Source organism: Triticum dicoccoides, chromosome 1B (genome assembly GCF_002162155.2).
Source record: "Triticum dicoccoides isolate Atlit2015 ecotype Zavitan chromosome 1B, WEW_v2.0, whole genome shotgun sequence".
NCBI lineage: Eukaryota > Viridiplantae > Streptophyta > Magnoliopsida > Poales > Poaceae > Triticum > Triticum dicoccoides.
In genome coordinates, this window is record NC_041381.1 from 219309595 (window position 1) to 219381683 (window position 72089).

Sequence of the window (72089 nt, forward strand, 5' to 3'; positions counted from 1 at the left end):
GGACAATGCTTTAGTCGCCATCATGGCCGACTATCCCGGACTATATCCGGCTTCCCAGGTGATTGCGACCGAAGTCCTGACACCGTCATTCCTTCCTTGCTTATTTCTGACCACCATATATGATGGCGCTGTGCAGGAGGCGCCCCTAGGGCGAAAAGCCGAGCCCGCGGTGGCTAGCCAACAAAGGCCAGTCCGGACCAGTAGGCAGAAGAGGAGCGCGGCGCGGACTGAAACGTCGTCGCAAAGGTGTAGCTCACAATTCATTATTTAGAGCAACGTTCCTAGGAAGCGTTTGAGTGCTCATGACTTTTGTAGGGAAAAAAGCGTCCGCCGGACTGCGGGCGTGGAGGTTGCCAATCCAACCTCTACCAGCCAGGCTCCAGCACCTGGTCTGGAGGGGGAGGCGAGCGCAAGGCGCGAGCCGGACATTCCTCCGACGGAGGATGCCGACAGATTGTCCGCCACCAAGTCTGAGGTGGAGAGTGCCCTGAATCACAGGCGCCGCCGGACAGTATTTCGTGACGCGTGTTTCTCCCCCGAGGCGTTGAATGCCTTTAACACGGGGGACGCGCACCTTCGTGCTGCTCAAGATGGTTTTACCAGAGCCACGGAGCAGTATGTAAAAGACATACGGGTAAGAGAATTTAATAGTTGTATATGCCAGTAGCCCCCGAGACTTAAAGTAGTTATATTAACTGATTTAAGGATCATATGAAACGTAGGATCTTACCGAGAAGAATACCCAACTGTCTCAGGAGCTGCAAGGGTGCAAGGCCCAACATGAGGCCGCACTCTCTGGCGCAGGAGGAAACGCAGGGACCTCTCCTGGTAACGCATTATTTTAGAAAGATAAGTAGTGTTTGGCCTTTGCGCAAGTCTAAAAAATGACATTGCAGGTGCTGCCGGACAAGATCCGGACAGGCAAGAACTTCTGCGCCAACTAAAGGCCGGCGAGAGGGTGCTGCATAAGGTGCAGCATGAAAGGAACAAGCTCCAGGATGCCCATGCCCAGCTTGGAGAAGAGCTGAAAGGCGTTCGGGCCGAGCTGTCGGGCTCCGTTAAGGAGAATCAACGGCTTCATCGCGGCATCTATAGTAAGTGCTTGAGCGAACTCCTTGGAAAAGAAGAGTTCAGCGAGGAAGTCAATTTGACAGAATATGTCTGCAGGTATGCTCACAGGTCGCCCTGCGGAGGAGATGCCCGTATCAACGGGTGATCAACTTCCCGAATTGTTGCAACTGATCGAACGAGTTCGGCAGGCAATGAGCGGCGTCATCCAGGCTTTATGGCCAACCTTCTCCTTACCCTAGGGTCTTGGGGAGCTTGCGGAGTAGCTGCAGGGAGTGCGGCAGCGCTTCCGTTTATGGAAGATTTCGGCCTGCCGCCAAGGTGCCAGGGAGGCCTGGGCCATGGTAAAGACGCGGTACAAGAAGGCGGATCCCAACCACATGGCCGAAGTCGGACCTGTGGGGCCCGATGGGAAGGAGATCCCTGTGAGTTCAGTATACGGCCAAGTAGAGTTGGCCGCTAAATTTTCCCAACTGGACTGTAAATTAGACAACCTGTTAGACGGGATTGAGGAAGAATACAATCAGTCGATTTGACGATGTATTATAAAATGACATATAAAATGCCTTCTAGCTGGATTGTATATCATTTGTCTTTGCCGACCTTTTCACTTCGACCTCGGGACCCTAGAGTCCGAAGTGTGTCCGAATACCTTCTAGGTTATGAAACAACCGGGGTATGCATGGAGACCAGGCGTAGGGGTCATTAGTGCTTTATCAGACAAGTGCCCAACTAGTTATGTTATATTACATGGGTAGTAAGAAACATCTTCCAGGGAGAATAGTTCCGTTAAGGGTTCCTTTCCTCTGGGGGTGGCATGCCCTAAAGTGCATGTCTGAACTGCGAAAAAAGCAGAAAAACATCTGGGGGCAGGTAAATAAGTGGATAAAAAATCATCTTTTAAGTCACCGACCGAATATTCCCTTAAGAACGCTAGCTTTCGGCTTCACCCAGTCTGAGGTACACATCCGGCTGACCCGGCAGTAACAATCACAGAGGTGCTCCCTTTACCTCCTAGCCGAACAATCGGGAACGTAGGTGTAAGCACAGGAGCCAGGCAACCCAGCTTGGCCAAAACTTAAGTCATATCGATGCATATAATGGTGAATAAAAGGTACATGTGGAGGCTTGACACATGTGCTGGGCATGAAGCCCTTATAATTAAGCTTCTGGCAAAGAAGCCCCCAGGTATAATGAGTGCGGATAGCACATCAATTCCGCGCAAACGTTGCGCAAGTAGGCCCTTTAAGGCTTTGATGAATAGGGTTGAGAAGAAAAAGATAAACAAAAGGCAGCTGAAGTAGAAAAAAAAATTTGGACTAGGGGAAAGGGACGAACTCTCAGTCTGGCGCTAGGCATAGAATCTTTGGAGGCGGGCTGCGTTCCATGGGTTCGGCTCAAGTCGGTTATCCGATGCATTTCGCAGGCGGTACGCTCCGCCGGTCAAGACTTGATTGATGATGAAGGGGCCTTCCCATTTGGGCTTGAGCTTGTCCTTTTTCTTGTCCGGCAGGCGTAGAACCAGTTCGCCAACGTTGTAAGTCTTGGCCCGTACTTCTCTGCTTTGGTATCTTCGAGCCTACTGCTGATAGAATGCGGAACGAGCCTTGGTGACGTCGCGTTCTTCCTCCAATGTGTCCAAGCTGTCCTGCCGATCCAACTCGGCTTCTCTTTCTTCGTACATGCGCACTCGAGGTGAGTCATGAATTATGTCGCAGGGCATAACTGCTTCTGCACCGTATACCATAAAAAATGGTGTGAATCCGGTAGTACGGTTAGGCGTTGTCCGCAGCCCCCAGAGTACGGAGTCGAGCTCCTCTACCCAGTGCGTGTCAGATTTTGTAAGGGACCGCACTAGTCTGGGTTTGATGCCGCTCATTATTAGACCATTTGCTCGTTCCACTTGACCGTTGGTTTGAGGGTGATAGACTGAAGCGTAATCGAGGTTGATGCCCATATTTTTGCACCATGATTTAACCTCATCGGCCGTGAAGTTCGTGCCGTTATCCGTGATGATGCTGTGTGGGACACCATAACGGTGTACTACCCCGGATATGAAGTCTATCACTGGTCCGGACTCTGCCGTTTTAACTGGCTTGGCCTCTATCCATTTGGTGAATTTATCCACCATGACCAATAGGTACCTTTGCTTGTGGGTTCCCCCTTTAAGTGGTCCAACCATGCCAAGCCCCTAGACCGCGAACAGCCAGGTAATGGGTATAGTTTTGAGGGCGGTGGGTGGCATATGGCTCTGATTAGCAAAGAGCTGACAACCGACGCATCTTTGGACTAAGTCCTGAGCATCTGCCTGGGCCGTCGGCCAATAAAATCTTGTACGGAATGCCTTTCCTACAAGGGCCCGGGCTGCGGCGTGGTGTCCGCCTAATCCGGCGTGAATTTCAGCCAGAAGGTCTCGCCCTTCCTCTTCGGAGATACACCTTTGAAGGACTCCGGTTGTGCTTTTCTTATAGAGTTCTCCCTCATGGACCTTGTAGGCTTTAGATCGCCGGACTACGCAGCGGGCCTCATTATGGTCTTCGGGGAGTTCCTGCCTAAGCAAGTAGGCGAGGAATGGTTCTGTCCACGGGGCAATTACTGCCATTATGTCGTGGGCTGGAGGTGTTATGTCATCGGCTGACTCGCCGGTTGGTGTGGCTGGTTCCGGTTTGTTATTTCCGGACTCCTCTTCCCATAGTACGGATGGCTTGAAGAGCCGTTCCAAGAAGATGTTAGGAGGGACAGCGTCGCGTTTTGCACCGATGCGTGCCAGTACGTTGGCTGCTTGGTTATTATCCCGGGCTACGTGATGGAATTCCAGTCCTTCAAACCGGGCTGACATTTTTAGGACAGCGTTGCGATATGCTGCCATTTTCGGATCTTTGGCGTCAAAGTCTCCGTTTATTTGGGATATTGCGAGGTTTGAATCCCCTCGCACCTCTAGGCGTTGAATGCCCATGGAGATTGCCATCCGGAGACCATGTAAAAGGGCCTCGTATTCGACTGCGTTGTTGGAGTCCGTGTACATTATCTGAAGTACGTATTGGACTGTGTCCCCGGTCGGGGACGTCAATACGACGCCAGCCCCCAATCCGGCTAACATTTTAGAGCCGTCGAAGTGCATAATCCAATTGGAGTATGCGCCGTACTCTTTAGGGAGTTCGGCTTCGGTCCATTCAGCGACAAAGTCAGCCAAAGCTTGTGACTTTATAGCTCACCGAGGTTTGTAAGTTATATCAAATGGTAAGAGCTCAATGGCCCATTTTGCAATCCTGCCCGTCGTGTCGCGGTTGTTTATAATGTCATTAAGTGGTACTTCAGAGGCCACTGTTATCGAACACTCTTGAAAGTAGTGTCGGAGCTTCTGGGATGCCATGAACACCGCGTATGCTATCTTATGATAGTGCGGGTAACGGGATTTGCAGGGGGTTAACACAGTGGATACGTAGTATACTGGTTTTTGAAGAGGGAATTTATGCCCTTCTGTCTCTCGTTCGACGACGAGTACCGCGCTTACAACTTGATGCGTTGCTGCGATCAAAACAACATTGGTTCACCCAGGTTGGGCGCAACCAGGACCGGATTTGTTGCCAATATGGCCTTTATTTCTTTGAGTCCGGCGGTGGCAGCATCCGTCCACTCGAAGTGTTCGGTGCGCCTAAGGAGGCGATAGAGGGGCAATGCCTTTTCTCCTAGACGGGAGATAAAGCGGCTTAGAGCCGCCACGCATCCAGTCAATTTTTGTATTTGCTTGAGGTCCTTTGGGATATCTAGCTGTGACAGAGCTTGGATCTTGGCTGGGTTTGCTTCAATTCCTCTACCGGATACGATGAAGCCCAGCAGCTTTCCAGCTGGTACGCCGAAAACGCATTTTTCCGGATTCATCTTGATGTCATATGCTCTGAGGTTGTCGAATGTGAGCCTCAAGTCGTCTACTAGAGTTTCGATGTGTTTAGTTTTGACGACTACGTCGTCTACGTATGCCTCTACTGATTTGCCGATCTGGGTAGCCAGACATGTCTGAATCATGCGCTGATATGTTGCACCGGCGTTTTTAAGTCTGAAGGGCATCTTGTTGAAGCAGAATGGTCCATATGGAGTAATGAATGCCGTTGCGCCTTGATCTGCTTCTGCCATCTTGATTTGATGATAGCCGGAGTATGCGTCCAGGAAGCACAATGAATCGTGCCCTGAAGTGGCATCGATGATATGGTCGATGCGGGGGAGGGGGAAGCGATCCTTTAGGCAGGCTTTATTTAGGTCTTTGAAATCGACACATAGGCGCCAGGATTTGTCCTTCTTTGGTACCATTACCAGGTTTGCTAGCCAATCCGGATGTTTGATGTCTCTGATGAATCCGGCTTCCAATAGTTTGGCTAGCTCTTCTCCCATTGCCTGTCGTTTGGGTTCGGAAAATCGTCGAAGAGCCTGTTTGACTGGCTTGAATCCTTTTAGGATGTTTAGGCTGTGTTCTGCCAATCTGCGTGGGATTCCGGGCATATCCGAGGGGTGCTAGGCAAAAATGTCCCAATTTTGCCGAAGGAATTCTCGCAGTGCGGCGTTTACATCAGGGTTCAATTGTGCCCCGATGGAGGCCGTCTTTGTCGGGTCCGTTGGGCGGACCTGCAATTTTACTATTTCATCTGCTGGTTTAAATGAGGTGGACTTGGATCTCTTATCGAGTATCACATCGTCCCTATTAACCGTAGAGCACAGCGCGGTGAGTTCCTCTACCGCTAGGGCTTCGGATAGTGCCTCTAAGGCTAATGCGGCTGCCTTGTTTTCGGCGCGGAGTGCTATGTCCGGATCACTAACGAGAGTGATTATTCCGCCGGGCCCAGGCATTTTGAGCTTCATGTACCTAATGGGGTACGGCTTGAAAAATTGTGAATGCCTCTCGTCCTAATATAGCGTGATATCCGCTGTTGAACGGGGCCACTTGGAACATGACTTCTTCGGATCTGTAATTGTCCGGCGAGCCAAATACCACATCGAGTGTGATTTTTCCTGTGCAGCGCGCCTCTCGGCTAGGGATTATTCCTCTAAAGGTTGTGCTGCTTCGCTCAATGCGGCTCCAGTCTATTTCCATTTTTTGAAGGGTTTCCTCGTAGATGAGGTTTAATCCGCTGCCGCCATCCATGAGGACTTTTGTAAGTCGAAAGCCGTCCACTATAGGACTAAGTACCAGTGCGGCTGGAGCTCGGGCTGTTCGGAATTTAGGTTCATCGTTGGCGTTGAAGGTGATGGCTGTGTCGCTCCATGGATTGGTTGTTTCTACTTGGTAGACTTCGGCGAGGCTGCGGATTGTTCGTTTCCGCATATTATTTGATGCGAAAGTCTCGAAGACTGTTGATACCGTACCGATGTTGTTGGAGTGGTTTTCCGGGGCTAGAAGCTCCTCTCCACTTTTGGCCACCTGTCGTAATGTCCAACATGCTCGAAGGCTATGTGTTGGGACGGCGCCTTCTGTATTGTGAATTTTACAGGGTCCGTTAAGCCATCCCTCCAGTACGGTTCCGTGCCCTTTATGGGGTTTTTGCTTTTTGGTTTTTGTATCTGGTGCCTGAGTGTAATGCACCCTTTTGTTGCGGACTCGGGTTGTATTCGGGGCCGGATTGTCCTAAAACTTATTTTCGGTTGTCCGGAAACTCTTCATCGCATAGTACTTTCGTACTATGGACGCCAGGTCGGCGAAGCGTGTAATTTCACGACGGCTGACGGCGTTCAAGATTCCCTCGTCCGTGCAGTTATTGCAAAAAATTGAGATTGCGTTTTCCTCTCGGCAGTCCTTTATCCTGTCCATAACCAGGAGGAATCTGGCCCAGTAGTGATGTACTGTCTCAGCGGGCTCTTGCCGGATTAGAGATAGATCGCATATGTCTGGGCGGGTGGGTGGAATTAAATCCGAAACCCTACCCATCTCAAGGCTTGAAGGCCGAGAAGTTTCCAAATTTGGAAGCTTGGATTGCTGGACGTTGTCCAGCGAATCTGGTCCGATGCCTGACTTTAAGTTCAGTGCTTGATCGAAGTCCGTCCCTCCGCGGGAATCCGGCATGGGGGGTTTGGGAGCCCGGACATGACTAGTTTTCAATACAGGAGAAGAGTTGCCGCATTGTTCCTCTACCACTGCAACATGGTGGGTGACCTAGGGAGAGTTAATCTCTCTCAGATCGGTTTTAAGCCCAATCTGGTTGTAGTCTGTAGTGACTCCCAGGGCGGCGATGCGATCCAAGAGCTCGTTTACGGACGAGAGCTCTATTGGATCCAGCCGCTCGGCGAATTCCGAGCTGACGTGAAGATTGCTTTTGATGACTTGAGAGGTCATTGTCGAAGCGGTGGCCGGACTGGCGGTCATAAGAAAACCACCTAGCCGGATAGTTTGGCCAGCGGCCAAGGCTCCTTTGGCGAAAATACCGTCCTTGAAGATGGGAGGAGGCATCCTTCCTATCGGTGATGGCACAGAGGAACTCTCAATGAAAGCACCAATGTCGGTGTCAAAAGCGGCGGATCTCGGGTAGGGGGTCCCAAACCGTGCGTCTAGGCGGATGGTAACAGGAGACAAGGGACACGATCTTTTACCCAGGTTTGGGCCCTCTTGATGGAGGTAAAACCCTACGTCCTGCTTGATTGATATTGATATTGTGGATGTTTACAAGAGTGGATCTAGCACGAGATCAAGGAGGCTAAACCCTAGAAGCTAGCCTATGGTATGATTGTAATGGTTGTTGTTGTACGGACTAGAGCCATCCGGTTTATATAGACACCGGAGAGGGCTAGGGTTACATAGAGTCGGTTACAATGGTAGGAGATCTACGTATCCGTATCGCCAAGCTTGCCTTCCACGCCAAGGAAAGTCCCATCCGGACACGGGACGAAGTCTTCAATCTTCTATCTTCATAGTCTTGGAGTCCGGTCGATGATGATAGTCTGGCCGATGATAGTTCGGCCGATGATGGTAGTCTGGCTATCCGGACACCCCCTAATCCGGGACTCCCTCAGCGACGCCTCCGTCTGTGGAAGATATCGGCCTGCTGGCAAGGCGCCAGGGAGGCCTGGGCCATGGTGAAGACGCGGTACCCGAAGGCTGACCCAAACCACATGGCCGAGGTCGGACCTACGGGGCCTGATGGGAAGGAGATCCCTGTGAGCTTGATGTACGGCCAAGTAGAACTGGCCGCGAAATATTCCCAACAGGACTACAAATTAGACAGCCTGTTAGATGGGATTGAAGAGGAGTACAATCAGTGAGTTTGACGATGTAATTTGAAATGACATGTAAAATGCCTTCTAGCCGGATTGTACATCGTTTGTCTTTGCGGACCTTTTCGCTTCAACCTCCGGACCCAACAGTCCGGAGTGTGTCTGAATACCCTTACAGTTATAGAAGAACCGGGGCATGCGTGGAGACAAGGCGTCGGGGTCATAATTGCTTTATCAGACAAGTGCCCAACTAGCTATGTTATATTACATGGTTAGTAAGAAACATCTTCCAGGGAGAATAGTTTCGTTAAGGGTTCCTTTCCCTGGGAGGCATGCCCTAAAGTGCATGTCCGGACTGCGAAAATAGCAGAAAAAGAATCTGGGGCAAATAAATAAGTAAGTAATAAATCATCTTTTAATTCACCGACCGAATATTCTCTTAATAACGCTAGCTTTCGGCTTCACCCAGTCTGAGGTACACATCCGGCTGACCTGGCAGCAACAATCGTAGAGGTGCTCCCTTTACCTCCTAGCCGAACAATCGGGAACGTAGGGGTAAGCACAGGAGCCAGGCAACCTAGCTTGGCCAAAACTTAAGTCATATCGATGCATATAATGGTGAATAAAAGGTACATGCGAAAGTATGACACATGTGTTGGGAATGAAGCCCGTATAAATAAGCTTCTGTTAAAGAAGCCCCCAGGTATAACGAGTGCTAGGAGCACATCAAGTGTGTGCGAACAATGCGCAAATCAGCCTATCAAAGGTATTGAAAAAAAGGTGGGAAGAAGGAGGGTGACAAGAGACAGTGAAAATGTAAAAAGGTGGACGGAGGAGTGAGACGAACTCTGAGTCCGGCGTTAGGCGTAGAATCTTCGGAGACGGGCTGCGTTCCATGGGTTCGGCTCGAGTCGGTTGTCAGATGTGTTACGTAGACGGTATGCTCCGCTGGTCAGGACTTGGTCGATGATGAAGGGACCTTCCCACTTGGGCTTATGTTTGTCCTTTTTCTTGTCCAACAGGCGTAGAACAAGTTCGCCAACATTGTAAGCTTTGGCCCGTACTTCTCTGCTTTGATATCTTCGAGCCTGCTGTTGATAAAATGCGGAACGAGCTTTTGCCACGTCCCGCTCCTCCTCTAAAGCGTCCAAACTGTCCTGCCGATCCATCTCGGCTTCTCTTTCTTCGTACATGCGCACGCGAGGTGAGTCATGAATTATATCGCAGGGCAGAACTGCCTCTGCGTCGTACACCATAAAAAATGGTGTGAATCCGGTAGTTCGGTTTGGCGTGGTCCGCAGCCCCCAGAGTATGGAGTCGAGCTCCTCTACCCAGTGCGTGTTAGATTCCTTGAGGGACCGCACTAGTCTGGGTTTGATGCCGCTCATGATTAGACCATTTGCTCGCTCGACTTGACCGTTATTTTTGGGGTGATAGACTGAAGCATAGTCGAGCTTGATGCCCATATTTTTCCACCAGAGTTTAACCTCGTCGGCCGTGAAATTCGTGCCGTTGTCAGTGATGATGCTGTGGGGGACGCCAAAATGGTGTACTACCCCGGATATGAAATCTATCACGGGTCCGGATTCTGCCGTTTTAACCGGCTTGGCTTCAATCCATTTGGTGAATTTGTCCACCATGACCAATAAGCATTTATGCTTGTGGGTTCCCCCCTTTAAGGGGTCCAACCATGTCAAGCCCCCAGACCGCGAACGGCCAGGTGATGGGTATAGTTTTGAGGGCGGTGGGTGGCATGTGGCTCTGATTAGCAAAGAGCTGGCAACCGACGCATCGTTGGACTAAGTCCTGAGCATCTGCCCGGGCTGTCGGCCAATAAAATCTTGTACGGAAGGCCTTGCCTACAAGGGCCCGGGCTGCAGCGTGGTGCCCGCCGAGTCCGGCGTGAATTTCAGCAAGGAGATTATGCCCTTCCCCTTTGGAGATACACCTTTGAAGGACTCCGGTTGTGCTTTTCTTATAGAGTTCTCCCTCATGGACCTTGTAGGCTTTAGATCGCCGAACTATGCAGCGGGCCTAATTTTGGTCTTCGGGAAGTTCCTGCCTAATTAAGTAGGCTAGGAATGGTTCCGTCCACGGGGCAATTACTGCCATTATTTCGTGGGCTGAAGGTGTTATTTCATTTGCTGAGCCGCTGATTTTGTCAGAATTGTCTGAGTTAGGTGCTGCAGCTGGCTCCGGATTGTTATTTTCGGACTCCTCTTCCCATAATACGGATGGCTTAAAGAGCCGTTCCAGGAAGATGTTTGGAGGGACGGCGTCACGTTTTGCGCCGATGCATGCTAACACGTCTGCTGCCTGGTTATTATCCCGGTCTACATGGTGGAATTCGAGTCCTTCGAACCGAGCTGACATTTTTAGGACGGCGTTGCGGTAAGCTGCCATTTTCGGATCTTTGGCGTCAAAGTCTCCATTTACTTGGGATATTGCGAGGTTTGAATCCCCGCGCACCTCTAGGCGTTGAATGCCCATGGAGATTGCCATCCGGAGGCCATGTAGAAGGGCCTCGTATTCGGCTGCGTTGTTGGAGTCCATGTACATTATTTGAAGTACATATTGGACTGCGTCTCCAGTTGGGGACGTCAAGACGATGCTAGCCCCCAAGCCAGCCAACATTTTGGATCCGTCAAAATGCATGATCCAATTGGAGTACGCGCCGTACTCTTTAGGGAGTTCGGCTTCGGTCCATTCGGCGACGAAGTCAGCCAGAACTTGCGATTTTATAGCTCGAAGTGGTTTGTAGGTTATGTTAAATGGTAAGAGCTCAATGGCCCATTTTGCAATCCTGCCCGTTGCGTCGCGATTGTTTATAATATCGTTGAGAGGGACTTCGGAGGCCACCGTTATGGAACACTCTTGAAAGTAGTGTCGCAGCTTCCGGGATGCCATGAACACCGCATACGCTATCTTTTGATAATGTGGGTACCGGGACTTGCATGGAGTTAAGACAGTGGATACGTAGTACACTGGTTTTTGAAGAGGGAATCTGTGCCCTTCTGTTTCTCGTTCGACGACGAGTACTGCGCTAACAACGTGATGTGTTGCTGCGATATATAATAACATAGGTTCGCCCAGGTTGGGCGCGGCCAGGACCGGATTTGTTGCCAGTATGGCCTTGATTTCTTCGAGTCCAGCCGTGGTGGCATCCGTCCATTCGAAGTGTTTGGTGCGCCGGAGGAGGCGATAGAGGGGCAGAGCCTTTTCTCCCAAACGGGAGATGAAGGGGCGTAGAGCCGCTACGAACGCAGTTAGTTTTTGTATTTGCTTGAGGTCTTTTGGGATATCCAATTGTGACAGAGCTCGGATCTTGGCTGGGTTTGCTTCAATTCCTCTACCGGATACAATGAAGCCCAAAAGCTTTCCGGCTGGTACTCCAAAGACACATTTTTCTGGGTTGAGCTTAATGTCATATGCTCGGAGGTTGTCAAATGTCACCCTCAAGTTGTCTACTAGAGTTTCGACGTGTTTGGTCTTGACGACCACATCGTCTACGTATGCCTCTACTGTTTTGCCTATCTGGGTAGCCAGGCATGTCTGAATCATGCGCTGATATGTTGCACCGGCGTTTTTGAGTTCGAAGGGCATTGTGTTGAAGCAGAATGGCCCATATGGAGTAATGAATGCCGTTGCGGCCTAGTCTTTTTCCGCCATCTTGATTTGATGGTATCTGGAGTATGCATCGAGGAAGCACAATGAATCGTGCCCTGCGGTAGCGTCGATGATTTGGTCGATGCGAGGGAGAGCGAAAGGGTCTTTTGGACAGGCCTTGTTAAGGTCTTTGAAATCGACGCAGAGGCTCCAGGATTTGTCCTTTTTTGGTACCATTACTAGGTTGGCTAGCCACTCCGGATGTTTGATATCTCTGATGAATCCGGCTTCTAAGAGCTTGGCTAGCTCCTCTCCCATTGCCTGTCTTTTGGATTCGGAAAATTGCCGAAGAGCTTGTTTGACTGGCTTGAATCCTTTTAGGATATTTAGGCTGTGCTCTGCCAGCCTGCGTGGGATTCCTGGCATGTCTGAAGGGTGCCAGGCAAAAATGTCCCAATTTTCCCGGAGGAATTCTCGTAGTGCGGCTTCTACATCAGGATTTAATTGTGCCCCAATGGATGCCGTCTTTGTGGGGTCCGTTGGATGGACCTGAAATTTGACTATTTCGTCTACTGGTTTGAAAGAGGTGGACTTGGACCTCTTGTCAAGTATCACATCGTCCCTATCCACCGTGTAGTGCAGCGCAGTTAGTTCCTCTGCCGCTAGGGCTTCGGATAATGCCTCTAGGGCCAGTGCGGCTGTCTTATTTTCAGTACGGAGTGCTGTATCTAGATCACTAGCGAGAGTGATTCTTCCATTGGGTCCAGGCATTTTGAGCTTCATGTACCCGTAATGGGGTATATCTTGGAAGATTGTGAATGCCTCTCGCCCTAACAAGGCGTGATATCCACTGACGAATGGGGCCACTTGGAACGTGACCTCTTCGGACCTGTAATTGTCCGGTGAGCCGAACACTACATCTAGTGTGATTTTTCCTGTGCAGCGTACTTCTCGACTAGGGATTATTCCCCTGAAGGTTGTGCTACTCCGCTCGATGCGGCTCCAGTCAATTTCCATTTTTTGAAGAGTTTCTTCGTAGATGAGGTTTAATCCGCTGCCGCCATCCATGAGTACCTTGGTAAGACGAAAGCCGTCCACTATCGGACTGAGGACCAATGCGGCTGGTGCTCTAGCTGTTCGGAATTTAGGTTCGTCGCTGGCATTGAAGGTGATAGCCGTGTCACTCCATGGATTTGTTGTTGCTACTTGGTAGACTTCGGCGAGGCTGCGGATTGTTCGTTTCCGCATGTTATTTGATGCGAAAGTCTCGAAGACTGTTAATACCGTATGGTGGTGCTGGGCTGGTTGCCCGGGGCTAAAAAGCCTTCGCCACTTTTGGCCACCTGCCGTAATATCCAACATGCTCGAAGGCTATGTGTTGGAGTGGCGCCCTCTGTACTGTGGATTTTGCAGGGTCCATTGAGCCATCCCTCCAGTACGGTTCCGTACCCTTTAGGGGGTTTTTGCTTTTTGGTTTTTAACCCAGGTGCTTCAATATGACGCACCCTTTTATTTCGGACTGGGGTTGTATTCAGGGACGGATTGTCCCAAAACCTAGTTTCGGTTTTCCATGCACTCTCCATCACGCAATATTTTTGTACAATGGTCGCTAGGTCGACGAAGCGTATAACTTCGCAACGGCTGATGGCATTTATGATTCCCTTGTCCGTGCAATTGTTGCAGAAGATTGAAATCGCGCTTTCTTCACGGCAGTCCTTTATCCTGTTCATAACAAGGAGGAATCTAGCCCAGTAATGATGTACTGTTTCATCGGGCTCTTGCCGTATTTGAGATAGATCGCTTATGTTTGGGTGGGCGGGTGGAATCAAGTTCGGAACCCCGCCCGATCTGAGGCTCAAAGGCCAAGAAGCTTCCGGATTCGGAAGCTTGGTTTGCTGGACCCTTTCCAACAAATCTGGTCCGATGCCTGACTTTAGGTTCAGTATTTGATTAGCGTCCGTCCCTCCGCGGGATTCCGGCATGGTCGGATCGGGAATCCGGACATAGTTGGTTTTTAACATAGAAGAAGAGTCGCTGCATTGTTCCTCTACCACAACAACGTGGTGGGTAACCTGGGGAGAGTTAATTTCTCTCAGATCGGTTTTAAGCCCAATCTGATCGTAGTCGGTAGCGACTCCCAGGGCGGCGATGCGATCCAAGAGCTCGTTTACGGAGGAGATCTCAATCGGATCTAGCTGCTTGGCGAATTCCGAGCTGACGTGAAGATCGCTTTTAATGACCTAAGAGGTCATTGTCGGAGCGGTGGCCGAACAGGCGGTCATAAGAAAACCGCCTAGCCGGATAGTCTGGCCGGCGACCAAAGCTCCCTTGACGACGGTGCCGTCTTTAAAGACGGGAAAAGGCATCCTTCCTGATGGTGACGGCACAGAGGAACTCTCAATGAAAGCACCAATGTCGGTGTCAAAACCGGCGGATCTCGGGTAGGGGGTCCCGAACTGTGCGTCTAGGCAGATGGTAACAGGAGACAAGGGACACGATGTTTTACCAAGGTTCGGGCCCTCTTGATGGAGGTAAAACCCTACGTCCTGCTTGATTAATATTGATGATGTGTGTTACAAGAGTGGATCTACCACGAGATCAAGGAGGCTAAACCCTAGAAGCTAGCCTATGGTATGATTGTTGTTCGTCCTATGGACTAAAGCCATCCGGTTTATATAGACACCGAAGAGGGCTAGGGTTACACAAAGTCGGTTACAATGGTAGGAGATCTACATATCCGTATCGCCAAGCTTGCCTTCCACGCCAAGGAAAGTCCCATCCGGACACGGGACGAAGTCTTCAATCTTGTATCTTCATAGTCTTGGAGTCCGGCAGATGATGATAGTTCGGCTATCCGGACACCCCCTAGTCCGGGACTCCCTCAATAACCCTCAGGAACAACAGGTAATTCATACTTAGGGGGAGAACCTCCATCATCACTGAGGGAGTTCCGGACTAGGGGGTGTCCAGATAGCCGAACTATCATCATCGGCCGGACTCCAGGACTATGAAGATAGAAGATTGAAAACTTCGTCCCGTGTCCGGATGGGACTTTCCTTGGCGTGGAAGGCAAGCTTGGTGATACGGATATGTAGATTTCCTACCGTTGTAACCGACTCTGTGTAACCCTAGCCCTCTCCGGTGTCTATATAAACCGGATGGCTTTAGTCCATAGGACGAACAATAATCATACCATAGGCTAGCTTCTAGGGTTTAGCCTCCTTGATCTCGTGGTAGATCTACTCTTGTAACACACATCATCAATATTAATCAAGCAGGACATAGGGTTTTACCTCCATCAAGAGGGCCCGAACCTGGGTAAAACATCGTGTCCCTTGTCTCCTGTTACCATCCGCCTAGACGCACAACTCGGGACCCCCTACCCGAGATCCGCCGGTTTTGACACCGACATTGGTGCTTTCATTGAGAGTTCCTCTGTGTCGTCACCGATAGGCTCGATGGCTTCTTCGACCATCATCAACGACGCAGTCTAGGGTGAGACCTTTCTCCCCGGACAGATCTTCGTATTCGGCGGCTTTACACTGCGGGCCAATTCACTTGGCCAACTGGAGCAGATCGAAAGCTACGCCCCTGGCCGTCAGGTCAGATTTGGAAGTTTGAACTTCACGGCTAACATCCATGGGGACTTGATCCTCGATGGATTCGAGCCACAACCAAGCATGCTGCACTGTCATGGCGAGCATGATTTACCTCTGCAGCCGGACAGTACCCTGGAGGCCACACTCGAACCCGCTCCTATCTTCAATTCGGAGCTGGCTGCGCAGATTGAGGACGGATGGCTAGACACCGCCTCGGAAGTGGCAACCTCTACGGCGATAGAGCCGAACACTGACCTTGTCCCTCATGAAGCTCGTGACTCCGAGGTGCCGGACTCCTTGCCGGACTCCGAACCTCCCGCGCCCCCTCCGATCGAATCCGATTGGGTGCCAATCATGGAGTTCACTGCAGTGGACATCTTTCAACACTCACCTTTTGGTGACATCTTGAGTTCGCTAAAACATCTCTCGTTATCAGGAGAGCCCTGGCCGGACTGCGGTCAGGACGGTTGGGATGCGGACGACGAAGAAATTCAAAGCCCACCCACCACCCACTTGGTAGCCACTGTCGACGATCTAACCGACATGCTAGATTACGACTCCGAAGACATCGACGGTATGGACGACGATGCCGGAGACGACCAAGAACCAGCGCCGACCGGGCACTGGAAAGCAACCTCATCATATGACATATACATGGTGGATATCCCAAAGGATGGGAATGGCGAAGGAACAGAGGAGGATGACCCCTCCAAGAGATAGCCCAAGCGCCGGCGTCAGCGGCGCCGCTCTAAATCCCGCCACAGCAAGAATGAAGATTCTGGCACCGGAGATAACAATACACCGGACAGTGCCAAAGACAACCCACTCCAGCAAGATCCAGCACAGGAGGATGAAGACGCCAGCCCTCATGAGAGAGCGGCAGAAGAAGAGGTAGAGGATTATATGCCTCCCTTCGGAGACGAAGCAAGCCTCGATGACGATGAATTCGTCATTCCTGAGGATCCCGTCGAACAAGAGCATTTTAAACGCAGGCTTATGGCCATGGCAAACAGCCTCAAGAAAAAGCAGCAACAGCTTAAGAGCTGATCAAGATCTGCTAGCCGACAGATGGACTGAAGTCCTCGCGGCCGAAGAGCATGAGCTCGAACGCCCCTCCAAAAGCTACCCTAAACGCAAGCTGCTCTCCCGATTAGAGGAGGAAGCGTATGAGCCCGCATCACCAGGAGACAATACGGCTGACCGACCACCCCGTGGTCGCGACAGAGAGGCCTCTAGGCCCTTCACTAGACCCGTACCCCGACATCGCTCGAAAAGCACAAGGCCACAGGGGAACGCTCCGGACTTGCGAGATATATTGGAGGATAAGGCAAGACAATCAAGATCGATCTATGGATCGTGTGGGCGCCCCATGGTACGTGACGACAACCGTCGCGCCGGACACAGTAAGTCCGGCCGGGCTGAACAAAACAGACAAAGCTCTTTTGAGCTCCGTCGTGATATCGCCCAGTACAGAGGCGCCGCACACCCACTATGCTTCACAGATGAAGTAATGGATCATCAAATCCCCGAAGGGTTCAAACCCGTTAATATCGAATCTTACGATGGCACAACAGACCCCGCGGTTTGGATCGAAGACTATCTTCTTCACATCCACATGGCCCGCGGTGACGATCTTCACGCCATCAAATATCTTCCCCTCAAGCTTAAAGGACCAGCCCGGCATTGGCTTAACAGCTTGCCAGCAGAGTCAATTGGGAGTTGGGAAGACCTGGAAGCCACATTCCTCGATAACTTCCAAGGCACGTATGTGCGACCACCAGATGCTGATGACCTAAGCCACATAATTCAGCAGCCAGACGAATCGGCCAGACAATTCTGGACACGGTTCTTAACCAAGAAAAACCAAATCGTCGACTGTCCGGATGTGGAGGCCCTCGCGGCCTTCAAGCATAACATCCGCGACGAGTGGCTTGCCCGGCACCTGGGACAGGAAAAGCCGAAATCCATGGCAGCCCTCACATCACTCATGACCCGCTTCTGCACGGGCGAGGATAACTGGCTAGCACGCAGCAACAACCTCAACAAACATTCTGGCAGTCCAGATTTCAAGGACCGAAATGGCAGGTCGCGTCGTAATAAAAACAAGCGCCGCATCAACGGCGACAATAGTGAGGATACGACAGTCAATGCCGGATTCAGAGGCTCTAAACCCGGTCAGCGGAAAAAGCCATTCAAAAGAACTGCTCTGGGTCCGTCCAATTTGGACCGAATACTCGACCGCTTGTGCCAGATACACGACACCCCCGAAAAGCCAGCTAACCACACCAATAGGGACTATTTGGTATTCAAGCAGGCAGGCAAGTTAATTGCCGAAAACAATGACCAGGGGCTGCATAGCGATGACGAGGAAGAGACCCGACCACCGAACAATAGAGGACAGAAGGGTTTCCCCCCACAGGTGCGGACGGTGAACATGATATACGCAACGCACATACCCAAAAGGGAGCGGAAGCGTGCACTCAGGGATGTATACGCGATGGAGCCAGTCGCCCCGAAGTTCAATCCATGGTCCTCTTGCCCGATCACTTTTGACCGAAGGGACCACCCCACCAGCATCCACCACGGCGGATTCGCTGCATTGGTCTTAGACCCAATCGTTGATGGATTTCACCTCACCAGAGTCCCGATGGACGGCGGCAGCAGCCTGAACCTGCTTTATCAGGATACAGTGTGCAAAATGGGCATAGACCCCTCAAGGATTAAACCTACCAAGACGACCTTTAAAGGCGTCATACCAGGTGTAGAAGCCAATTGTACAGGCTCAGTTACACTGGAAGTGGTCTTCGGATCCCCGGATAACTTCCGAAGCGAGGAGTTAATCTTCGACATAGTCTCGTTCCGCAGCGGCTATCATGCCTTGCTTGGACGTACCGCGTTTGCAACGTTCAACGCGGTGCCGCACTACGCATACCTCAAGCTCAAGATGCCAGGCCCTAGAGGCGTCATCATGGTCAACGGAAACACTGAACGTTCTCTCCGAATGGAGGAACATACAGCGGCTCTCGCAGCAGAAGTACAATGCAGCCTCTTAAGGCAATTCTCGAGTCCGACCGTTAAGCGGCCGGACATAGCTAAGCGCGCCCGGAGTAACCTACAACAAGACCACCTAGCATGTTCCGAGCATGCGTAGCAGTGTGGCCCCAACCCCAGCCCCTGCAAAACATCCAAACAGGTCCTTTGCGTACACCATTACACTCTGAAGATACCATGGGCATGGGGAGAGGGGCATGACCACAATAAGCGCAGACTGCTGCTCAACCACACTAGGGGCTCTCAAGTGCGTCGTTCTTTTTTTCTTTTCACCTTTTATTTTTTACCTACAAGACTCCGTTCGTCAGAGGCCCTGTCCGGCAGCAGACCGACCGAACTCACGATGCAACAGCCAGGGAAGGATCAAAGGCTACAAGGAATATACAGGTGGTCTCCATTACGAGCATTTTTATACACCAGTCCGCAGCCTACCCTTGGAGGGGGACATGTTTACCAGTCCCATCCCTTGCTTATCGCACTATTTGTATCGTTCTGCATTCATAGCAGCACTTATTGAATAAAACAATGTAGCACCTTTTTGCTTATAATTGCATTTCTTTTTCATACATATGTTCATTTACGACATGTCGCATCCGTACACTTTGGTACGGTTAAAACACACCAGGGGCTTATGGTTCCCGCATCATGGTGTGACAAGTCCGAACACTTACACAAGTGTGGCACCCCGAACTTATAGCATTATATGCATCAGCTCCTAATCATGTCTTGGGTCAATAGTTGGGTTTGCCCGGCTCCCATGTTTTGGTACCTTACGTTCCGTTGTATCGGCAAAGGTAGCACTGGGAGAACCACTGTGATTGCGCCCCAGTTGAGCTGGGTTAACGCCTCAGTGGAGAAAGCTAAAACTGACCGTCATGATGAGGCGAGAGCCGGTTGCTGTTCGAGAGGTTTTTGCGAGTCCTTAAAGACTTATGCCGCTTAGAGCGAGGAGCCGGATCTTGTCCGGCCCAGGCGTGGATAGCGCCCCAAATTCGGCCTTCCGAAGACTAGGGGCTTCGCCGAAATTTAAAATTATAGAATTCTATGGCTAAGTGAGAGTGTTCAAGCATTATAAGTCCGGTTGCCTTGTTCGCTGTGTTGAGCACCTCCCTAGATGGACCCAAAAATGGGAACAAGAGTGCTCAAGTTTATCCCGAACACCCCAGCACTTGTGGCATGGGGGCTGAAGCCGACGACTTGCCATCTCTCAGATTTGATAAACAGCCGCATAGAAGGTAATGTTTTAAATTAACAAGCGTTGCTTAGCGCATATGAACTAAGTTTTCAGCACACAGGATAACAAAAATGCGAGTCTACTCAAAAATTACATCTTTGGAGAACTCCCCCGCAATAGTGCGGGCGCCCTTCAGCACACTCTTATAATACATCTCGGGCATGCGATGCTCCTTGCCCTCTGGTGGCGGGTCGGTCACAAGCTTCTGGGCATCCATCTTGCCCCAATGCACCTTCGCGCGGGCAAGGGCCCGACGGGCACCCTCAATACAGGCGGAATGCTTGATGACTTCAACCCACGGGCACGCATCGACCAACCGCCGCACCAGGCCGAAGTAGCTCCCAGGCATGGTCTCCTTAGGCCACAGCCGAACTATGAGGCCCTTCATGGCCTGTTCGGCCGCCTTGTGGAGCTCGACCAGCTGCTTCAGCTGGTCGCTAAGGGGCACCGGATGTCCGGCCTCAGCATACTGAGACCAGACGACCTTCTCTGTCGAGCTCCCCTCCTCGGCCCGGTAGAATGCGGCAGCATCGGACATGCTGCGGGGAAGATCTGCGAACGCTCCTGGAGAGCTCCGAATTCGGGTAAGCAACAGGTAATAAACACTCACATGCTTACTTTGCATGAAAAATGCCTTACCCGCTGCTATTTTCTTCACCGCCTCAATCTCCTGGAGGGTCTTGTAGGCTTCGGCCTTAGCGGCTTTGGCACTCTCAAGAGCCGTTGCAAGCTCAGACTCTCGAGTCTTCGAGTCATGCTCCGGGCTCTCATGTTTTTTCACGAGATCCTGGAGCTCTTGCCGTACCTCCGCCACCCGTGCCTCCTGTTTCTCTCGCTCGGTGCGCTCTGCGGCCGCATTTCGTTCGGTCGCGGCCACCGCCTCTTTCAGGGTCGCCACCTCGTTAGTGGCCCCTGCAATACCCACGTTATCCTTGTCATTCTTTTCGCAACCAAAATCCTTTTCTGTAAGGTACAATTTTACTCAAGTGTTACTCACCTTCCTTGTCCTCGAGCTGCTTCTTGGCACGGCCAAGCTCGTTCTCGGACCGCTCGAGGTTTTCCTTCAAAGTATTGACCTTCGCAGTCAGTGCGGCAGAGGTCAGCAACACAGCCTGCAATCGCATATTGACATATTTTTTATATAACTCCTGCGTATATCTTTTTAGATCCTCAGTCCGGCTTTTCTTTCCGAACACCAAATCGAGCATCAGGGGCTACTGTCTATGCGGTACCATTTTATACATTTTGAAATTCTTACCTCAAAGCCTGTTAGAAGGCTGCTGCAGGCTTCGGTCAACCCGCTCTTGGCGAGCTGCACCTTCTGAATCACCGCACTCATAACAGTGCAGTGTTCCTCTTCGATGGAGGCGCCGTTGAGCACGTCCAGCAAGTTATCCGGTACCTCCGGTTGGACGGAGGCAGCCGGCGTCACGGTCTTGCCCTTCTTGCGAAGGGGTCACCCGCCGGACTCCGGAGCCACTGTGGGTTCCGGGGCCGAGTCCGGTGCAAAGTCCGGGAGGTTGTCCTGCGACACCTTCGGGGCCCTCTCCTCCTGGTGGATCCCTTCCTGGGATCCCACCTCAGCATCGTCCGCATCACGGGGGGTGGAGGCCGTCGGAAGAGAATCCATATCCGACGCACCTAAGGACCCGCTCGACGAGGCGGGAAGATCATCCTTAGGCGGACTGCAGGGTTGTATGCGGCATTAGAAAGACATTATGTGGCGAAAAATAAAAACCTTGAAGTTATTCGGGAGTCCGAATACTTACGATCTCGCCAGGGGCTTGGCCCTTGGAGGCCAGTCCTTGTCATCGTCACTGTGGTTGGCGGAGCAGTCCGGGGGAAGAGTTTTTCCCTTCTTGGACCCTTCGGCCTCCCTTGTTGGGGAGGCCTTCCTTTTCTTCCCTCCCCGCTGGGGGAGAGGCTTTCTTATTCTCCTCCTCGCCTTGGTGGGAGGAGTCGGCCTCGGATTCAACATCCGATAGCACCTGAAAATGGGAACTCTTCCGAGTCCCTGTGGCCTTCTTCTTGGCCTTCTTCTCCGGCACCACGTCGGGTGCCGGAGCCAGCAGCCCCGTTAGGCGGGCATCCACTGGGTCCTCTGGCAATGGGGCCGGACAGATAGTCCGTTCGGCCTTCGCCAGCCATTCTTGTCAAAGGTAAAGGGAGTTTAGATCCCGCATAGAGTCAAACTATGGAAAACAAGTGGTGAAATCACTTACCTCGTCAGCTGGACGCTGCGAGCGGAATCCGCGATCTTTGGTAGCGGATGCGGGAGCTTTGGCGCCCTTGAACAGCACCTTCCAGACATCTTCGTGCGTAGTGTCGAAGAGCCCGCTCAGGGTCTGGTGCTACACCGGATCAAACTCCCACATGTTGAAGCCCCGTTGTTGGCACGGTAGAATCCGGCGGATGAGCATGACCTGGACTACGTTGACAAGCTTGAGCTTCTTGTCCACCAGCTTCTGGATGAGCATGACCTGGACTATGTTGACAAGCTTGAGCTTCTTGTCCCCCAGATCCGGCCACTCTCTTTCCAGGAGGTGAGCCATGTAGGGATGCCGGATCTGAATTCGGGGGCAGCTGCCCAATCAGGGTCACGCGGCTCGGTGATGTAGAACCACCCCGATTGCCACCCCTTGATGGTTTCCATGAAAGTGCCCTCCAGCCACGTAACGTGGGACATCCTGCCCACCATGGCGCCTCCGCACTCCGCTTGGCTGCCCTTCACAACCTTCGGCTTGACACTGAAGGTCTTGAGCCACAAGATGAAGTGGGGCTGGATGCAGAGGAAGGCCTCACATACAACGATAAACGCCGAGATGTTGAGGATGAAATTCGGGGCCAGATCATGGAAATCTAGGTCGTAGTAGAACATGAGCCCTCGGACAAAGGGATGAAGTGGGAAGCCCAGTCTGCGGAGGAAATGGGGAAGAAATACTACCTTCTCATGGGGCCTGGGGGTGGGGATGAGCTCTCCCTCGTCGGGGAGCGGGTGCGCGATGTCGCTGGACAAATATCCGGTGTCGCGCAGCTTCTAGATCTTCCCCTCCGTGACGGAGGAGGCCATCCACTTGCCTCCCGCTCCGGACATGGTTGGAGAAGGTTGAGATGAGAAGTGCGGACTTGGGCGCTAGAGCTCGAGTTCCCGGAGATGGATAAGCCAAGGAGGAAGAAGGCGCAGGTAAAAGGGTTGGATCTTTGTCCCCTTATATGGGCGGACAAGAACATGTGTCCCCACCGGCCTGGTAAAACTCGCTTATCTCCCAAGCGTCACAATCAATGGCGCGGTTGGGTTACCCACGTCTGTATTGATGGGAATCCCGGAATAAGGGGAACACGATCTCTGCTTCGACAAGACGTGCCAAGGAAACCGCCTCGCTAAACACACGGAGGTGGAACAATAAAAACAATTTGAGTAAAGGCTTGGTAATGGCATGACGTCAAGCCACAAAATACGTCAGCAAATTGAACTTGTGTAATATTATTCTCTCTATGGTGGTACGTGGAATTTATTTTTGCAGAGCCGGACACTATCCTGGTGTTCACAATCTTCTATAAATTATTCGGAGGAAGAACCTGCCTTGCAATGCCGAAGACAACATGCGCGCCGGACTCGTCGTCATTGAAGCCTGGTTCAGGGGCTACTGAGGGAGTTCCGGACTAGGGGGTGTTCGGATAGCCGAACTATCATCATCGGCCGGAGATAGAAGATTGAAGATAGAAGATTGAAGACTTCGTCCCGTGTCTAGATGGGACTTTCCTTGGCGTGGAAGGCAAGCTTGGCGATACAGATATGTAGATTTCCTACCATTGTAACCGACTCTGTGTAACCCTAGCACTCTCCGGTGTCTATATAAACCGGATGGCTTTAGTCCATAGGACGAACAATAATCATACCATAGGCTAGCTTCTAGGGTTTAGCCTCCTTGATCTCGTGGTAGATCTACTCTTGTAACACATGTCATCAATATTAATCAAGCAGGACGTAGGGTTTTACCTCCATCAAGAGGGCCCGAACCTGGGTAAAACATCATGTCCCTTGTCTCCTATTACCATCCGCCTAGACGCACAGTTCGGGACCCCCTACCCGAGATACGCCAGTTTTGACACCGACAATCACTATCTTCAATAATTTCATTTTCAATAATTTGATTCTCTCTAACCCTAGCAAGTTGTTCATCAAGAAATTCACCTAATGGCATAGTAGTATCAACCATAGAAGTAGTTTCATCATAAGTATCATGCGTAGCAGAAGTGGCATCATCAATAACATGCGACATATCAGAATTAATAGCAGAAGCAGGTTTAGGTGTTGCAACTTTACTCATAACAGAGGGAGAATCTAGTGGAGAGCTAGATGGCAGTTCCTTACCTCCACTCGTAGTTGAGGGATAAGTCTTAGTTCTTTTGTCTTTCAAGTTCTTCATAGTGATCAGCAGATATAAATCTCAAGTGACAAGAATAGAGCTATGCTCCCGGTAATGGCGCCAGAAAATAGTCTTGATAACCCACAAGTATAGGGGATCGCAACAATTTTTGAGAGTAGAGTATTCAACCCAATTTATTGATACGACACAAGGGGAGCCAAAGAATATTCTCAAGTATTAGCATTTGATTTGTCACTTCAACCACACCTGGATAACTTAGTATCTGCAGCAAAGTATTTAGTAGCAAAGTAGTATTGAAATAACGGTAACAGTGGAAAAAGTAACAGTAGCAGTTTTGTAGTAATTGTAATAGCAACAACGATAAAGTAAATAAGCAAAGCACGATATGTGAAAAGCTCGTAGGCATTGGATCAGTGATGGATAATTATGTCGGATGCGATTCCTCATGTAATAGTTATAACATAGGGTGACACATAACTAGCTCCAATTCATCAATGTAATGTAGGCATGTATTCTGAATATAGTCATACGTGCTTATGGAAAAGAACTTGCATGGCATCTTTTGTCCTACCCTCCCGTGGCAGCGGGGTCCAAATGGAAACTAAGGGATATTAAGGCCTCATTTTAATAGAGTACGGACCAAAGCATTAACACATAGTGAATACGTGAACTCCTCAAACTATGGTCATCACTGAGAAGTATCCCGATTATTATCACTTTGGGGTTGTCGGATCATAACACATAATAGGTGACTATAGACTTGTAAGATAGGATCAAGAACTCACATATATTCATGAAAACACAATAGGTTTAGATCTGAAATCATGGCACTCCGGCCCTAGTGACAAGCATTAAGCATAGCAAAGTCATAGCAACATCAATCTCAGAACATAGTGGATACTATGGATCAAACCCTAACAAAACTAACTTGATTACATGGTAAATCTCATCAAACCCATCACCGTCCAGCAAGCCTACGATGGAATTACTCACACACGGCGGTGAGCATCATGAAATTGGTGATGGAGGATGGTTTATGATGACGACGGCGACGAATCCCCCTCTCCGGAGCCCCGAACGGACTCCAGATCAGCCCTCCCGAGAGAGATTAGGGCTTGGCGGCGGCTCCATATCGTAAAACGCGATGAAGCTTGATACGTCTCCAACGTATTTATAATTTTTGATTGTTCCATGCTATTATATTACCCCTTTTGGATGTTTATGGGCTTTATTTTACACATTTATGTCATTTTTGGGACTAGCTTACTAACCGGAGGCCCAGCCCGTATTGCTGTTTTTTTGCCTATTTCAGTATTTCGAAGAAAAGGAACATCAAACGGAGTCCAAACGGAATGAAACCTTCGGGAGCGTGATTTTTTGAATGAACGTGATCCATAGGACTTGGAGTGCAAGTCAAGAAGCAGCCGAGGCGGCCACGAGAGGGTAGGGCGCCCCCCCCTATAGGGCGCCCCCTGTCTTGTGGGCCCCTCGGGCAGCCACCGACGTACTTCTTCGTCCTATATAAGCCTACATACCCCGAAAACATCCAGGGAGCCAATGAAACACAATTTCCACCATCGTAACCTTCTGTATCCGTGAGATCCCATCTTGGAGCCTTCGTCGGCGCTCCGTCGGAGGGGGAATCGATCACGGAGGGCTTCTACATCAACACCATAGCCCTTCCGATGAGTTCGGGGTAGTTTACCACAAACCTTCGGGTCCATAGTTATTAGCTAGATGGCTTCTTCTCTCTTTTTGGATCTCAATACAATGTTCCCCCCCTCTCTTGTGGAGATCTATTCAATGTAAACTCTTTTTCCGGTGTGTTTGTCGAGATCCGATGAATTGTGGGTTTATGATCAAGTTTATCTATGAGAAATATTTGAATCTCCTATGAAATCTTTTATGTATGATTGAGTTATCTTTGCAAGTCTCTTCGAATTATCAGTTTGGTTTGGCCTACTAGATTGATCTTTCTTGCCACGGGAGAAGTGCTTAGCTTTGGGTTCAATCTTGCGCTGTCCTTACCCAGTGGCAGAAATGGTTGCAAGGCACGTATTGTATTGTTGCCATCAAGGATAAAAAGATGGGGTTTATATCATATTGCATGAGTTTAACCCTCTACATCATGTCATCTTGCTTAATGCGTTACTCTGTTCTTATGAACTTAATACTCTAGATGCAGGCAGGAGTCGGTCGATGTGTGGAGTAATAGTAGTAGATGCAGGCAGGAGTCGGTCTACTTGTCGCGGACGTGATGCCTATATACATGATCATGCCTAGATAATCTCATAATTATTTGCTTTTCTATCAATTGCTCGACAGTAATTTGTTCACCCACCATAATACTTATGCTATCTTGAGAGAAGCCACTAGTGAAACCTATGGCCCCCGGGTCTATCTCTTATCATATTTGCTTCCAATCTACTTTTATTTGCATTTTTTACTTTTTGCATCTATATTATAAAATACCAAAAATATATTTATCTTATCATACCGTCTCTATTAGATCTCACTTTCGCAAGTGGCCTTTGAGGGATTGACAACCCCTTTATTGCGTTGGTTGCGAGTTCTTTTTTTGTTTGTGTAGGTGCATGGGACTTTTGAGAAGCCTCCTACTGGATTGATACCTTGGTTCTCAAAAACCGAGGGAAATACTTACGCTACTATTGCTGCATCACCCTTTCCTCTTCAAGGAAAACCAACGCAAGCTCAAGACGTTCTGGCGCCGTTGCCTGGGAGGTCTTCGCTCAAGTCAAGACATACCAAGTACCCATCACAAACCCATCTCCCTTGCATTTACATTATTTGCCATTTCCCTCTTGTTTTCCTCTCCCCCACTTCACCCTTGCCGTTTTATTCGCCCTTCTTCTGTTCGTCTTTTTGTTTGCTTTGATGTCCTACTTGGCTTGTTTGGTTGGAGTAGTTTTTTGTTTATTACTAAACAGAGAACCTAAGATCTATGGATCCTCATCCGCTTGCTAATCTTTTTAAGAGATCCAATTATGATGAACCAATTGCTAGTGAGTTTTGTGCACTAGATTATCTTTATGAAGTTTTTCTTGAAATTTGTGAATTTGAAAATTGTGATGAAGAACTTTATGAAGTGATTCACGATAGATCTTTGAATAAAAAGCATGATTGAAATGATTTTACTATAAATTCTCTTGATTTCAATTGTGCTAATAATATGCAAAACCCTAAGCTTGGGGATGCTAGTTTTGCTATGTCTACTATTTGTTGCAATGATCATGATTGGAGTGATTCTTCTTATGATCTCAAAAATTTATTTAAGCCCCATGATGAATATGAGATTGATAATAATGTTTGCAATAATATTGAAAGTGGGTTTGGAAGAGTGTCAACTTTAGATCCCACATATTTGGAGAATGTTCAATCTTATGGTATTTTTGATAAAAATGGGTTTGGAGAAATCATGACTTTAGTTAATGTTAATCCCACTATTTTGGAAGAGTGTCAACTTCGCATGCATGTGGATTGTGTTGGAAATATTTTATGTGATAGTTATTTTGTTGAATTTGCTTATGATCCTACATCTAATTATTATGAGAGAGGAAAATATGGTTGTAGAAATTTTCATGTTACTAAATTACCTCTCTTCATGTTGAGATTGCTATCATCTCTTTGTTCTTCCTTCCATATGCTAGTTTTTGCTTGCCTTGATAATTTGTTTGCTTAAAAGATGCCTATGCATAGGAAGTATGTTAGACTTAAGTGTATTTGTCACATGTTTTATGATGCTCTCTTTGTGCTTCAATTCTTGTCTTTCATGTGAGCATCATTGAAATCTCAATGCCTAGCTAAAAAGGCTTTAAATAAAAGCGCTTGTTGGGAGACAACCCAATATTTTTTTGTTGTTATTTAATAAATCTTGCATCTACCTTCTGTTTTAGACGTGTTTTTATCTTTTAATTAGTGTTTGTGCCAAGTAGAACCTATAGGATAACCTATGATGATAGTTGATGTGATTCTGCTGAAAAAACAGAAACTTCGTGCGCACCAATTTAATTTTGTTAAATCACATAAACGTGATTTTGCGTTGATTCTTTTTTCTGCTGATCAATAGAAAAATTGTCCAGGACTTCCTATTTTTTTAGGATTTTTAGAGTTCGAGAAGTTTGCGTTAGTTACAGATTGCTACAGACTATTCTGTTTTTGACAGATTCTGTTTTTCGTGTGTTGTTTGCTTATTTTGATGCATCTATGGCTAGTAAAATAGTTTATAAACCATAGAGAAGTTGGAATACAGTAGGTTTAACACCAAAATAAATAAAGAATGAGTTCATTACAGTACCTTATGTGGTGGTTTTGTTTTCTTTCACTAACGGAGCTTATAAGATTTCCTGATGAGTTTTGTGTTGTGAAGTTTTCAAGTTTTGGGTAAAGCTTTTATGGACTATGGAATAAGGAGTGGCAAGAGCCTAAGCTTGGGGATGCCCATGGCACCCCAAGATATTCAAGGATAGCCAAAAGCCTAAGCTTTGGGATGCCCCGGGAAGGCATCCCCTCTTTCGTCTTCGTTCATTGGTAACTTTACTTGGAGCTATATTTTTATTCGCCACATGATATGTGTTTTGCTTGGAGCGTCGTGTATTATATTAGTCTTTGCTTTTCAGTTTACCACAATCATCCTTGCTGTACACACCTTTTGGAAGAAGCCTACTTGATTAGAATTTGCTAGAATACTCTATGTGCTTCACTTATATCTTTTGAGCTTGATAGTTTTTGCTCTAGTGCTTCACTTATATCTTTTAGAGCACGGCGGTGACTTAATTTTGAAGAAATTGCTAGTCTCTCATGCTTCACTGATATTATTTTGATAGTCTTTTAGAACATCATGGTATTTTCTATGGTTACAAAGTTGGTCCTAGAATGATGAGCATCCAAGTTGGGTATAATAAAAACTATCATAGAAAGGAATTGGATGCTATGATCAATTTGATGCTTGATAATTGTTTTGAGATATGGAGGTAGTGATATTAGAGTCATGCTAGTTGAGGTGATCATGAAAAATACTTGTGTTGGGGTTTGTGATTCCCGTATAATGCACGTATGGTAAACCGCTTTGTGATGAAGTTGGTGTTGGGTTTCGTAGTAATTTCAAAAAATTTCCTATGCACACGCAAGATCATGTGATGCATAGCAACGAGGGGAGAGTGTTGTCTACGTACCCAACGCAGACCGACTGCGGAAGCGATGACACGACGTAGAGGAAGTAGTCGTACGTCTTCACGATCCAACCGATCAAGCACCGAAACTACGGCACCTCCAAGTTCGAGCACACGTTCAGCTCGATGAAGATCCCCGGACTCCGATCCAGCAAAGTGTCGGGGAAGAGTTTCGTCAGCACGACGGCGTGGTGACGATCTTGATGAACTACAGCAGCAGGGCTTCGCCTAAACTCCGCTACAGTATTATCGAGGAATATGGTGGCAGGGGGCACCGCACACGGCTAAGGAATAGATCACGTGGATCAACTTGTGTGTCTTTGGGGTGCCTCTACCTTAGTATATAAAGGAGCCAAGGGGGGAGGGGGCGCCGGCCAAGAGAGAGAGGCGCAGGAGGAGTCCTACTCCTACCGGGAGTAGGACTCCCCCCCCCAATCCTATTCCAACTAGGATTCCCAAGGGGGAAAGAGGGAGAGGGGTGGCCGGCCACCTCTCCTAGTCCTAATAGGACTAGGGGAAGGGGGGAGGCGCGCAGCCCCCTTGGGCTGCCCCTTTCTCCTTTCCACTAAGGCCCATGATGGCCCATATGGCTCCCGAGGGGTTCCGGTAACCTCCCGGTAACCCGGTAAAATCCCGATTTCACCCGGAACACTTCCGATGTCCAAACATATGCTTCCAATATATCAATCTTTATGTCTCGACCATTTCGAGACTCCTCGTCATGTCCGTGATCACATCCGGGACTCCGAACAACCTTCGGTACATCAAAATGCATAAACTCATAATATAACTGTCATCGTAACTTTAAGCGTGCGGACCCTACGGGTTCGAGAACAATGTAGACATGACCGAGACGTGTATCTGGTCAATAACCAATAGCGGGACCTGGATGCCCATATTGGCTCCTACATATTCTACGAAGATCTTTATCGGTCAGACCGCATAACAACATACGTTGTTCCCTTTGTCATCGGTATGTTACTTGCCCGAGATTCGATCGTCGGTATCCAATACCTAGTTCAATCTCGTTACCGGCAAGTCTCTTTACTCGTTTCGTAATACATCATCTCACAACTAACATATTAGTTGTAATGCTTGCAAGGCTTATGTGATGTGTATTACCGAGAGGGCCCAGAGATACCTCTCCGACAATCGGAGTGACAAATCCTAATCTCGAAATACGCCAACCCAACATCGACCATTGGAGACACCTGTAGTACTCCTTTATAATCACCCAGTTACGTTGTGACGTTTGGTAGTACCCAAAGTGTTCCTCCGGTAAACAGGAGTTGCATAATCTCATAGTCATAGGAACATGTATAAGTCATGAAGAAAGCAATAGCAACATACTAAACGATCGGGTGCTAAGCTAATGGAATGGGTCATGTCAATCAGATCATTCTGCTAATGATGTGACCTCGTTAATCAAATAACAACTCATTGTTCATGGTTAGGAAACATAACCATCTTTGATTAACGAGCTAGTCAAGTAGAGGCATACTAGTGACACTTTGTTTGTCTATGTATTCACACATGTATTATGTTTCCGGTAAATACAATTCTAGCATGAATAATAAACATTTATCATGATTATAAGGAAATAAATAATAACTTTATTATTGCCTCTAGGGCATATTTCCTTCAGTCTCCCACTTTCACTAGAGTCAATAATCTAGATTACACTGTAATGATTCTAACACCCATGGAGCCTTGGTGCTGATCATGTTTTGCTCGTGGAAGAGGCTTAGTCAATGGGTCTGCAACATTCAGATCCGTATGTATCTTGCAAATCTCTATGTCTCCCACCTAGACTAGATCCCGGATGGAGTTGAAGCGTCTCTTGATGTGTTTGGTCCTTTTGTGAAATCTGGATTCCTTTGCCAAGGCAATTGCACCAGTATTGTCACAAAAGATTTTCATTGGACCCGATGCACTAGGTATGACACCTAGATCGGATATGAACTCCTTCATCCAGACTCCTTCATTTGCTGCTTCCGAAGCAGCTATGTATTCCGCTTCACATGTAGATCCCGCTACGATGCTTTGTTTAGAACTGCACCAACTGACAGCTCCACCGTTTAATGTAAACACGTATCCGGTTTGCGATTTAGAATCGTCCGGATCAGTGTCAAAGCTTGCATCAACGTAACCTTTTACGATGAGCTCTTTGTCACCTCCATATATGAGAAACATATCCTTAGTCCTTTTCAGGTATTTCAGGATGTTCTTGACCGCTGTCCAGTGATCCACTCCTGGATTACTTTGGTACCTCCCTGCTAAACTTATAGCAAGGCATACATCAGGTCTGGTACACAGCATTGCATACATGATAGATCCTATGGCTGATGCATAGGGAACATCTATCATATTCTCTCTATCTTCTGCAGTGGTCGGGCATTGAGTCTTACTCAATTTCACACCTTGTAACACAGGCAAGAACCCTTTCTTCGCTTGATCCATTTTGAACTTCTTCAAAATTTTGTCAAGGTATGTGCTTTGTGAAAGTCCAATTAAGCGTTTTGATCTATCTCTATAGATCTTAATGCCTAATATGTAAGCAGCTTCACCGAGGTTTTCATTGAAAAACTTTTATTCAAGTATCCCTTTATGCTATCCAGAAATTCTATATCATTTCCAATCAGTAATATGTCATCCACATATAATATCAGAAATGCTACAGAGCTCCCACTCACTTTCTTGTAAATACAGGCTTCTCCGAAAGTCTGTATAAAACCAAATGCTTTGATCACACTATCAAAACGTTTATTCCAACTCCGAGAGGCTTGCACCAGTCCATAAATGGATCGCTGGAGCTTGCACACTTTGTTAGCTTCCTTTGGATCGACAAAACCTTCTGGTTGCATCATATACAACTCTTCTTCCAGAAATCCATTCAGGAATGCAGTTTTGACATCCATCTACCTAATTTCATAATCATAAAATGCGGCAATTGCTAACATGATTCGGACGGACTTAAGCATCGCTACGGGTGAGAAGGTCTCATCGTAGTCAATCCCTTGAACTTGCCGAAAACCTTTTGCGACAAGTCGAGCTTTGTAGACAGTAACATTACCATCAGCGTCAGTCTTCTTCTTAAAGATCCATTTATTCTCAATTGCTTGCCGATCATCGGGCAAGTCAACCAAAGTCCATACTTTGTTCTCATACATGGATCCCATCTCAGATTTCATGGCTTCAAGCCACTTTGCGGAATCTGGGCTCACCATCGCTTCTTCATAGTTCGTAGGTTCATCATGATCTAGTAGCATGACCTCCAGAACAGGATTACCGTACCACTCTGGTGCGGATCTTACTCTGGTTGATCTACGAGGTTCAGCAGTATCTTGATCTGAAGTTTCATGATCATTATCATTGGCTTCCTCACTAACTGGTGTAGGTGTCATTGAAACAGTTTTCTGTGATGAACTATTTTCCAGTAAGGGAGCGGGTACAGTTACCTCGTCAAGTTCTACTTTCCTCCCACTCACTTCTTTCGAGAGAAACTCCTTCTCTAGAAATGATCCATTCTTAGCAACGAATGTCTTGCCTTCGGATCTGTGATAGAAGGTGTACCCAACAGTTTCCTTTGGGTATCCTATGAAGACACATTTCTCCGATTTGGGTTCGAGCTTATCAGGTTGAAGTTTTTTCACATAAGCATCGCAGCCCCAAACTTTAAGAGACGACAACTTTGGTTTCTTGCCAAACCACAGTTCATAAGGCGTCGTCTCAACGGATTTTGATGGTGCCCTATTTAACTTGAATGCGGCCCTCTCTATAGCATAACCCCAAAACGATAGCGGTAAATCGGTAAGAGACATCATAGATCGCACCATATCTAGTAAAGTACGATTACGACGTTCGGACACACCATTACGCTGTGGTGTTCCGGGTGGCGTGAGTTGCGAAACTATTCCACAGTTTTTCAAATGTACACCAAACTCGTAACTCAAATATTCTCCTCCACGATCAGATCGTAGAAACTTTATTTTCTTGTTACGATGATTTTCAACTTCACTCTGAAATTCTTTGAACTTTTCAAATGTTTCAGACTTATGTTTCATTAAGTAGACATACCCATATCTGCTTAAATCATCTGTGAAGGTGAGAAAATAACGATATCCGCCACGAGCCTCAATATTCATTGGACCGCACACATCGGTATGTATGATTTCCAACAAATCTGTTGCTCTCTCCATAGTACCGGAGAACGGTGTTTTGGTCATCTTGCCCATGAGGCACGGTTCGCAAGTACCAAGTGATTCATAATCAAGTGGTTCCAAAAGTCCATCAGTATGGTGTTTCTTCATGCGCTTTATACCGATATGACCTAAACGACAGTGCCACAAATAATTTGCACTTTCATTATCAACTCTGCATCTTTTGGCTTCAACATTATGAATATGTGTATTACTACTATCGAGATTCAATAAGAATAGACCACTCTTCAAGGGTGCATGACCATAAAAGATATTACTCATATAAATAGAACAACCATTATTCTCTGATTTAAATGAATAACCGCCTCGCATTAAACAAGATCCAGATATAATGTTCATGCTCAACGCTGGCACCAAATAACAATTATTTAGGTCTAATATTAATCCCGAAGGTAGATGTAGAGGTAGCGTGCCGACCGCGATCACATCAACTTTGGAACCATTTCCCACGCGCATCGTCACCTCGTCCTTTGCCAGTGCCCACTTATTCCGTAGTCCCTGTTTCGAGTTGCAAATATTAGCAACAGAACCAGTATCAAATACCCAGGTGCTACTGCGAGCTCTAGTAAGGTACACATCAATAACATGTATATCACATATACCTTTGTTCACCTTGCCATCCTTCTTATCCGCCAAATACTTGGGGCAGTTCTGCTTCCAGTGACCAGTCTGCTTGCAGTAGAAGCACTCAGTTTCAGGCTTAGGTCCAGACTTGGGTTTCTTCTCTTGAGCAGCAACTTGCTTGCCGTTCTTCTTGAAGTTCCCCTTTTTCTTCCCTTTGCCCTTTTTCTTGAAACTAGTGGTCTTGTTAACCATCAACACTTGATGCTCCTTCTTGATTTCTACCTCCGCAGCTTTCAGCATTGCGAAGAGCTCGGGAATAGTCTTGTTCATCCCTTGCATATTATAGTTCATCACGAAGCTCTTGTAGCTTGGTGGTAGTGATTGGAGAATTCTATCAATGACGCAATCATCCGGAAGATTAACTCCCAATTGAATCAAGTGATTATTATACCCAGACATTTTGAGTATATGCTCACTGACAGAACTGTTCTCCTCCATCTTGCAGCTATAGAACTTATTGGAGACTTCATATCTCTCAATTCGGGCATTTGCTTGAAATATTAACTTCAACTCCTGGAACATCTCATATGCTCCATGACGTTCAAAACGTCGTTGAAGTCCCGATTCTAAGCCGTAAAGCATGGCACACTGAACTATCGAGTAGTCATCAGCTTTGCTCTGCCAGACGTTCATAACATCTGGTGTTGCTCCAACAGCAGGCCTGGCACCCAGCGGTGCTTCCAGGACGTAATTCTTCTGTGCAGCAATGAGGATAATCCTCAAGTTACGGACCCAGTCCGTGTAATTGCTACCATCATCTTTCAACTTTGCTTTCTCAAGGAACGCATTAAAATTCAACGGAACAACAGCACGAGCCATCTATCTACAATCAACATAAACAAGCAAGATACTATCAGGGACTAAGTTCATGATAAATTTTAAGTTCAATTAATCATATTATTTAAGAACTCCCACTTAGATAGACATCCCTCTAATCCTCTAAGTGATCACGTGATCCAAATCAACTAAACCATAACCGATCATCACGTGAGATGGAGTAGTTTTCAATGGTGAACATCGTTATGTTGATCATATCTACTATATGATTCACGCTCGACCTTTCGGTCTCCGTGTTCCGAGGCCATATCTGCATATGCTAGGCTCGTCAAGTTTAACCTGAGTATTCTGCGTGTGCAAAACTGGCTTGCACCCGTTGTAGATGGACGTAGAGCTTATCACACCCGATCATCACGTGGTGTCTGGGCACGACGAACTTTGGCAACGGTGCATACTCAGGGAGAACACTTCTTGATAATTTAGTGAGAGATCATCTTATAATGCTACCGTCAATCAAAGCAAGATAAGATGCATAAAAAGATAAACATCACATGCAATCAATATAAGTGATATGATATGGTCATCATCATCTTGTGCTTGTGATCTCCATCTCCGAAGCACCATCATGATCACCATCGTCACCGGCGTGACACCTTGATCTCCATCGTAGCATCGTTGTCGTCTCACCAATATTATGCTTCCACGACTATCACTACCGTTTAGTAATAAAGTAAAGCATTACATCACGATTGCATTGCATACAATAAAGCGACAACCATATGGCTCCTGCCAGTTGCCGATAACTCGGTTACAAAACATGATCATCTCATACAATAAAATTCAGCATCATGCTTTGACCATATCACATCACAACATGCCCTGCAAAAACAAGTTAGACGTCCTCTACTTTGTTGTTGCTTGTTTTACGTGGCTGCTACGGGCTTAAGTAAGAACCAATCTCACCTACGCATCAAAACCACAACGATAGTTTGTCAAATAGACTCTGTTTTAACCTTCGCAAGGACCGGGCGTAGCCATACTTGGTTCAACTAAAGTTGGAGAGACAGTCGCCCGCTAGCCATCTCTGTGCAAAGCACGTCGAGGGAACCGGTCTCGCATAAGCGTACGCGTAAGGTTGGTCTGGGTCGTCTCGTCCAACAATACCGCCGAACCAAAATATGACAGGCTGGTAGGCAGTATGACTTGTATCGTCCACAACTCACTTGTGTTCTACTCGTGCATATAACATCAACATCAATAACCTAGGCTCGGATGCCACTGTTGGGTTTCGTAGTAATTTCAAAAAATTTCCTACGCACACGCAAGATCATGTGATGCATAGCAACAAGGGGAGAGTGTTGTCTACGTACCCAACGCAGACCGACTGCGGAAGCGATGACACGACGTAGAGGAAGTAGTCGTACGTCTTCACGATCCAACCGATCAAGCACCGAAACTACGGCACCTCCGAGTTCGAGCACACGTTCAGCTCGATGACGATCCCCGGACTCCGATCCAGCAAAGTGTCGGGGAAGAGTTTCGTCAGCACGACGGCGTGGTGACGATCTTGATGAACTACAGCAGCAGGGCTTCGCCTAAACTCCGCTACAGTATTATCGAGGAATATGGTGGCAGGGGGCACCGCACACGGCTAAGGAATAGATTACGTGGATCAACTTGTGTCAACTTGTGTGTCTTTGGGGTGCCTCTACCTTAGTATATAAAGGAGCCAAGGGGGGAGGGGGCGCCGGCCAAGAGAGAGAGGCGCAGGAGGAGTCCTACTCCTACCGGGAGTAGGACTCCCCCCCCAATCCTATTCCAACTAGGATTCCCCAGGGGGAAAGAGGGAGAGGGGTGGCCGGCCACCTCTCCTAGTCATAATAGGACTAGGGGAAGGGGGGAGGCGCGCAGCCCCCTTGGGCTGCCCCTTTCTCCTTTCCACTAAGGCCCATGATGGCCCATATGGCTCCCGGGGGGTTCCGGTAACCTCCCGGTAACCCGGTAAAATCCCGATTTCACCCGGAACACTTCCGATGTCCAAACATATGCTTCCAATATATCAATATTTATGTCTCGACCATTTCGAGACTCCTCGTCATGTCCGTGATCACATCCGGGACTCCGAACAACCTTCGGTACATCAAAATGCATAAACTCATAATATAACTGTCATCGTAACTTTAAGCGTGCGGACCCTACGGGTTCGAGAACAATGTATGCATGACCGAGACGTGTCTCTGGTCAATAACCAATAGCGGGACCTGGATGCCCATATTGGCTCCTACATATTCTACGAAGATCTTTATCGGTCAGACCGCATAACAACATACGTTGTTCCCTTTGTCATCGGTATGTTACTTGCCCGAGATTCGATCGTCGGTATCCAATACCTAGTTCAATCTCGTTACCGGCAAGTCTCTTTACTCGTTCCGTAATACATCATCTCACAACTAACATATTAGTTGTAATGCTTGCAAGGCTTATGTGATGTGTATTACCGAGAGGGCCCAGAGATACCTCTCCGACAATCGGAGTGACAAATCCTAATCTCGAAATACGCCAACCCAACATCGACCATTGGAGACACCTGTAGTACTCCTTTATAATCACCCAGTTACGTTGTGACGTTTGGTAGTACCCAAAGTGTTCCTCCGGTAAACGGGAGTTGCATAATCTTATAGTCATAGGAACATGTATAAGTCATGAAGAAAGCAATAGCAACATACTAAACGATCGGGTGCTAAGCTAATGGAATGGGTCATGTCAATCAGATCATTCTACTAATGATGTGACCTCGTTAATCAAATAACAACTCATTGTTCATGGTTAGGAAACATAACCATCTTTGATTAACGAGCTAGTCAAGTAGAGGCATACTAGTGACACTCTGTTTGTCTATGTATTCACACATGTATTATGTTTCCGGTAAATACAATTCTAGCATGAATAATAAACATTTATCATGATTATAAGGAAATAAATAATAACTTTATTATTGCCTCTAGGGCATATTTCCTTCAGTCTCCCACTTGCACTAGAGTCAATAATCTAGATTACACTGTAATGAATCTAACACCCATGGAGCTTTGGTGCTGATCATGTTTTGCTCGTGGAAGAGGCTTAGTTAACGGGTCTGCAACATTCAGATCCGTATGTATCTTGCAAATCTCTATGTCTCCCACCTGGACTAGATCCCGGATGGAGTTGAAGCGTCTCTTGATGTGTTTGGTCCTTTTGTGAAATCTGGATTCCTTTGCCAAGGCAATTGCACCAGTATTGTCACAAAAGATTTTCATTGGACCCGATGCACTAGGTATGACACCTAGATCGGATATGAACTCCTTCATCCAGACTCCTTCATTTGCTGCTTCCGAAGCAGCTATGTATTCCGCTTCACATGTAGATCCCGCTACGATGCTTTGTTTAGAACTGCACCAACTGACAGCTCCACCGTTTAATGTAAACACGTATCCGGTTTGCGATTTAGAATCGTCCGGATCAGTGTCAAAGCTTGCATCAACGTAACCTTTTACGATGAGCTCTTTGTCACCTCCATATATGAGAAACATATCCTTAGTCCTTTTTAGGTATTTCAGGATGTTCTTGACCGCTGTCCAGTGATCCACTCCTGGATTACTTTGGTACCTCCCTGCTAAACTTATAGCAAGGCATACATCAGGTCTGGTACACAGCATTGCATACATGATAGATCCTATGGCTGATGCATAGGGAACATCTTTCATATTCTCTCTATCTTCTGCAGTGGTCGGGCATTGAGTCTTACTCAATTTCACACCTTGTAACACAAGCAAGAACCCTTTCTTCGCTTGATCCATTTTGAACTTCTTCAAAATTTTGTCAAGGTATGTGCTTTGTGAAAGTCCAATTAAGCGTTTTGATCTATCTCTATAGATCTTAATGCCTAATATGTAAGCAGCTTCACCGAGGTTTTCATTGAAAAACTTTTATTCAAGTATCCCTTTATGCTATCCAGAAATTCTATATCATTTCCAATCAGTAATATGTCATCCACATATAATATCAGAAATGCTACAGAGCTCCCACTCACTTTCTTGTAAATACAGGCTTCTCCGAAAGTCTGTATAAAACCAAATGCTTTGATCACACTATCAAAACGTTTATTCCAACTCCGAGAGGCTTGCACCAGTCCATAAATGGATCGCTGGAGCTTGCACACTTTGTTAGCTTCCTTTGGATCGACAAAACCTTCTGGTTGCATCATATACAACTCTTCTTCCAGAAATCCATTCAGGAATGCAGTTTTGACATCCATCTACCTAATTTCATAATCATAAAATGCGACAATTGCTAACATGATTCGGACGGACTTAAGCATCGCTACGGGTGAGAAGGTCTCATCGTAGTCAATCCCTTGAACTTGCCGAAAACCTTTTGCGACAAGTCGAGCTTTGTAGACAGTAACATTACCATCAGCGTCAGTCTTCTTCTTAAAGATCCATTTATTCTCAATTGCTTGCCGATCATCGGGCAAGTCAACCAAAGTCCATACTTTGTTCTCATACATGGATCCCATCTCAGATTTCATGGCTTCAAGCCACTTTGCGGAATCTGGGCTCACCATCACTTCTTCATAGTTCGTAGGTTCATCATGATCTAGTAGCATGACCTCCAGAACAGGATTACCGTACCACTCTGGTGCGGAAAAGAAAAAATAATAAAATGAGAGAAAAAGAGAGAAGAGACAATGCTACTATCTCTTTTTCCACACTTGTGCTTCAAAGTAACACCATGATCTTCATGATAGAGAGTCTCATATGTTGCCACTTTCATATACTAGTGAGAATTTTTATTATAGAACTTGGCTTTTATATTCCAATGATGGGCTACCTCAAAATGCCCTAGGTCTTCGTGAGCAAGCGAGTTGGATGCACACCCACTTAGTTTCTTTTGTTGAGCTTTCATATATTTATAGCTCTAGTGCATCCGTTGCATGGAAATCCCTACTCACTCACATTGGTATCTATTAATGGGCATCTCCATAGCTCGTTGATACGCCTAGTTGATGTGATACTATCTTCTCCTTTTTGTCTTCTCCACAACCACCATTCTATTCCACATATAGTGCTATTTCCATGGCTTACGCTCATGTATTGCGTGAAAGTTGAAAGAGTTTGAGATTATTAAAGTATGAAACAATTGCTTGCCTTGTCATCGGGGTTGTGCATGATTAAATACTTTGTGTGATGAAGATAGAGCAACAGCCATACTATATGATTTTGTAGGGATAACTTTCTTTGGCCATGTTATTTTGCGAAGACATGATTACTTTGATTAGTATGCTTGAAGTATCACCATTTTCATGTCAATATGAACTTTTATTTTGAATCATTTGGATCTGAACATTCATGCCACAATAAAGAAAATTACATTGAGAATTATGCTAGGTAGCATTCCACATAAAAAATTCCTTTTTTATCATTTATCTACTCGAGGACGAGCAGGAATTAAGCTTGGGGATGTTTGATACGTCTCCAACGTATCTATAATTTTTAATTGTTCCATGCTATTATATTACACCTTTTGGATGTTTATGGGCTTTATTTTACACATTTATATCATTTTTGGGACTAACCTACTAACAAGAGGCCCAGCCCGTATTGCTGTTTTTTTGCCTATTTTAGTATTTCAAAGAAAAGGAATATCAAACGGAGTCCAAACGGAATGAAATCATTGGGAGCGTGATTTTTGGAACGAACATGATCTAGAGGACTTGGAGTGCAAGTCAAGAAGAAGCCGAGGCGGCCACGAGAGGGTAGGGCGCGCCCCCCTGTCTCGTGGGCCCCTCGGGAGGCCACCGACGTACTTCTTCCTCCTATATAAGCCTACGTACCCCAAAAACATCCAGGGAGCCAACGAAACACAATTTCCACCACCATAACCTTCTGTATCCGCGAGATCCCATCTTGGAGCCTTCGTTGGCGCTCATCCGAAGGGGGAATCGATCACGGAGGGCTTCTACATCAACACCATAGCCCTTCCGATGAGTTGTGAGTAGTTTACCATAGACCTTTGGGTCCATAGTTATTAGCTAGATAGCTCCTTCTCTCTTTTTGGATCTCAATGCAATGTTCTCCCCCTCTCTTGTGGAGATCTATTCAATGTAAACTATTTTTGCGGTGTGTTTGTCGAGATCCGATGAATTGTGGGTTTATGATCAAGTTTATCTATGAGAAATATTTGAATCTCCTCTGAATTATTTTATGTATGATTGAGTTATCGTTGCAAGTCTCTTCGAATTATCAGTTTGGTTTGGCCTACTAGATTGATCTTTCTTGCCATGGGAGAAGTGCTTGGCTTTGGGTTCAATATTGCGGTGTCGTTACCCAGTGACAGAAAGGGTTGCAAGGCACGCATTGTATTGTTGCCATTGAGGATAAAAATATGGGGTTTATATCATATTGCATGAGTTTATCCCTCTACATCATGTCATCTTGCTTAATGCGTTACTCTGTTCTTATGAACTTAATACTCTAGATGCAGGCAGGAGTCGGTCGATGTGTGGAGTAATAGTAGTAGATGCAAGCAGGAGTCGGTCTACTTGTCGCGGACGTGATGCCTATATACATGATCATGCCTAGATAATCTCATAATTATTCACTTTTCTATCAATTGCTCGACAGTAATTTGTTCACCCACCGTAGTACTTATGCTATCTTGGGAGAAGCCACTAGTGAAACCTATGGCCCCCGGGTCTATCTCTTATCATATTTGCTTCCAATCTACTTTTATTTGCATCTTTACTTTTTGCATCTATATTATAAAATACCAAAAATATATTTATCTTATCATACTATCTCTATTATCTCACTTTCGCAAGTGGTCGTGAAGGGATTGACAACCCCTTTATTGTGTTGGTTGTGAGTTCTTTGTTTGTTTGTGTAGGTGCGTGGGACTTTTGAGGAGCCTCCTACTGGATTGATACCTCGGTTCTCAAAAACTGAGGGAAATACTTATGCTACTATTGCTGCATCACCCTTTCCTCTTCAAGAAAAACCAACACAAGCTAAAGACGTAGCAAAACTTTCTCTCTGATTTTTTTCTCCGCGAAAGCCAATATATGGAGTTGGAGTTGAGGTCGGTGGACATCCAGGGGGCCCACGAGGCAGGGGGCGCGCCCCCACCCTCGTGGACAGGATGTGAGCCCCCTGACCCTAATTCTTTCGCCAGTATTTTTTATTAATTCTGAAAAGTTGCTCCGTGGATTTTCAGGTCATTCCGAGAACTTTTATTTCTGGACAAAAATAACACCATGGCAGTTCTACTGAAAACAGTGTTAGTCTGGGTTAGGTCCATTCAAATCATGCAAGTTAGAGTCCAAAACAAGGGCAAAAGTGTTTGGAAAAGTAGATACGACGGAGACGTATCAGGCCCGCGAGGCCCTCTCCATCGTCCTTCGAGTTGTTGCGCTCGCTGTGGCGTCGCCGTCTCGCGTTGTCAACATGGTCAACGGACATGAGGAATGAGGAGATGACTTTACTTGGAGAGGATGACAGTGGGGACCCACCAGGGCCATAGCCGCATGTACGCAAGTGCCTCCTTATTATATACAACTGTAAAAAATTTTGCTTCCTCCTGGTTTCCTGACATCATGGTCCCACACCATTGTCAACATATGTAGTCAATAAACGAGAGAATTGCAGAAGGAGCGGCCGATAGCTGGGACCAAGCAGCTCGAGCAGTATTTGTGTTTTTGAGGTGTGAGCACTGCAAAGTTTTTCTTGAGCCATGTTTCCGTTGTTGTTCAGAGGAGAGCAGGGTATTAATTGGGCGGGCTGTGGCCCGTCTAGCCCAGGCCAGATATCCAGCCCAGATATTAATTTTTTTCAAGCTGAAAATGGCTAGCCCAGCTATACTTTTTATGAGGAATACCCAAGCAAGGTTAACTTGTTATTGTCTGCCCCGCTGGGCTGCAAATCTTTCCTAGGAGGGATTGCATTAGGCTTAACAAGAAAAGGGGCTTTAAGAAATAATAAATGGGATGTAATTATAAAAAATGGGCAGTAACTATAAAAAAATGCACCAAACACGTAATTAGTTTATAAAATATTATTTATGGAATTTGAAAATTTTAATTTCATTAATTGTTGCACGTGCAATGTTTCGTTGGATTTTTACGTAATACAAATTTATATTGAAATTGTATTTAATCTGACTAGAAATTCCGGGATAAAAATATTTCGGATCCTATCAAAATGTGGGAAATTTTATGGAGTTCTGTTTCGAACGGTTGGTTGATCGTTGTCCTAGCTAGAAAATGGGCTGTACTTTTAACAAACTGTAAATGGGCTATAGTAAATTCCATTAGAATTCAAAAATGGGCTGTACATTCTTACAAATCTCAAATGGGCTATAAGTTCTCTGCCACAACTTGTGGGCCTACTAAGTTGACGCGTCCCCTCAAAAAAAGTTGACGCATATGCAAGGCTTTGTCAACTTATAGTCAACACACGGTTCTAGCAGTAGTGGTCGTTGGATGTCCATCCAACGGATGTTGTGCTTCTTCTTCAATCTCGGATATTCTTGCTTTAGCCGCCCAAAAAATGATTCCTCCCCCCGACATCTGGGGCGCACAATTTCGGAGGCTGACCTATGGGCCTACTAAGTTGAGCGTACCAAGGGCTTTCTCAACTTAGTCAATATAAACGATTCTAGCTGGAGTGACCGTACGATGTGCATCCAATGACTGTAGTGCTTCTTCAACCTCTGGTCTTGTTGCTCCAGCTGCCCAAAGTAGCGCCAGTCGTGCCGCGTGCTCCTGCCTCCCGTGGCCGGCTGTGATGCCGCGGAGGCCACACCGCCCCCTACTATTCCCGCCACTGGCCAGGCCATGCCTCTACTCACCCACACCCCCTGCTATTCTGCGGCGACGGCAGCCTCACACCGCAGCCGAACCAGTGAACCCTCTGATTTCTCTCTCTGCGGGCTTCCACTTCGGCGTCTTCCCCGGCTCCGTGTCGTCCCTTTCCTAGGCCTCACCGTCGTCCACCACACTGGTGCTCTCGGCGCGGCGTGGTCAACGTGGTCAAGGAACAACTTCCATCGGAAGAGTATTGTATGTGGAGAGGCCTACAGTTGGGTCCACGGCCGTCGCAAGGAAGTGCCTCCTTATTACGCACAAAATAATGATTTCTCCACGCACCGGATGGGCCACCGTATTTCACAAAAAAATGTTTCCCCTGTGACTGCTGGGACCCACCAGCTACATCTTTGCACGCAAGGAAGTGCGTCCATATTATGGGCAAAAAATATGATTCTCCCCTTGACAGCTAGGACCCACCAGCTATATCTTCGCACGCAAGGAAGTGCGTCCAGGCAAAAAACACGATTCGCCCCCCTGACTACTGGGACCCACCAGCTACATCTTCTCACGCAAGGAAGTGCCTGACAGTCGGGACCCACATGGTCGAAGCGTACGTAGCGTTGTCATTCTGGTCGCAAATGTGTACGTACATACTGGTCGATGTAGAGGCGCACGTGTCGTAGTAGAGGCACGCACGTAGCATATGCACGTAGGTACAGCGGCCAGGGTGCAAGAAAGAAAATATGGTCACGTACGTACATACGGGCGGGGTCTCAAACGCCTACTCGCGCATACATACGGCCAGGGCTCGTGTACATGGGTGGGTCAGAACGGAGAAACTGTGTTGTCGTCGTGTTCATGGGGAGCCAACCGGCTGGGTTAGAACGGAATGGGTCGTCGTGTTCATCGGGAGGTATTGAAAGCAACAGCCATGGAAACAAGGCCTGGCGTACCGCAGAACGGAGGAAACAACCTTGTGTTTGACCGGCCACGGTCGAAACAGGATCCTGTTCATCAAGAGGGGTCTTACGTACCGTAAAACGGAGGAAACGGACTTTTGTTGGACCTCCTATTGTCAAAACGGGGTCCTGTTGATCGGGAGGGGTGTGGCATACCGCAAAATGGAGGAAACGGACTTGTGTTGGAGCGCTACGGTCGAAGCGGGGGTCCTATTCATGGGGAGGGGTGTGGCGTACCGCAAAATGGGACTCCACGGGGTACTGTTTATCTCCACCGTCGACCTCCTCCAGCCTCCACGGGCTACTGTTCATCCACCGTCGACCTCCTCCAGCCTCCACCTGCAACTGTTCATCCACGGGCTCCTGTTCATCCAGCCTCCACCGCGCGCTCGTCCACCAGCTACTGTTCAACCAGCCCTCTCCACGGGGTCCTGTTCAACCACCCCTCCATGGGCTACTGTTCATCCAGCCCTCCACCGGCTACTATTCAACCAGCCCTCCATCGGCTACTATTCAACATTCCCTCCATAGGGTCCTGGTCATCCACGCCCAACCGGCTCGATAGATCGGGGGCCTGTTCATCTAGCGGCAACACCACAGGGTCCTGTTCACCCAACCCCCCAACAACGCTCACTGTTCATCCAGGGGCAAAATCGATTGGCTTCAGTTAGCAGCAGTAGCGAAGGAATCGCTCGATCCCTCGAGTTCAGTAACGCGTAGCCTACAGTGCAATCGCTCGGGTTTAGTTAGGTGAACACCTCGCTCTGGTTCAGTTAGAGCCCAACGCCTCGCACACACGCGCGTAGGTGTACGAGAGAAATGCGCATCACTACTGCACTGCCCAAAGAATGTCATGTAGCTGCGTCTCCGGCCCGCCCAGGATGAAAAGCCCATTTTCTATCATGATTTCTTGTCATAGAAGTAAGAGCCCACCACATCTATGATGATACCAGGTTTTGTTACAATTATCGTCATAGAAGTGTCATAAGTATGACAGAAAAAATATCCGTTCGGCCCAAAATGTCATGGATGTGTCCTTTTTTTGTAGTTAGATGACTATATCGGTCCCACGAAAATCCTAGCGTTCACATTTTTACCTAGATCGGTCTGACCAAGTTTGCTGATTCGGTCCCACCGAGTTTGGGAATCTGTGTATAACGGTTAGATTTTGTGTAGAGGCTATATATACCCACCCACCCACTCTTCATTGGTGGAGAGAGCCATCAGAACAAACCTACACTTCCACTACTCATTTTCTGAGAGAGAACCACCTACTCATGTGTTGAGACCAAGATATTCCAATCCTATGTATAAGAATCTTGATCTCTAGCCTTCCCCAAGTTGCTTTCCACTCAAATAATCTTTCCACCATAGGCAAATCTGTGAGAGAGAGTTGAGTGTTGGGGAGACTATCATTTGAAGCACAAGAGCAAGGAGTTCATCAACAACACACCATCTATTACCTTTTGGAGAGTGGTGTCTCCTAGATTGGTTAGGTGTCACTTGGGAGCCTCCATCATGATTGTGGAGTTGAACCAAGGAGTTTTTAAGGGCAAGGAGATCGCCTACTTCGTGAGGATCTACCCTAGTGAGGCAAGTCCTTCGTGGGCAATGGCCGTGATGAGATAGACAAGGTTGATTCTTCGTGGACCCTTCCTGGGTGGATCCCTCCCATGGACTCGCACAGCCGTTACCATGTGTGGGTTGAACTCTCCATCAACGTGGATGTACGATAGCACCACCTATCGAAACCACGCCAAAAATCTCTGTGTCAACATTGTGTTTGCTCCCTACAAACTCCCCCATTTACTTTCTTGCAAGTTGCATGCTTTACTTTCCATTGCCCATATTCTCTTTGCATGCTTGCTTGAATTGTATTGAGATTGCTTGACTTGTGCTAAGTTGCTAAAATCTTCCAAGAACTAAAATTGGGAAAAGGTTAAGTTTTATTTGGTCAAGTAGTCTAATCACCTCCCTCTAGACATACTTTCGATCCTACAAGTGGTATCAGAGCTTTGGTCTCCATTTGCCTTGATTGCCATAGCTTTGGTGATCATAGCCTTGGATTCACAACCTAGGAGAGTATGGCGTCTAGTGAGCCCACCACATCTATGATGATACCACGGTAGAGGTCCTTACTTTGATGGTACTAATTTTGCTAGTTGGAAACATAAGATGAAAATGCATATTCTTGGACATAACCCCGCCGTTTGGGCTATTGTGTGTATTGGCTTGCAAGGTGAATTCTTTGATGGGAGAGAACCAAACCGTGAAGCTACCGCGGAAGAATTGAAGATGCTGCAATACAATTCTCAAACTTGCAATATCCTCTTCAATGGATTGTGCCCCGAAGAATTCAACAAAATCAGTCGTCTTGAGAATGCAAAGGAAATTTGGGATACCTTGATTGATATGCATGAAGGTACTGACTCCGTCAAGGAATCCAAGTTGGATGTGCTTCAAAGTCAACTTGACAAGTTCAAAATGAAGGATGGTGAAGGTATCACCGAAATGTACTCTAGGCTTGCTCTCATAACAAATGAGATTGCCGGCTTAGGAAGTGAAGAGATGACAGGCAAAATCATCATCAAGAAGATCTTGAGAGCCTTGGATGGAAAATATGATATCGTGTGCACATTGATCCAATGATGGCAAATTACAAAGATCTCAAGCCAACCGAGGTCATTGGAAAATTGTTGCTCATGAGATGTCACTCAAGGACAAAGAAGAGCTTCACAAAAAGTCTGGTGGTGCTTACAAAGCCTCATGTGATGCTCCTACATCATCAAATGAGAAACAAGCCTTCAATGAAGAATTGAGCTTAATGGTGAAGAACTTCAACAAATTTTACAAGAGTAGAAGCAAGGAAACAAGTTCCAAGTCAAGGTCCTACTATGACAAAAGATCTTCTAGTAGTGAGCGAAATTGCTACAATTGTGGAAGACCCGGACACTACTCCAATGAGTGTGCGGCTCCCTACAAAAGAAGAAAACACTCACCAAAAAGAAGAAGCAAAAGGGAAGAATCACCTCCAAGAGAGAGAAGGAGTAGAGATGATCTCTATGAACAAAGAACCTCTCGAAAAAGCAAGGATTCAGAAAGGAAGGCAAGTCATCAAGGAGCTACACAAAACGAAGACATCAAGCTCATGTTGGTGAATGGGTATCCGGCTCCGACTCCGACCACCACTCCGAGAGAAGTTATCACTCCGACTCTGAATATACCCAAGATGAAGGTGTTGCCGGTCTAGCACTTGTGTGAACCAACTCCTAAGACATATTTGATTCACCAAATTAAGGAATTGGGAGATGCTTCATGGCTAAAGGCCCCAAGGTAACACACCCCGAGTATGTTGATTTCAATAGTGATGAAGATGACTTGCTAGGTGATGATGATTTACTTGTTGACAACTCGAGTGATGGATACTATGATGAAATGTCGATTAATCATGATAATGAAGGTAAAACGAATGGAAATGATAAGAAGGAGATTGAGCGTCTAACTAAATAACTAAACACTCTTAAGTTAGCTCATGAAACTACTCTAGAAGATCATCGAGAACTTTTAAAAACTCATGAGAAGTTATGCTTCAAAAAGCTCAATCTTGAGCAAGAGCATGGGTTCTTAAAGACCATCAATGATGATCTTCAGAAGAAAAGTTATTCTTACATTGCCAAGCGTTTACTCTTGTCTACTTACATGCCACAAGTAAAATCTAGCAACAAGAACAAGAAAGATTCTTCTTATAGTAGTAATGATAATCATGCTAAATACAATACTGATGCTTCTAGTAGTTCTCTTGATTCCACTAATGATTCTCTTAGCGAAGTTACACTTGAGAAAGAAAATAGCTTATTGAAGGGAATTATAGAGAACGATGTTTACAAAAGCCTTGCCGGAAGTAAGCAATTTGAGGAAATTGTACGCAAGCAAGGAAGGCACCGGAATAATCAAGGTGTTGGTTTTGAACGAAAGTTCAATGCCAATGGAGTTGAGTGGGAAGAAGATCAGTACCCCAAGATGAAGTTTGTTCCTCAACAAGAGAAGTATGACCCTACTTCCTTTAAGAGGACACAAGATCAAGATGATCTTCCACCACAAGACCACAAGCTAAAAGGCAATGACAAGCTTCAAGAAGATAGTGATGCATTTGAAGATGCTCTGAAGGCCTTGGTCAAGTGGGTTCCCAAGACTACATCAAGTTCTACTTCATCAAGTACATCTACAACTCCAAGGATTCCCATCAAGATGATGTGGATTTCAAAGAAGAAGAACTAGAGATTTCTTGAGGGTGACTTCGCCAACATACTTCACTCATATTTATTTCGGCAAGGACAAGCGCAAACAATTTCCACATCTTGCACTAGTTCGAGGAGTCACAAACCCTCTTCTTGGTAAGACAACGGACAAGGTAACATAATGCTTTCATGGACATCATCATGTGTGTGCTTCACTCTATGTCTATGGATATCCTTGTTTGTTCCTGTGGGACTAACCCATGTAGGTATTGAAAGTGCAACTCACTCCAATGGATTGCTTCAAATGATCTACATCAACAATGAGCATCCACATCTTCAACACCTACATGAAGTCATCATCGAAAAAACCCAAGGTTAGTTCATCCCTGCTAGGGGGGATATCACATCTAGGGGGAGCTTTGCTCTAAGAATTGAACTAAGGCAACTCTAATGGTATGAATACAACAATGCTTTATGTAGAAGTGGTAACCCCACTTGTGCTTAAACGATGAGTATGACCTATAATCAAATGTTCTCGTTTGACTCCTAAGTCAATATACTCATATATAGATGACCTAGTCATCGCCAATCGCTTGATAGATGCTAGAGTGATTGTGCATGCTTTGCCACATATTTCATTTGCTATTTTATTGTGTGAGCATGTTGGTTGCATACTTTTCTCATTTGAGGGCATCAATTTGTTGCTTTGATTGTTTGGAGTTTCTTCTTTTTGCCAAATGGATGGGCAAGAATGCCTAAGAACTCCCTCTAGCTATCTATGTTTTTCTCTTCTCAAACTCTATTCATGCTACATCACAAAGTTTGATCTAAGTCAAATTCAAACCCTCTGTGTGAGGAGCACTCGGAGTCCTATTTTCTCATGGACTTAAAAGTTCCAAAACCTCTCTGTGTATTTCGGTCTGACCGACTCCTCCATTTCGGTCACACCGAGTTCACTGGGTTGATCAAGTTTGCAATGTCGGTGCAACCGATTAGAACCTTTTGGTCTCACTTTTTGCAATAACCGCTTGCGATTCTACGTCTCGGTGCCACCGAGTTGTTCCACTCGGTCACACCGACAGTGTCAGGATATATATACTGATGGGCCAGATTTTGGAAATCTCTTCAAAACCTCTTCGCCAGCGTGTGTCCTGCTCTGCCTCTCGTGTCTCCGGATTGTCACCTTGTCACCACCGACCTCCCACCGCTAGTCTCCGCCGCTGTCAATGGATTTCTCCGCCAACGTTGCCACCGTAGCGAACTCACCGCCAAACTAGGGTATGAGTTCGACCCCTTGTGCATTCTTTTTACTTCTGATTCTGAGCACAAGGTCAATGCCATGTTCTTTGCCACGTATGAGATTGATCCATCCACAGAGAATCTCCTTTGGACTAGATTTGAATTGAAAATTTAGGGTTAGGTTTCCGCCGGACTCATCTCGGACGGACCGAGTTGTAGGAATCAGTTCCACTGATTTGGCTTAGGACAAAGCACAAGTGATTTTCGGTCTGACCGAAAGTTGCAAATGGTGTGACCGATACCAGGACTTTGTGAAACCCTAGCAAACTCGGAGTCACCGAACTGTGTCTCGGTCTGACCGATTCCACATGTTTAGACTCCAAAGTTGCTTCGGTGTCATCGAGTTATACAAATTGGTAGCTCCGAAATGCTTCCTGTAGAAAACTAAAACTAAGTTTTTGACTCATTCTTTTTGCAAAAACTCTGCACTTTGTGATGCTCATCTTCTCTACCTCATCTACATCTATTCACAGGGTCTGGTGTCAGTTTGCTTTGCCAGAATGTCTGACCAGAGTGATAGCCAGAACAAATCAGAAGAGCAGGTGAACACGAGTGAGGGCACTAGTCCCTCTAGCAGCTCTGATGATGGCAGTAGGAGCACTCCAAGCAATTTTCCCGAGGCAGCTACAAGGACAAGGAAGAAGAGAACCTCAGATTCAGAGGATGAGGACTATGTGCCTGGTGAGGAGGAAGTAAGCTCCAAGAAGAAAGTGCTGAAAAAGGAATATGGAACTGCTGCTGCAACAAAACCTGGTATGCACAAGAAGGCACCTGCCAGGAGAGTTCCCATGTCAAAAGCTAGAACCTCCACTCAGGAAACTATGGTTTTCACACCTGAGCCAAGATCAGGTGAAGAAGGGAAGAAGCGGGTTAGAAAAACTACATCTAGATTGATTGGAAATCCATCTATGAGGAAAGATTCTGCAAGTGAGGAAGAAGAGGTTGCTGCTTAAGCACCTCCCGCTATGGCACATAAGCTGATGGGGAATGCCATCAAGTCTGGGGCATCTCCTTCTAAGCCCAAGACAGCCCCCAAAGCTCCAGATCAAGCTCCAAAGAGAAGCACCAGGAACATACCTGCAACAAAAAAGAACAAGGCCCCAGTGCGTGAAGCTGCAGAAGAAGCTGAAGCCCAAGTGCTTAGGAAGCTCAAACCCAAGATTCCAGACCACAATGACAGTCACCAGTTGCTAAAAATATGAAGGAAAGAAAGGATGCTGGTCTCAGAAAATGGAGACAAGAAGAACCATATGCTGTGAGGAGGAGGACTGCAGTGGACTACAGGTTCCACACCAAAGAGAAACATGATTTTTATGAGACAATCTTGCTTGACAAGAAGCCCATAGTCAGTGATATGAGATGGGTGGACTGGAAATACATTGATGCAAATGCTGATCATTTTCGCAAGTGTGCATGAAAGCTTCAAAGCAAATGGTGTTGATGACTTTGTTGGTCAGAAGCTCACCAAATGGAATGATGAACTCATAATGCAATTCTATTCAACCGCTCACTTCTATCCAGATGGAAGGATTGTGTGGATGACAGAAGGTCAGAAGCACCAATATATAGTTGATGTGTGGGCTAGGCTCATAAATGCCCCTGAAGAAAAACAAAATGACATAGATGTGTATGTTGAGAAGAAGAAGGATCACAACACCATGGCCAATATGTATAAGGAAATTCGAGATAAGGCCTTGGAGACACATAAGTTTGGGTCAGTCTACTATTGTTGTCTGGTTTGGCCAATATAAATACCATCTTGAGGAACACTTTTTTGCCCAAATCTGGAGATCACAGGATGATCAGAGGCCATTCCATCAACTTTCTGCAGTTGTTTATGTTGTGCCACAAAAGTTCAAGGTCATGTGCTTGATTGTTGAGACAATCAAAAGGATAGCAGCTGACCAGAAGAGATCTTGTGGATATGCTCCACACATCCAAGAGATAATCAATTCCAAGATGAAGCAAGGAGTGTATCTTTTGGACAAAGAACACCTTCCTTTGTTGCCTGACTTTGACGACAACACAATTGACATGGATGCTGAAGATCCATCTTCGGTTGCAGCTTATGAGAAGAAGGAGAAAGCCATAGCAGAAAAAGCAGCAAAGATGCCAAGTGCAGCAGAAGCTTCAGAAGTCTTTCTCAAGTCAAAACAAGACCAGCTTGGGTTTTTGATTCAAGCAACCTTGAGGATTGAGAAAGGACTAGCTACCCTAACTCAAAACCTGGAGAGCTTGGAGAGGATCATTGAGACAAAGTTCTATGATCTGGACTTGAAAGTGACTGAGATATAGACAGCTGTTGAAGAACTCCAGGGAGAAGCACAGGAGAGGAAGGGCAAAGCTACTACACATGTGTTCCATAGAGTTCCTAGGGCACAGATGTCTGCAGCAGTTCCAGTGACAGACACAAGAGCAACAACTTCAGCACCTGCAGCCACTGCTCCCACAGCTCCTGTTGCCCTCCAGTGGCAACCCCTCCAGCTCCAACATCATGTATAGATGCATTCGTCCTTGGAGTCATCTCTTCCTAAGATCAAGCCTAGAGAAACGCATAGCACTATACATTTTCGAGCTTTTTGGTAACTTGTTGCCAAAGGGGGAGAAAGTGTATAGATCAAAGGCTTCGAAGAGAGAGAGATTTTTCTCTTTTTGCTACTTATTCGATTTGCTTGCTTTGTTGAGATACAATATGTCTGTGTGTGTGAGATACTTTGTATGATCATGTGCTTGATCATATCACACTTTATGCTTATGCTTGATTGATGACATTATCTACCTCTTGTATGATCATTCACTTTGCCTTGGTGATGAGTGCTTGTTCTTATTTATTATCATTTTGAGCACTCCACCAAGATGTATGTGACATGGAAGAGTATCCCACGATCCTAACAGATTGTGCATTTGCAGTCTAAAGCAAATTTTAAACAATGCACAAATTTAGGGGGAGCTCTTTCTTATCACATACTTCTCAAAGCGACAATGTACTTCATTCTTATTATTGTTTGTTGAAGCTTTGATCTATATGTTGTCATCGATTACCAAAAATGGAGAGATTGAAAGTGCAACTAATCCCTGGGTGGTTTTGGTAATTCTTAACAACATATAGTTCATTGAACTAATGCTATTTCAAGATGCATTTTAGAAGGTTCAATGATTGGCATGGCATGGACTAGAGATGTGGACCCCTCAAAATGCAAAGGACATATATTGGCAAAAAGCTCAATACTCTACATTTTCATTTTAGTGATCCAAGATAACATTGAGTCCATAGGAAAGCCAATACTATTAAAAGGGGATGAGATGTTGGTTAATGGCTTACTTGCTCAAAATTCTTAGTGATATGCTCCAAAACCCTCATCCACTTTCTCATTTCCACATATGTTCTAAACCTAAAAGTCAAATTCGGTCCCACCAATTTGATCTATCCGGCGCCGAGTTTCATTTGACATAGCCACTGCCACAAACCCTAGTTACTCCGGTCTCACCGATAGGGATCTCGGTCTCACCGAGACGGGATTGCTAATCTTTGTTTCCTTTTTGTAACAGTTCGGTCTCACCGAAATGAGCAAATCGGTCCCACCGAGTCTGCATTGCAAACTCCCCGTTTCCTTTTTGTAACACTTCGGTCCCACCGAAGTGAGCGAATCGGTCCCACCGAGTTTGCCTGACCAACCCTCTGTGTACCTATTGCTGAAATCGGTCCCACTGAGTTTATGTGATCGGTTACACCGAGATTACGTTATACCCTAACCCTAGCATATCGGTCGCACCGAAAATCCTAACGTTCACATTTACCTAGATCGGTATGACCGAGTTTGCTGATTCGGTCCCACCGAGTTTGGGAATATGTGTGTAATGGCTAGATTTTGTGTGGAGGCTATATATACCCCTCCACCCACTCTTCATTTGTATAGAGAGCCATCAGAACAAACCTACACTTCCACTACTCATTTTCTGAGAGAGAACCACCTACTCATGTGTTGAGACCAAGATATTCCAATCCTACTATTGGGGATATAACTATTAGGTATGACCTGCCCAGGAGGGGCCGGGTTATACCTATAGCAATTCATCATATGAAGCCCAAGACGAGATTTGAAGATGGCGGTTCAGTTAAGGGCCCAAGGTCCAAAGGCAGCTTAAGGCCCGTAGAGATAAACCGCCATATATGTATAACTTGTATTGTAAGGCAAGAATAGATAGTCACCGAGCCAGACACTGTTTATGAGCCGGCCGAGACTCCGTGAGCCGCTGGGCGTCGACCTCTGTATATAAAGGGACGACCCGGCGGCGGTTCATGACAAGTAACATCAAATCGAAAGCTAGGTCAAGCGGATTCGCTCCCTAGTAATCGAGACATAAGCAATACCACCTCAAATTGGATTAGGCCTTTACCTTGACCGTCAGGGGCCGAACCAGTATAAATTCCCATGTCGTTTGTCCTGTTTTAACCCCTTTAAGCTTCCTAGTTGCGATGGCTCCATGACTAAGTCCTTTTGCAAGGACATATGTTGTGACCTTTCCACGAAAGTTGGCACCCACCATGGGGCCAGCGCACGGTGGATTTGAGTTCTTAAAGGGCAACTTCGAAGGGCTCAAGGGATACGCTATGGGCCGGATGACCAAGAGTCGTCGCGGCAAGCTCTACATCGACAACACAGGCTGGGGCCCCGATGCCGGCTCAATTGAGTACAGGTACTGGGTCCCCTTCGGCAGAATTCACGTCTTCATCGGCAAGATCGGCAAGCCAGGCCCTGAGCCGGACATCTGCATCGACATCATCGAGACGACTCAGCCTGCGAGACCCAACCGAGCTCAGCCCGCCGTGAAGCGTGCCTTCATGGGATGCATCCATGGAGGGGAATTTGATGAAGGATATATGTCTGGCGGTGAGACAGCCATCTACTCTGATGGTGAATCGTCCACGGGTGAGATAGACTCGTTGTATCAACTGCAAGATGGTGGGCTTGGGGGCTATTCCAATGGCAACAGTATTCCGGACCCCTATGAACCGCCAAACAGAGTCGGGATCTTCATGGCTGGCACGCAACCTGGCCAAAACTCTACGGCTGCGGCAGCAATGACTTCCGGGTCAGCAGCGGTGACGACAGCCGGGGTAGGAGGCCCTGCGTGCCCGCCGGCTCAGGTTCTAATGGATTTAATGGATAAGTTGACGGCTCTGTTAACCTCCGTGGTCAACCCGGCAAATCAAGCTCAACATGATGTGGAAGTGGCACAGTTGCGTGAGGAGGTAGCATAAGCCAAAGAAGACCTGGCGGCGGAGGACGTCAGGATGGCTGCAGAGCGAGCGGTTTTGGATGCTCATGCCCAACGGATTCAGTTGAAGGCTTTCCGGCTTACGATGGATCAGAACGCATCGAATGAGATCATGAGGAGAAGGCACCAGTCACGTCTACATGCAGATTATGAGCCTAGGAACCTCTTTCGCATGCCCGGTATAGGACCTAGCAACCCGCCAGAGGTAAACCGGGCTACAGCGCCCAGGGCTGGGACGCCGGTTCAACCACGTGTAACGGAACCCCCTCGTCTGAATACTGCTCCACCTCAGCATGTACCAACACCACCGGGTCATTATTCTAATCCTTTGGAGAACATGATTGCTGCAGCGGCACGATTGGCGGCTCTCTCGGTGGATGGCGACTCTCCAACGACAGTTGAAACACAAAGGGTCAGAGAACTTCTTCAGACAGTATTGGCGCGGTAGGAGGCGTATTCTTATAGTTGAGACAAGATTCATTCGACCCCTCGCCCAAGCCAGAGCCGGAGCTATAGCAGGCACATGGACTCACCCGCAGTTTCAAGCAACGCCCAGCACCGAGACCAGCCGCATGGGCATGACCCGGCGCGTGATGGAGTTCCTAATTTGGTTGATCAGGACAGAGTATGTCAAGAAGCCGAACAGGCGGCTCAGTAGGCGGCTCAGCGGGCGACTTACCAACCCCTTCCGGTTTATCCAACAACCTCAGTTGAGGCACGCGTGACCTCAAGATCTATAGGGGTGCCCTATTTGGTGCCGTCTCTACGTAATGAGCGTCTGCCCAAGGATTTCAAAGGACCTCGAAAGGTGCCGAATTACACAGCCGACTTACCCCCTGAGGCGTGGATTGAAAGTTATGAGATGGCCATGGAGTTATTGGAAGTCAGTGACACTGCGTGTGCCAAGTACTTCAGCGTGATGCTGGATGGAACGGCCCATACTTGGTTAAAGGGGCTGCTGGCTAATTTCATTGGTTCATGGGCAGAGTAAAAGGCCCGGTTCATTCAGAACTTTAGGGACACATGCAAGCAGCCCATGTCGATTGTGGAGTTGACTAATTGCAAGCAAGAGGAGGGTGAATCCACAACCCATTGGGTGCGCCGGGTCAAAGCTATCATACATTCATCTGATAACACGAACGCCGGTTCTGCGTTTTAATGTTGGAGAAAAATTGCCGTTTTGAGCCTCTGAAATAGAAGCTGGGGCGGCTCAAGCGCGATTGTAATGACATGGGTTAGCTAATGGCGGCTCTAGTCAAATATGCCGACTCTGATAGTACCAAGGACCCCAAGTCTGACGATGAGAAGACAGGGAAGGAAAAGAAGAGCGGCAACGCTATGGGCCCGCAGCATAACCCGGCGAATCAAGGGGGCAACAGTAAATGCAAGACTGATGGTAGCTCGGAGTTTGTGGCTAACACCAATGCACAGGGCAACAATCAACATCGCAAGGGGAGGTCGCCTCCTCGGACCGGCGGGTCAGGTCCTACTCTTGAGCAGTTGCTGAATGAGCCATGTCCAAGGCATGTCACAGCAGAGAAACCAGCCACTCACCTTTGGAAAGATTGTAGGATTATGAAGGCTTTCAAAAACTCTAATGTGTTTGACGGCAATCATGGACCGGGCGGCGGCTCAGGCGGTGGTGGTTTCCAGGGCTCGGGTTATGGAGGTGGCGGTTCTAATTCCAACTTCCAGGGCCCCCAAGGTCATCAGGGCGGTTTTAATCAAGGTAATCAGGGTGGTTACAATCAGCAATCCAGCCAGGGAAGTCAGCAACAACAACAATCCAGATATCAGAGTAATCCAAAGCAGCTGAATAGTGGACAGTATCATGTGTTTACCACCAGTTTGTGCAAGCGGGGCCAGAAGCTTCATAAGAGGGATGTTAATGCTGTTGAGCCGGTAGTTTCTCGTTACTTGCGATGGTCTGAGCAGCCTATTCTGTGGAGTAGAGAGGATCACCCTCCCCGGGTTGACAATCTTTGTCACTTGGCCTTGGTGGTGGCACCTCGAGTTGGTGGATACAAATTCACTAAAGTACTCATGGATGGAGGCAGTAGCATCAACATCCTATATTATGAGACTTTCCGTCGCATGGGGTTAACTGATAAAAATCTTAAGACGTCCAACACTGTTTTCCATGGCGTGGTGCCTGGTAAGTCAGCGTACCTGGTGGGCAAGATTGAGCTGGAGGTGGCCTTTGGAGATGAGCATGATTCCAGGTCTGAGAAGTTAACCTTTGAAGTGGTCAAAATCAGGAGCCCATACCATGCTCTGTTTGGACGGCCGGCTTATGCCAAGTTCATGGCACGGCCGTGTTATGTTTATCTGCAGCTCAAGATGTCGGGTTATAAAGGAACCATTATGGTGCATGGAAGTCAGAAGATAGCCCTGGAATGTGAAGAAGGTGATGCTGCCTATATTGAGTCTGTTTGTGCAACAAAGGAGTTGAAGTTTTACAAGGACAATGTTGACCCGACGGATATGATGTCTTTAAAAAAGCCAACTACAGAGCATGAGCCGGTGATGAAGTTTAAATCGGCCAAGGACACCAAGCTGGTTGATTTTGTTCCTGGCGACTCATCCAAGCAGTTCAGTATCAGTGCTAACCTGGATCCCAAATAGGAAAGCGCGCTCATCGAGTTCATCCGTAAGAACCGGGACATCTTTGCATGGAAACCTTCTAACATGCCATGTGTACCGAGAGAACTCGCTAAGCACACTCTTAATATTGATCCGAAATTTAAGACGGTCAAGCAGTTTCTTTGGCGGTTCAATGAGGAGGGGCGTAAGGACATTGGTGAGGAAGTGGCCCTGCTTTTTGCGGCTGGGTTCATTGTTGAAGTTTTTCATCCAGAGTGGTTGGCTAACCCGGTGCTAGTGCTTAAGAAGAATGGCACCAGGCGCATGTGTGTGGATTACACGGAGTTAAATAAGGCTTGTCCGGCTGATCCTTTTGCTCTCCCTCGTTTTGATCAAATTATTGATGCTACGGCGGGTTGTGAGCGTTTGAGCTTTTTGGATGCTTATTCTGGTTATCATCAGGTCAAGATGGCAGTTAAGGACCAGGAGAATACGGCTTTTATCACTCCTTTTGGAGCCTTCTGCTATGTGTCTATGCCCTTTGGGCTCAAGAGTGCCCAGGCGACTTATCAGCGATGTGTGCAGAATTGTCTGCACAGTCAGATTGGGCGCAACGTTCATGCTTATGTGGACGACATTGTGGTGAAGCCCAGAGAGAAGGAAACCTTGATAGATGATTTGAAGGAAACCTTTGATAATCTCCTGGTCTACAAGATGATGCTTAACCCGGCCAAGTGCGTTTTTGGTGTGCCAGCAGGCGACCTTTTGGGTTTTCTGGTTTCTAACAAGGGCATTGAGGCTAACCCGGAGAAGATCAAGGCCATCACCTCCTTGGCTAAGCCGGCGTGTATCAATGATGTTCAGCGTCTGGCGGGCGGTATTGCTGCTTTAAGCCGGTTCATAAGCCGGTTGGGTCAGAAGGCTATACCACTGCACCAGATGATGAAGAATACAGATAACTTCGTCTGGAGTGATGTTGCTAACGACGTGTTTGAGGACTTGAAGAGGCAGCTAGCTGAGCTCCTAGTTCTTGTTGCTCCCATTGATAAGGAGCCATTATTGTTATATGTGGCTGCTAACACCCGTGTTGTCAGTGTGGCCATTGTGGTGGAGCGCAAGGAGGCTGGCAAGGAATATCCAGTTCAACGGCCGGTTTACTACATCAGTGAGGTGCTTATTGAGTCTAAGCAGACATATCCACATTGACAGAAGCTTGTTTATGGGGTGTTCATGGCCAGCCGGAAGCTTAAGCAGTATTTTCTGGGTTACCCCATCACTGTGGTCAGTTTTGCTCCGTTAGGAGATATTATTCAAAATAGAGAAGCCACGGGACGAGTCGCCAAGTGGGCCATTGAACTTGGGCCTCATGGTTTCATGTATGTGCCTCGCACTGCTATCAAGTCTCAAGCACTGGTGGATTTCATCAACAACTGGACAGAGCTGCATATGCCTGAAGAGAAGCTGGATAACACATATTGGACTATTCATTTTGATGGGTCCAGGCAACTGGAAGGCTCGGGGGCTGGAGTTGTCTTAGCTTCCCCTCGAGGTGACAAGTTTTGTTATGTCCTAAGGTTGATGTTTCCCTATACTAACAATGCAGCTGAGTATGAAGCCTTGCTCCATGGTCTTCGGATGGCTAAGGAGATGAACTTAAGCCGGGTGAGATGTTTCGGCAACTCGGACTTGGTGGCTCAATAAGTCTGAGGCAAATGGGATTCCAAGGATCCCCTCATGGCGGCTTATCACCGCAAAGTTGATGTTGTTGCTGTGTACTTCAAGGGTTATCAAGTGGACCACATTGATCGCAGGAAAAATGAGGTGGCTGACGCCTTAAACCGTCTGGGTTCTCAGTGTAAGCCGGTGCCACCTAATACTTTCTTGGATATTCTGCATAACCCTTCTGTCAAGTTGCCTACAGAGGAAGACCTGGCTGTTCCTGACCCAGAAGCACAATAGGTGGCGGCTCTTCATGTCATCCCAGATTGGACAGTGCCATATTTGGCTTATATGACCCAGGGTGAGTTACCTGAGGATGAAACCTTGGCCAGGCAGATAACCCGGCGGTCTAAGTCAATGACAATTGCCAGTGGCGAGTTACACCATCGCAGTGTCACTGGGGCGTTTCAGCGTTGTGTCTCTCCTGAGGAGAGTCAAGAGATTCTTCGTGAGATTCATGAAGGAGATTGTTGGGGATATAACTACTGAGTGTAAACAGGCCAGGAGGGCCCGGTTCACCCTCGACTATGTTGAAGCCCATGAAGATCCAGAAGATGGCGCTTTACTAATGAAGCTTAGAGGCCCAGAGCCCAAAGGAGGATTAGGGCCCATAATGGTAAATCGCCATGACTATGTAACTTGTAATGTAAGTTAGGAAAGGAGAGACCGAGCCGGACACTTTGTATGAGTCGGCCTCGGGGCTCTGTAGACCGGCCGGGCGTCAACCTATGTATATAAAGGGACGACCCGGCGGCAGTTCAGGGACAGGAAAACAACAACTCGAGACTCAGGCAAGCCTATTTGCTCCCTGGTCATCAAAACCCAATCAATCCCATCACAACTAGACGTAGGCTTTTACCTTCATCGAAGGGGCCGAACTAGTATAAAACTCCTGTGTCCCTTGTCCGGTTTAACCCCTTCAAGATAACCCGTTGCGATGGCTCCATGACTAAGTCCTTTCATGAGGACAGCTGACATGTTAATTCCATGACAGTTGGCACCCACCGTGGGGCTATCACATGATGGTTTCGAGTTCTTGAAGGGCAGCTTTGAAGGACTCAAGGGGTACGTGGTTGGCCGGATGACCAAGAGTCGTCGCGGCAAGCTCTACATCAACGACGAAGGATGGGGCCCCGAGGACGGCTCAATCGAGTACGGGTACCGGGTCCCCTTTGGTGGAATTCATGTCTTCATCGGCAAGATCGGTGAACCGGGCCCTGAGCCGGACATTTGCAATGACCTCGTCGAGACGGCTCATCATGCAAGTCCAGCCCGGGTTAAGCCGACCGTGAAGCGTGCGTTCGTAGGATGTGTCCATGGGATCGGACCTGAACCAGTGTCTGAAGGCGAGACGGTTGTTTATTCCGACGGCGAGTCATCCACTGGCGAGACCGAGTCCTTATACCAGATGCATGATGGTGTGTTCGAAGGATATTCCGATGGCAACAGTATTCCGGACCTCCTTGAACCGCCAAGTCGGGTTACTGTGTACATGGCCGGAACACAACCCACTTTGCAGTCTTCATCTACAGCGGCAATGAATACCGGATCAGCAGCCGTAGCAGGAACCCCAGCGCACCGGCCAGCTCAAGTCCTCTCCGGTTTGATGGATGCCTGGGCGACCTTGTTAACCATGATAGTCACCCCAGAGATGCGGGATCAGCACAATGTGGACATTGCGAAGCTGAAGGACCAGCTAACACAGGCTAAGGAGGACCTGGCAACTGAGGATGCTAGGATGGCAGAAGAACGGCCGCTTTGGATGCCCATTCACAACAGATACAAGCGCAGAATTATCGACTCATGCTGGATTGGACCGCGTCAGAAGATGTAATGCGAAGGAAGTACCAGTTTCGTCTATCGTTGGTCTATGAAGGACTGAACCTCTTTCAAACACCAGGCGCTGGGCCGAGCAATCCGGCAGATGCAAACCGGACTGATGCGCCTAGGGCAGCACTGGATCAACCACGGATGACGGAACCACCTCGACGAATGGATAACCTGCCGCAATACGTGTCCACACCGCCGGGTCACTTCATGAGCCCTCTGGATAACATGATTGCTGCAGCATCATGCCTGGCAGCTATTCTGATGGAGGGCGATTCACTAGCAGCAATTGAAACACGGCAGGCTAGGGACCTTCTGCAAACCGCCATGGTGCAACAGTAGGCTTATTCCTATAGCCGGGATAGAATTCATTCAACCCCCCGTCCGAGCCAAAGCTATAGCAGGCACATGGATGAACCGGAAGTGTCTAGCAGTGCTTGGCGTCGTAATGCTCAAGACGTGGTGGATAATGGCAGAGCATGAAGGGAGGCCGCTTTGGGTCGTCATCAACCCGCCCCGGTTCAGCCAGCGGCGTCGGTAGACCGAGGCACCGGGCTTGACTTCAGTTCTTGGGGAGTGCCGTGTCTTATTCCGGCTCTTCGTAATGTGCGTCTGCCCAAGGGTTTCAAGGGTCCACGTAAAGTGCCTAATTACACCACGAATCAGCCACCTGAGGCATGGGTTGAGAGTTATGAGATGGCAACGGAGATGCTAGATGTGGATGAAGCTGCCTGTGCAAAGTACTTCACGATGATGTTGGAAGGGACAACCCGTACTTGGTTGAAAAATTTGCCAGCTAACTCCATCGAGTCATGGGATCAGTTAAAGGCCCAGTTTATAGCCAATTTCAAAGACACGTGCAAACAGCCCATGTCCATTGTGGATCTGGATGCTTGTGTTCAAGGTGAGAACAAGTCAACAACTCATTGGGTACGTCGGGTTTTAGAAGTTTTGCATTCATCCGACCGGATTAACACTGGTCAAGCAATCATAACGCTGGAGCGTACTTGCCGGTTTATGTCTCTGAAGATGAAGTTGGGACGGCTCAAGCGCCACTGCAATGACATGGGAACCCTCATGGCAGCCTTGGTCAAGTATGCCAATTCTGATAATACCAAGGATCCCGATTCTAATGATGAGAAACCGGAGAAGGGAAAGAGGAACGATCGTGCAAAGGGACAGCATCACAACCAAGGAGGCCATGGGAACAATGGTAAGCGCAAGGCAGATAATTTAGATCTTGTGGCTAACACCAATATGCAGCGTCGTAAAGGTAAACCGCCCCAGCGCGGTGGAGGGATGAATCTGGAACGTTTAATGAACCAGCCCTGCCCGAAGCATGGGACCAAGGAGGCCCCTTCCACACATCTGTGGAAAGATTGTTATATCATGAAGGAGTTCAAGAATTCCGATGTCTTCCGGTATGATCAGGGTCCGTCGGGTGGTTCAGGTCCAGGTTTTCATGGTGGCGGCGGTTCGAGCTCTGGATTCCAGAATAATCAGGGCAACCAGCATAACCAAGGTGGTAATGGCGAACAGAATAATCAAGGGAATCAGCAGCAATCAGGTTATCAGAGTCACCCCAAGCAGTTGAATGGTGGGCAGTATCACCTGTTCACTACTAGCCTGTGTAAGCGAGATCAGAATCTTCACAAAAGGGCAGTTAATGTTGTTGAATCGGCAGTGCCACATCATCTACGGTGGTCCGAGCAGCCCATTGTGTGGAGCAGAGAGGATCATCTGCCCCGGATTGACAATCCGTGTCAACTGGCTTTGGTGGTAGCACCTCAGGTGGGAGGTTACAAGTTTACCTAAGTCCTGATGGATGGAGGGAGCAGCATCAACATCTCGTACTATGAGACTTTTCGTCGTATGGGGTTGGCAGACAAAAGTCTTAAACCGTCCAACACTGTATTTCATGGTGTAGTACCAGGTAAATCGGCATATCCTGTTGGCAAGATCTCTTTGGAGGTTGTGTTTGGGGACGAGCATGATTCCAGGTCTGAGAAGTTAACCTTTGAAGTAGTAAAAATCCAGAGCCCGTATCACGCACTGTTTGGACGGCCGACTTACGCAAAATTCATGGCGAGGCCCTGCTATATCTAGTTACAGCTCAAAATGCCGGGTCACAAGGGGACTATAACAATACATGGAAGTCGAAAGATCGCTTTGGACTGTGAGGAAGGTGATGCGGCTTACGCAGAGTCGGTTTGTGCTATAGAGGAGCTGATGTTTTATAAGGACAATGTTGATCCGGCTGACATGACTCCTTTAAAGAAGCCCACCACTGAGCATGACCCGACCCTAAAGTTCAAACTGGCTGATGAGACTAAACTTGTTGACTTTGTTCCTGGCGATTCATCCAAATAGTTTAACATCAGCACCAATCTGGATCCGAAATAGGAAAGCACGCTCATCGAGTTCATCCATGAGAACCGGGACATTTTTGCATGGAAGCCTTCTGACATGCCAGGTGTACCGAGGGAACTCGCTGAGCACACTCTCAATATTGATCCCAAGTTTAAACCGGTCAAGCAATTTCTTCGGCGGTTTAACGAGGAAAGACGCAAGGCGATTGGTGAAGAGGTAGCCCAGCTATTGGCTGCTGGGTTTATCATTGAAGTGTTTCACCCTGAGTGGTTGGCTAATCCGGTGCTCGTTCTTAAGAAAAATGTCACTTGGCGTATGTATGTGGACTACACAGATTTGAACAAGGCTTGTCCGGCAGATCCCTTTGCTCTCCCACGTTTTGATCATATTATTGATGCGACGGCGGGTTGTGAGCGCCTGAGTTTCTTGGATGCTTATTCAGGTTATCATCAGGTTAAAATGGCAGTTAAGGACCAGGAGAAGACAACCTTCATCACTCCCTTTGGAGCCTTCTGCTATGTTTCTATGCCCTTCGGGCTCAAGAGTGCCCAGGAAACTTATCAGCGTTGTGTGCAAAATTGTCTTCACACGCAGATTGGGCGTAATGTTCATGCCTATGTGGATGATATTCTGGTAAAATCCCGGAAGAAGGAAACCTTGATAGATGACCTCAAGGAAACATTTGACAATCTTCGGGTTTACAAAATGATGCTTAATTCGGACAATTGTGTTTTTGGTGTTCCGGCAGGCAAGCTCTTAGGCTTTCTGGTGTCCAACAGAGGCATTGAGGCTAATCCGGAAAAAATCAAAGCGATTACATCTTTGGCTAAACCGAAGTGTATCAATGATGTTCAGCGTTTGGCGGGTCGAATTGCCGCCCTCAGCCGGTTTATCAGCCGTTTGGGAGAGAAGGCGATTCCTTTGTATCAGATGTTGAAAAAGAGAGACAATTTCGTCTGGAGTGACGCAGCTGATGCGGCGTTTGAGGACTTAAAGCGGAAGTTGGTTGAACCGCCGGTTCTTGCTGCTCCAGTTGACACAGAGCCCTTACTATTGTACATGGCGGCTAATGTCCGTGCTGTCAGCGTGGTAATTGTGGTGGAGCGCAAGGAGGCTGGTAAGGAATATCCAGTTCAACGGCCGGTTTACTATATCAGTGAAGTACTTATTGAGTCCAAGCAACGATATCCGCATTGGCAGAAGCTGGTTTATGGGGTTTTTATGGCAAGTCGGAAGCTCAAACAGTACTTTTAAGGCCATCCCATTACAGTGGTCAGTTCAGCTCCTTTGGGCGATATAATTCAGAACCAGGAGGCGACTGGCTGGGCAATTGAGCTTGGCCCGCATGGATTGAAGTATATGCCTCGGACATCAATCAAGTCACAGGCACTTGTTGACTTCATCAATGATTGAACCGAGTTACAAGCACCAGAGCACAAACCGGATAATACATACTGGACCATTCACGTTGATGGATCCAGGCAATTGGAGGGCTCGGGGGTCGGAGTTGTTCTTACTTCCCCTCGAGGTGATAAAATTTGTTATGTTCTTCGCTTAATGTTTCCTTGTACTAACAATGCAGCTGAGTACGAGGCCTTACTCCATGGTCTCCGAGTGGCTAAGGAGATGAACTTAAGCCGGGTTCGCTGTTTTGGCGACTCTGATCTAGTGGCCCAGCAAGTTTCTGGTACTTGGGATTCTAAGGATCCGCTAATGGCGGCTTACAGATGCGAGGTGGATATTGTGGCATGTCATTTTAAGGGTTATCATGTGGACCACATTGACCGGCGCAAAAACGAGGCAGCAGATGCTTTAAGCCGACTGGGATTTTAGCGTAAACCGGTACCACCCAATACCTTTTTAGATATCTTGAATAACCCGTGTGTTAAGTTGCCTACAGAGGAGGATTTAGCTGTTCCTGATCCGGAGGCCCAGTTGGTGGCCGCTTTACATACTACTCCGGATTGGACGGTTCCATATTTGGCATATTTGAACCGGGGCGAGTTACCAGATGATGAGGTCTTCGCCAGACAGATAATACAGCGGTCCAAGTCCATGGTTATTCGCAATGGCGAGTTACACCGTTGCAGTGTTTCAGGTGTTTCCCAACGTTGTATATCTCCTGAAGAAGGACAAGAGATTCTACGTGAAATCCATGAAGGGGATTTTGGTCACCATGCCGGTTCAAAATCCCTAGTGGCTAAAGCTTTCCGTCATGGGTTCTATTGGTTGATAGCTCATGCTGATGCGGAGGATCTCATAAAGCGGTGTGATGCTTGTCAGAAATTTTCACGTCGAGCTCACGTTCCGGCTCAGGAGCTACAGATGATTCCTATCACTTCGTCGTTTGCCACTTAGGGGCTTGATATGGTGGGACCTTTTAAGCACTCCCTGGATAAGAAGACCCACCTATTGGTGGCGGTTGACAAGTTCACTAAATGGGTTGAAGCGGAGCCTGTCAGCAAGTGTGATGCAGCCACGGCGGTTCAATTTCTCAAAAAGATCATTTTCCGTTTTGGGTTTCCACACAGCATCATCACAGATAATGGCACAAACCTTTCTAAAGGTGAGATGGAGGAGTTCTGCCAACGAGAGCACATCCGGCTTGATATAGCATCTGTGGCTCATCCTCAGTCTAATGGTCAAGCTGAAAGGGCGAATCAAGAGATCTTGAAGGGTATTAAGCCCAGGCTTATGGTTCCCTTGAAGCGGACGCCGGGTTGTTGGGTGGAAGAGTTACCATCTGTGTTATCGAGTATAAACACCACCCCAAACCGATCCACGGGTTATACACCTTTCTTCATGGTTTACGGGGCTGAGGCTGTCCTCCCAAGTGATATTCGTCATGATTCGCCCCGGGTTGCCAATTATGTTGAAGCGGACAGTGAGCAAGCGCGTCAAGAAGTGTTGGACCTGTTAGATGAGAAACGGGACATGGCTTTGGCTCGATCGGTGGTTTATCAACAAGACCTGCGGCGTTATCACAGCCGCCGGGTTAAAACACGAACCTTTCAAGAAGGCGACTTAGTGCTTCGGCTCATCCAGGATCAGACCGATATGCACAAGCTATACCCACCTTGGGAAGGACCCTTTGTGGTCAGCAAAAATCTGCACAATGGATCTTACTACCTCATTGACGTTCGAGAAGACTCACGCAGTAGTGAGGAGGAGACCCGGCGGCCATGGAACATAGCTCTCCTTCGGCCTTACTACACCTGAGCCATAGGCTTTCCTTATGTACATAGTATGACAATGTATATATTATGATCAATATAATAAACCGGCATCCTTGCTAAAAGCAGGGCCTCTGCGGTTCTTCCAAAAATTTCTTGGTTACAAGGGGGCTTCTGCTCTCAAAGCGATGACTCACCTTATCCATTAAATCGGCTATCATGTCACAACATAGCTTGGGAGCTTCACACCCAAGGGGCCAAAGAGAGTCTGGATGTTATGCACAGCTCAAACATAGGCACCCATTGAGCACAGCTCACAAAGTTACTTGGGGGATCTTTTATGCAAAAGCCACAAAGAGCTTGAAGGGACCCTTGTAATTGGGTATTGACCCACGGCTTGGAAGCCTGGTGTATTCACCTAAAGCCCCGGGTTAACCTGCCTTCATCAAGTAATCCACTCCTATCTAGGTAATCCTGGCACGACACGCCGAACGATTGACAAGTCAATCTTATATAGACCCTGAACTTGTCAAAGTTAAAACGACAATTGGTTAGTTGGAGGCCCATCTTAAAAGGCTTTGCAAAATGGTTTAACTCAGTGGCCTGGCAGCCCATGAAAAGCCTCGAATTTGGGCCTGGCAGCCCTTGAAAAGCCTTGACTACATGATTTCTTATTTCCTTTTTTGCTAAGTTTTCATCTTTTTGAATTTATCTCAAACCGGTGTTCTTTGACCCGGTGTGGCTTTTCGGTCATGATGTTAACCCGGTGTTTGTTAACCTGGCTTGGCTTTCAGCTATAAATTGTCAGACCATCTCATCAGAACGGTGTTCGTTAACCCGGCATGGCTTTGACTATACGTCACCAGTATGATCAACTTGTGTTCATTATAACCCGGCATGACTTATTCATCCTATCATTATAGGGTAAGGGCCTTAATAAGCTCAAGAATTTGGGTTTCCACCCTTATTAAGTGATTCCACATCACAGGTATGAGTTATTTCATATTTATTCCGCTTTGGTTATTAACCAGGCTTTATCTTGGGCATTATGACCCGTCCAGCGATAAACCGCCCGGACAGATCTTTTTATGCAGACATAGGGATTGCATGACATTATAACAATATATACGTCCGCACTGAAATTATTACGGCGGATCAAGCAAAGTATATCGCAGTGCACGATGGCAGCAGATCAAAGTATTTTAACTAGCCTATTACAAGGCGCTTCAAGGCCCAAAATATGGACTTGTTTCTTTCCACAGATCAAAGTTCATGACACATCAATCAGATTGCTGGATCAGGATTCATCACCATGTTGACGTGATGTTGATGGATCATATGGCGTCGGTTCAGCCTCCTCTTCTTCATCCAGTAGCTGGAAGTCAGTGGTGGTCCAGTCAATCTGGGTTAAAGCCTGAAAGACAGTCTCTTCACTTATAAGTTCAGCCGGGTCAACATCAGGGGCGTAAGTGTGCTTATGGATTGGCAGAATAAGATTTTGCACTTCCGGTATGACAGTGTCAACCCGTTTGTTGTTGGCATCATAGAAGGACTGGTGAACCTTCAAGTTAGCTTCTTATGCCAGTTGACTCGCCAGAGGACGCACACAGCTTTGAGGGCTTCGTTGTCAAACTCTGCCCCGTTCTCTTGTTCACTGGGGAAGCCCTTAGCAATATCCACCGGATCAAGGTCTGCTATCCATGCTTTAGCTCGGGTAAGTGCCAACAAAGCGCCGGCCCTGGCAGCAGATCGATTCATCTCTTCTATCTGTGCCGGTGTTACGAATAACTTTGCTAGAGTATCCTTGATCAAAGTGGGGGCCAGATTGTTGTATGAAGCTGCATAGATAACCCGTTGAGCACCGATATATAGTTGTTCAATCAGAGTGTACGCTGCCTTCAGCTTCATCCGCATATCAGATCCCAGATGAGCAATGCGGCCACCTACAACGGTTTAAGAATTTCATGTTAAATCGGAAAATTACAAACATAGTCATTCAAAGAAGTCTTGGCAAAACTACTTACCAAATCCTGCTGAAGCCATTGCATTCACTTGGCGCTTCAACCCATTTAGCTCTTGCGTTACCGGTTTAAGAGCTGATTCGGCGTCTTCCACCCGCTTCAGCAATGCATTTTTCTCCGTCTCCTAGTTGGCACACTCCGTATGGAACCCTTCTTTGAGTTGCTCCATGGCGGTCAAAGCGGCTTTAAGCTCATCTTTTGCCTTGGACGTTTCTGCTTGTTGGGTCTTGATGTTCTCTTGAAGATCGGAAATTTGAGTGCCTTGGCGATTTATGTCAGCCTGTCACAAACAGAGAAGGAGCATGAAAATATTGTCAAAGTCCCAAGCATATACCAAGTTATGCACTCGGCACTTGGGGGGCTAATGCGGATTGCTTCTTTATTACTAAGTGTTTAAAGTCCCAAGGATCAATACAAGTTTTAATCTTGGCACTTGGGGGCTAATGTGTGTTTGATCCAAAAAATATGCAAGGAAAGCCAACAAGATACAATATGGAATATACAAGTCCCGGTTCATCTTCAAAAGACAAACCGACCCTTGGGGGCTACGAAGTCAAAGTGTTCTTCATCTTAAAGACCCGGTTTATCTTTAAGAGATAAACCAGCCCTTGGGGGCTACAATACAGTGAATATACAGAAATAAGATGGTGTTTGGAAGGTTACCTCATAACGTTCCTTCATCAGATTCACTAAACCGGCTTCATAATCTCGGCTGGTGTAAAGCCGATTCTAGAATACGGAATGAAGATCCTGAGCAGAAAGGTTAACATAGTCTGTTAAATCAGTCTTCCCCTTCCCCTTGCCCATAGCTGCAAATTCGTCCTTCACAGTGTGCTTCGATAAAGCAACTGGATTGCCTGGGGCGGTATAAGCAGTACCAATGAAAACAACGTCATCATCATCCTTGGCTGGGCTCGGTGAATTGACCTTATCTTTGGCCGGGCTTGGCGGTTTGTTAGCAGGGCTTGGCGGATTAGCAGCTGAACCCAGCGGATCAGCAATTGGACTTGGAGGCATGGCATGTGGACTTGATATTTCAATATGTGTTTCTGGATCAGCCTCCGGTGGATTGGCATCAACAGCTAGATCTTGTGGAGCAGATTCATCCATGATATTATCAGGATCTTCACCAGCATTATCCAGGGTCTTCTCCAGTTCAACATCGTCAGAGGGACCGCGGGTCTTGGCTTTCTTGCTCAATCGAGCCTTAGCACTACAACATCAAAATAAAGATCTGTATGATAAACCGATGCATGAAGAAGCAGATCAAAAAGCAATATACGTACCCAGTGACGGTCTTGAGGGGAGGCAGTTGTGTGGTCGATAAACCACCAGACGAGTTAGAAGACGCCTGGAAATTCGGATCAGACGGATTAAGTGGGTATCAGAATAAACCCTTCAAAGGATAACGTTTTTCAGGAGAACAAATAACCTCTGGACGACGCTTCCAGATTGGAGTATCTGGTAAACTGGAAGAAGTGACTTGCTGGCCACTATGTCGGGTTGTGCGGCGCTCTTCAGGTTGCTGTTTCTTTAAAGAAAATTTTGGATCCAAATAAGCAAGAGGGTGAGAGCTTTTCACTTTCCGAACTGCACGGCAAAATCTTTGAACCGGCACAAGATCTGAACCGGAGGAGAGAGAGATTACCTCAACATGGTCCGCACGGCTGACCTCCGCATCATCCTGATGATAGTCGTTGTTAATAAGATGTATGAAAAAGGAGCCAAGGGAATCAAGTTATACCTCTTGATCCGAATCTTCAGCATCTTCGGGCGGATCAGCAGCTTCGCCGGTCTTCTTCTTGGTTGATTTCTTGACAGCTTTACTCTTGGCACGAGGAGCTCTGGTCGTTTTCTCTGAAGCCTTCTTTTTCCAAAAGGAGCTGTTGGCCTGGAAAGATAAACAAAGGATTATTAGAACAATGTTAAAGCGGAGGCGGATCAAGAAAATACAAGGTTAAAAGACTTGCTGTTGGCGGTTTGTTGGCGGCATAAAAAGGAGCCAGCCCGGTTTGACTGCATATGGTGATGGGTTCGTCTAACATCTTCTTTACTGATTCGGTGACTTCATCATCGGTCACCTCTATCTCAGTAAACCGTTGAGGATCGTTGGAGTTGCTGGTGTACTCATGCATTAATCCAGAGCAGCGACTTAAGGGCAGGATGTGCCATTTAACCCAGCAGCGGACAAGATCAACGCCAGTTAATCCATTGGCCAAAAGGGCCCGGAGCTTGGCGACTTGAGGGGCATAAGTTTGCCTCTCTCTGGCAGTTAAACGTTTAGGTAACGGGTGGCCATTGCTAAGCCGATGAGGGCGGTAACCCGGCAAGGGATTCTCTTCAGCAGGGGCAGTGTTTTGACAGTAGATAGAACCAAGTTTTGTTCCAGTCTTTGGGACGACTGTGGTGTGATGCATGTGGGAAATCAACCTCCTTCCTCTTCTGGATTGATACCCCGCCAAGTTCTGTGTTAGGGCCATCAGAAAACTCGGTTCGGCGGTTTAAGTGGAAGAAGTCCCGGAACAGCTCGATAGATGGTTCCTCTTGAAGGTAAACTTCACAAAATACTTGCAAGTTGCATATGTTTGATACAGAATTTGGGACAATGTCTTGCGGATGGAGTTGAAAATTTGCAAGGACATCTCGGAAATTTTTTGATCCGGGAGGGCTGAAGCCCCGGTCTAAGTGCTGCATAAAAACAATAACTTTGCCATCTTGAGGCTCAGGAGGGCACTCAGGGCCAGGAACTCGCCAGTGAAGGACATTTTTTGATGCTAAAGTGCCCATCACTACATATCCATTGATCTGCGTTTCCGTGATTT